Source organism: Adiantum capillus-veneris, chromosome 26 (assembly GCF_014529385.1).
Source record: "Adiantum capillus-veneris isolate H3 chromosome 26, ASM1452938v2, whole genome shotgun sequence".
NCBI lineage: Eukaryota > Viridiplantae > Streptophyta > Polypodiopsida > Polypodiales > Pteridaceae > Adiantum > Adiantum capillus-veneris.
Genome location: NC_140956.1, coordinates 29,276,524 through 29,348,612, shown reverse-complemented (window position 1 = coordinate 29,348,612; position 72,089 = coordinate 29,276,524). Strand labels below are relative to the sequence as shown.

At 43.2% G+C, this 72,089-nt stretch overlaps 1 protein-coding gene across 1 annotated transcript; it reads right to left on the bottom strand.

The window, feature by feature from the left end:
- Positions 1-35,073: 35,073 nt before the first annotated feature.
- Positions 35,074-35,660, bottom strand: LOC147423184 (uncharacterized). Its single transcript, XM_086500974.1, has 2 exons — positions 35,321-35,660; positions 35,074-35,195 (listed from the first exon to the last, which is right to left on the bottom strand). Exons 1-2 carry the CDS (start codon positions 35,658-35,660, stop codon positions 35,074-35,076), a joined length of 462 nt encoding a protein of 153 aa, XP_086357100.1.
- Between the last annotated feature and the right edge of the window lie 36,429 nt (positions 35,661-72,089).

The window sequence follows — 72,089 nt, the reverse complement described above, 5'->3', positions numbered from 1 at the left end:
CCTCCAGAAGGCTTTGTATTATGGTTTCTCCCATCAAGAGAGACATTGTACAATACAATTCTTTGTGTTCCTTCAAGACTAGCTAGTGCAATGAAGATGAAAGCTTCATGCACTAAGCAAAACACTTAGCAAACACAACTTTAATTATCTCCGTTCTCAGACCCAAGACCTCACACACCTTCGAAGATGGTGAGAGCTAGCAAGGTATGAGACTAGATTGAGAGGAAGAACGAGTATCTTACGAGAAAGATGTACATATCCTCACATAATCACTCATATTATCATACCTTAGCTTAGTAATTAGCTTGGTAGAGGAGATGAGCATGCATTGAAGCTTGGCTCTTGGTTGGATTTGCATCCACATGCCAAGACTGTGTTGATGTAGGCTTCTATCTCACAAGCTTGGAGTAGGTGATGAGCTCTCCGTTAAAGCTTGGGAAGAGATAGTCTTCTTTTTCTTCACACATGAGATTGTGTGAGTGTTTCTGTGATAATGCCTTGAAAAAATCAGCCCCCTCTCTCTCTTGGGCGAGCCCTCTTGCTATTTGCTCTTGCTATCTCCCCATTGGCCCTCCCCAAGTCAAGCCAATGATTATTAAGCAGCATAAGTGATAGCCTATTGACATGTGTCCCCCTTTCCCCTTTTGTGAGAGCTTTAGGTAATTTAATAATTAAACTAAACTCTCATTGGACCCCTTTGCCTCTTGGCCAATAGGAATCAGGCAAGCCATTGGGTTGCTGAATGCTCATTGGACCCCTTGGGAGACTGTCCAATAGTCTTCTAGAGGACTTAATTCTCATTGGTTATTTTATTAAGTGTTTTTAAATTAATTAAACTAGATTTACTCTAGCCTAAATCTCATTGGTCCACCTCCAAGTCCATCCAATAGGAATTGGGCACACCTTGTGGGCATCTGGGCTAGGGAGCTGACATGTGTCCCTAATTCCCTTTGTGTAAAGGGAGCCTGTGTGTGTGTGTGTGTGTGACTTTCTCTCTCATCCCCTACTCCCAAGGCTCGCCCTCTCCTATGTAGGGATTTGAAAAGACTTTTTGGTCACACACAAAGAATCCAATTTCCCTAGGGTTGACCTTTGGACACAACCTTTGAATTTTGGAACCTGAGCATTTTGGAAGTCTTAATGGGCTGCACCGTAGGGTCTTTCTAGCCCATAGTTGGACATGGATCTTTTGCAGATGGCCCCCCCTTTGGATCCCTATTTTCCATCCTTTGGATCCCTACTGTGGCCGGTCTGCTAGCTTAACCAATATTCTAGCTTTTTCTCCCCTGGAACTTCCCCACATTAAATGATCAGTTTAATATGAGAAAATTATTTAGGAGAATTATATATTGATTATTATGACAATCTGCAAAAGAGCAAGGTGCTTCAATGGGGATTAAAAGACCTAAGGTTCAACTCCACTAAGACTTCCATAGGCGAAGGTTCCTAATTTTTTATTCATTTGTCCAAAGGCCAATGTAGGGGAAATTTGGATGGTCATGGGAAGACTAAAAAGTCTTCCCACATCCCTAGGAAGGAGGGGGCGAGCCCATATTGTAGGGGATGAGAGAGAAACACACACACACACACACACACTCAAATGCCCCCCCTTTACACAAAGGGAATACTGGACACATGTCAAGCTCCTAGGCCAGTTGCCCCCAACCTCCCCTCAAATCCTATTGAATGGCCATAGAGGGGGACCAATGAGGATTAGACTAGAGGAAATTTAGTCTAATCAATTTAAAAATGCTTGATAGAAGAACTAATAGAAATTAAGCTCCCTAGAAGCTCTTGGCTATGGAATGCAATTCCAACCAAGAGCCAAGATTCAATGGCATGCTCATCTCCTCTACCATGCTAATTACTAAGCTAAGCCATGCTATTCGCGTGATTATGTGAGGGAATACTTCTTTCTCGTAAGATACTTCTTCTTCCTCTCAATCTATCCTCATTCCCTGCTAGCTCTCACCATTTTTGAAGGTGTGTGAGGTCTTGGGACTGAGTCTAGGTACACTAGGTGTGTTTTTCAAGCATAATTTGGTGTATGAAGCTTCCATCTTCATTACACCAACTAGTTTTATCAAGGAGCGCAAAGACTGTAATTGTACAAAAGTCTCCTTTGATGGGACAAGCTATAATACAAAGCCTTTATGAAGGGGGGACCGGCTCCATGTAAATCCGATCCTCAACTATTGTCAATTGTTCTATTTCTCTCTCTTTTCAAGTATTGTCAATGCCAATTTAGCTAGCTGTAAATTGCTATGTTGTTTTCTCAATTAAGTACTCTCTCTATGCTGAATGGCCTATAGAGACTTCTAGCAGAAGCGAGTGGGCTCACTTGTTTTTCTCACAGACATGGGGCTAGCACGGTGGACTATGTTATGGCTCAGCTGAGGTGCCAATTTTATACCATCTATTCAGGATTTTACAGTTGGTCCCAGGCGTGTTGAGGTAGTAATAGACCATGCCCTTCTCATATTTACAATTTCATTCCAGCTTACTACAACTTTGTTGGCCCAGGCATCTACGCATACTTGATACAATTTTACATCGGAGACTAACTCTGTCTACATGGATATTATTCATGGACACATGGCCACAAAGGAGCTAGGATGCCCATTAGAGGAGCTTACCTAGATACTGACAGAGACTTTACATGATATAACAATAGAGGCATACCCCCACACCCAACCCGGGCACTGATGACATTCTGGGAGTATGTCCCAAATATTTGGTATGATGAGGAGTGTAGAGATATGAGGGCCACCGTTTAGATGGAGGTGCTTCTGGGAGCTGTTACTCATTGATAGTCACAGATGGACTTTCGACGCCTAGTGGGATAGGAGAAGAGGGTTTATCTGCTTGGTTAGAGGGGGAGTTGTACCAGCTATTCTTGAGCCAGGACTTAGGCGAGGCATGACGATTTTTTCATGATCATTGCCGACCATTGGCTATCATATCAACAAAGATTCGGGACACATATGTAGCATCTCTTTACACAATTCTAAGGTACCAGTCTCTCCCGGACCCTCCGAAGTTATGCAGATGGACAAATAGAGAATGCATCAAGCCAGGCAGGTTTCAAGATGGGTTTTTCTACTCTTGATCATATATTGACACTCAAAGCTGTTAGTGAGGAAAGCAGATCACATGGTAGGAGGATTTTCACAGCAGACTTCAGAGTCCACCTATACCAGAGGTATATTGGCTGACAGAGCCATTAAGCTAGATGCCCATGTCTACGAGGGCCACCACGACATTAAAAAAGGATCCATCAAAGGATCAGGGCTATTCTAGCACAACACGGGAGACATTCACTATGACTATTTATAGAGGCAGACATTGACAATGCTCTTCAGCGATTGATGCAGTACATCCTTGGATAACACTCGATGTCGGACATCCTCTGACACTGATGTTCATTTTATCTTTTATTTTACTTAATTTTATTGTGTACCCATACATTGGCCATGATTGTATCAGGTTGGTCTCATAGGTCATTTTTACTTGGTGAGAAAAAGGCTCGGTCTGCGCTATCTCGACACAGAAGCCACAATGTGGCAAAAAAAAACATCGTAAAAACTTGAAACAAAATCACTAGGGTAAAGGGGCCAAGTTAAGGCCACCTAAGGCGGAAGTGTGGTCTAGGGGTCCAAATTGAGATTTTTTGGGTGTTTAGAGATTGGGCAGGAGCGCCATGCCTCAATGCACCTAATGACAAAAGGTTAAAGAGTTGCAGTTAAAGGAGGTGAGTTAATTATGAAAAACAAACATTTCTTTGTATAGAAAATGTGAGTGCAAAGGTGGGATTTGCTTCCCTGCCAGTTGTCTATGGTCAGCTCAATCTCAGTGTGGTAGGTAGTCTTTGCAATGCATAGGAGTTATAAATTATGACCCCATGATGCTTGGTTATAGAGACACTCTTGTGGCAGCACGTTGGTGTAGCCAAAGTATGTCGACGCTAGAAGGTGGCATGGGCAGGTGTATATAAGCAAGCAGAAGCATGGCAAAGGATTGAAGCAGCTAGGAAATTCATGGGATGACAGGTAGTAGCGGAAGTGTATGCATGATGCGGATTATAGGCCAAGGAAGGCTCCATAGTGGGCTAATTGGGGTAGCAGGTGAAGGAGATGCAAAGTGCAGCCTTGGGGTCCAGGAATGAAGAGCTTGAAGTGCTGAAGGAGCAGGTCCAGACGCCTCATCAAACCTAGCTACGGAGCCCAAGTTATTGAAGGTTAAAACTTTAGTGGTTTGAAGATTCTTGCCGGACAGGGCGGCTGGGGACAGGTGGTCCAAATGGAGCTTAAGGTACAAGTGTGTAGAGCTCAATTTATGGAGCCTACCGGTCTTTTCGGATTGTGGATTGGAGCCACAGTTTGCAAGATATGGTCATTTGAAGTTTTTTCGGGTGCCGGGTCTGAGCTCATTCGACTGCATTGGAGAATGTGCCATCTGGCATCTTCTGAGCCTCGATGAAGTTCTAGAGCAGGGTGCACATCATACGGAGCTAATAGGAAGAGACTACATGCCAAACGGAGTCCGGAGCGAGATGTTATGGCAGTTGAAAAACTGGGAGTCTTTGCCCAAAATTGTTTGCAGATGATTTTTTCCATTTTTGAAGGCCGTGATTCGAGAATGCTGAGAAGTCAAAGTGCAGATACATAGAGGGTAGTTGTAGCCGGCAAGATGGAGTTTCGGTCGGTGTTTGCAGCTTGGTAGAAGGAGGTGAGAGCAGAGAATGGGAGATGAGGAAAGAGGATCAATGAAAAAACGTTTTTCTTCTAAATATTTGTGAAGGGTTTGTTTGCCTTGATGTGCTAATCACTGAGGAATTGCCACGTGGCAGTGTGGATAAACCCACATGCGGGTGCGAGGCTGCTAAGCTCGGGGTATTTAGGCTGGGGCGTGGCCCTCCCATAGGCATCCAAGAGGAGTGAGGGGAGCTCCCCTCCCCAGTGGCTATGGCGTGCGATGCCGGGCGCTGTTGTGGCGTGTCCGATGGTGGTTTTGGACGGTGCAAGGAGGCAGTGGTGCCTGTGGGTGGCCGCATGGCGGTCTGATGGCGCATTTCGGTGATGACGTGGTAGGGGTGTTCCCGCGGCCCTCAAAGGCCTTCCCCCCTCTGGTAAAAGGAAAGTCCTGCAGGTGTCAAGCATGCAAGGAGAGCGAGGAAGAGGATCCGAGAACAGACATGAAGGCCAAGTTGAGGGCCAAAGTGGACAAAGCCAAAGGTAAAGCCAAAGGTAAGGCCAAAGGGAGGGAGATCTAGCCGGCCAAGATGGAAGGACCAAAGCCCAATGTGCACACCATGTAAATGTTTCCAAAAGCAAAATAGACCAAGTGTTAGCAATGCAATAAAATACTAAAAGAAGCTCTAAGTGGAGGCCACGGCAAGAGAAACTCACCCTTTTTTCTTTTTTTGGGCCTCTTAGAGGTACCCCTATAAAAGGTTGTAAATGAGAAAATTTAAGGGCTTTTTTGCCTATGTGTGGGAGTGGAAAGCTGTGTAGTGTCGAGTTTGCCGTTGAATTTGCATACATCAATTGTACTACCCTCTATGCAATAATACCAACCGTTTTGCCCAATCTCTGGTGTTGCTTCTCCCCAACCCCCTCCTTCTCTCTCACTCTTGGTGTATTAACTATTATTTGCAGAGGGTTTGCCTGCAGCTTGAAGGTTGCTACCAAGAGGGAAGATTAGGAGTGTTTTGTGAGTCGGAACGGGCGAGTTAAGCAGTGTGGGTGCATTTGTGTTGTGGGTGTTCTTTTGCAAGGAGAGAGGTAGTTGCTTTGTATGCTAAAGTGGAGATGCTAGTGCAAATTAGCCAGTTTGAAGGTGTTTTTTGAGAGGTTAGGGGTGTTGTGGAATCCCTGGGCTATTGAGAGGCAGATATTGTGTGTGCTGGGTGTGTTCCTTATTCCCCCTCTCCATCTTTTGGTGCCCCCAATGAGGAGCAACTGATTGCTCATTGTTGTTGATTGAAGACGGTTGTTTCCATCAAGGAGAGATGGCAGCACATAATTATGGACCAATTTTTGCCGGAGAAGGAGATCCGGAGTAGTGGATGGCCGATTTGGAGTTGTATATGCTATCACTGCATATGCCGGATGAAGCTAGCAAGATGCAAACGATTCTGTTCTTGATGCGGGGAAAAGCAAAGACATGGTTTTATGCGTTGGAGGGAGAGCCAAGAATTATGTGGCCGGCATTGCGGACCCATTTTCTGCAAGACTTTCGAAAAGAGGTGTCTCCTATCGACTTGGATGCAAGGTTGAAGAATTTGAAGTAGGATGTGAATGAGGAATTCAGCATCTTTCTTGCCCGCTTTGAAGAATGCTGGAGAGATTTTGCAGTGGCCATGCAGTTGGTCAATGGTGGTGAGTACTTTAAATTGGAAAAGTTTATGTCTTGTTTACATCCCAAAGTTCGGGAAAAGGTGGATTTCGAGGGCCCGGAGAATTACAACGGGGCAGTTGCTATTGCGCGGTCTAAAAGCCGTAAAATCAAGAAGAAGATCGAGCAAGGTGCATTGGGATATGAGGCAATGGTTCCCAACCCGACTTCGAGTCCGAGAGAAGAAGCTCAAGTGGAGAATCAGCCCAATCAAGGGGCTGTAAGTGTTCCTCAACAATGGATACGTACAGTTCAAGATTTGTCTGAACAAATGCAAGAGTTGTGTTTAAGTGTTATGGACAGAGGTCAAGCAAGGATAGGAAGGGGCAGAGCTAGGCAATTGCCCGGAAGGTGCTACAATTGCGGTGAGGAGGGTCACTATGCTCCAGATTTCCTCACCCACCAAGGGAAAGGGGCGGCATGTATCCTCTTTTTGGTCGAGGTCATGGTCAGGCACAGTTTAATGGCCAAAGAGGTCAACAAGAGATTGAAAATCAAGCACAGGCGGCTCCATCAGGTAACGATGAAATACCCAGGGTTCACATTATTGGTGTTGACAGGCAGAAGGTTGACATTATGGCCAACAAAAGAGCAGGAGGTGAAAGAGAGACTGAGGTGGAGCGTGAAACTAGAGCCAAGAAGGGGAAAGAGAAGGTAAATGAAGGAAGAGAGCAACCAGACCCAAGCAGAAGAAGGCGAAGACGGAGGATTACCCAAAAGGATTTTCAATTGGGACGCGAAAATCCGGAGTATGATTTGGTAAGAGATGTTCAAAACCAGAAGGCTAACATCACTTTTGGGCAGATGCTTGCTTTGAACCCTAAGTTAAGAAGGCAATGGTCAACTAGTGTCAGCACTAGGCTTCCTCGAGTGGGAGGAGAGGCACATACTGTGTAGAATCTAGTTGTGAAGGTGGGAAGTCCAACCGATGTGCTCCGGTGGTGGACGTTTTGATCGAGAAGAAGAAACAGGTTCAAGCTTACATTGATGGTGGAGCCCAAGTTTGTGTTATCACGAAGTCGGCTATGAGGGAAATTGGCATTAAAGCTATTGTCAGGTCCAATGTGCGAATGAGGATGGCTAATCATGCCAAAGCTCGTTGTCTGGGAGTGGCACAAGATGTGAAGGTAAAGGTTATGGGAATTGAATGCTTAATTGATTTTTTTGTCATGAAAGCAGGAGAGAATGCTTATCCAATTATATTGGGGAGGCCATGGCTGTTAGCAATTGGAGCCAAGCAAGATTGGGGGACCGGGGTGTTTACCCTGCCAGATAGGGAGAATGGCTGACAGATTGTGTTGTATCTAAAGACCAAGGAAAGTCATTTTCATCCCTCAACAGGTGGAGATAATCTAGATTACAGTACCAGTTATGAGTACGAGACGGAGTCTACTTATGATGAAGGGTCTACCAGTGTCGAAGAGGAGGAGAGTGATGAGGATTTATTAAAGCTGGATACAGATTTGTTCGGGGTCACAGTAGACTCCACCACTACAAAGAGAAGTATGCAAGTTCCGGTTTGTAGTTTGCAAGCTAAAGAGATGGAAGACATGCTAGGTGCCGATTTAACAGAGCAGGAGAAAGAAGGCTATATGGACCTATGTGCATCCTTCCCTAATTTATTTTCAAAGGAGTATAAGGATCTGAGGGGAGATAGAGGAGTGGAGCATCAGATTTTGCTTAAAGAAGGATACAGGGTGAAAGCACAGAAGCTCAGAAGGTTGGGGGATATTCAAAAGGAAGCTCTATGGAAGGAGGTCAACAAGTTGCTCGAAGCAGGTATTATTTATCCGTTAAAGGAGTCTGAGTGGGTTTCTCCTGTTGTCATTACCCCGAAGAAGAATGGAAAGTGGCGGGTATGTGTAGATTATAAGCCTTTATGCTGCAACTAGGCGAAACCATTACCCTTTGCCTTTTCAAGATGAGATTTTAAACTTGGTTGCCGGGCATGAGCGCTATTCTGTCATGGATGGGTTTTCTGGGTATTTTCAAATCGGTATTGCTTTGGAGGACCAGCTGAAGACTACCTTCATTTCTCCATGGGGTTGCTTTGCCTATCGCAGGATGCCTTTTGGACTGGTGAATGCATATGCGACTTTTCAAGATTGGATGAACAAGGTGTTCGGGCCTTACTTGGGTAAGTTCATTAGAGTGTTTATGGATGATATTGGTTGCTATAGTTCCAGGGCAGAGCATTTGTCCAAGTTAAGGCTGTGTTTTCAAAGGCTAGACGAAGAAGGAGGTCAGTTGAATCCAAAGAAATGCAAGCTAGCACAACCAAGGGTTCAGATGCTAGGCCATGTGGTGTCACAGAACGGGATTGAAGCAGATCCAGAGAAGGTGAAAGCATTGGTTCTTATGGAGCCTCCAACCAATGCAACAAAATTGGCTTCTTTCGTGCATAAGTTAAAGTATTTATCCCGCTTTTTTTGGATGTTGTCTCAATATGTCTACCCTCTTCAGAAAAGGGCTCAACAGGTGCATGGATTTCAGTGGGATGAGGAAGCTCAAGAGGCCTTTGATAAAGTGAAAGGTATTCTATGTCAGTTGCCTACGGTGTGTCCTCCTAATCATGAGGATGATTTTTATATTGCTATGACGCTGGGAACGGTGGCTATTGGAGCAATATTTCTACAAAAGGTAGGCAGGAGTTATAAGCCTATTTATTTTGAAAGCAGGGTTATTAGTCCAGGTGAAGCTACTTATACGAAGGAAGAACAATGGGTTATGGCTTTGGTCTTTACTTGCAGAAAGTTCAAAGTATATTTGGTTGTTCGGAAGTTTTATGTGCTAACTGCTAACAATATTTTGCCTGAAGTGGTGCTACACTTGAAGCCAGGGAAGCGAATCATGAAGTGGGTGATTGAGCTTCAAGAGTTTGAATTTGAGTTCAAAATGGATCGCACTCGACGGTCTCATTTGGCAAATATTCTAGTCAACAAGGAGGTTGACTTGCCAATTTATCCAAGAGTGGTGCAAGAGGAGGATAAGGAGGAACCTGACTTGCAAGGGGCTTTCATGATGTGGTTTGATGGTGCTTATAGACGAGTAACACAGAAAGCAGGTGGAGGTGTGGTTATTCAGGATCCGCACGGCACAGTCATTTTTTCCAAAGCTTACTATTTGGAGGAGGTGCATACCAACAATGAAGCAGAATATCTTACCTTACACCTGGGGCTCAAGCAGTGCATTGAGTTTGGTATTTCAAGGTTGGTTGTAAAGGGAGATGCTCTACTGGTTATCAAACAACTTTTGGGCCAATGGCAGGTAAAGAGGGATTCTCTCAAGAATTGGTTTTTTTCCATAAAGAAGCAGTTGAAGTTTTTTGAAGCAGTACAATTCAAACATGTGCGGAGAGAACAAAACCAGGAAGCAGATCGTTTAGCTAGCAGTCATGTTCAGACTCAAGTGTTGAGTTTGTATGTGGGGCCAACCACTTATGCAGGTAGAGAGACTTTGAAGGATATTGATGATTTCTTGAATACAGTTCAATGTTCCGACGGGCTTTCCAAACTACAAAAAAGGAGAGTTGTTCAAAAGGCTAAGAGGTTCACTCTTATTGGCGAGGATCTTATGGTGTACGGTCGTGATGGAGTGCTACGTCGTGTTCTTTACAAAGAAGAGATCGGCATGGTATTGGAGCAATGCCATGAAGAAAGCGGTCATCAGGGTAAGAGTCAAGTTTTGTTTCGTATCTTAAGAAGTGGGTTCTGGTGGCCTTCTATGGTGCGAGATGTGCATTATTGGTGCAAGACGTGCCATCAATGCCAAATGATGGGTGAAAGACAACTGGTAGCCGAGCAACAGGGGGCTATCATCGCACATGATGCCTTTGAAAAATGGGGCTTGGATGCAATTGGTCCATTGCCCAAGTCAGCGAGTGGTAAGAAATATGTGGTAGTGGCAATAGACTACCTTACACGATGGGTCGAGGCTAAAGAAGTCAAAGAGGTAAATGCGCATACTGTTGCTCAGTTTGTATTTGATTGCATATGTTGTCGTTTTGGAGTGCCTTGGGTGCTTATATCAGATCGAGGACAGGGATTCAGAAGAAAGTTGGTGCGTGCTCTGGTGGACAAATTGGGGATTCAACACCGATTTTCATCTCCATACCACCCGCAGTGCAATGGTTTGGTGGAGAGTGCAAATGGGCAGATAGTCAAGATGCTTACAAAGTATATATACCAGCAGGTTGAAGAGTGGGAGTCTAACCTTGATAAATGTTTGTGGGCTTACAGGACTTCTTATAAGGTGGCAACCAACTTCACTCCATACGAGTTGGTATTTGGCAAGGAAGTGGTCCTGCCTGTGCATGTGCAGCTAGGGGTTCTCAAAGGTCTATGGTGCATTGATAAAACTCACCAAGATATTTTGCAGGATAGAATTACAAGTCTCGAAACTTTGAAGATGGATCATGAAGCAGTGGCGGATTTTTATGTGAAGCAATGCGAAAGGAGGGTAGCAAAGTTCAACCAACATTTGCCAGCTAAGCAGATTGATAAGGGCGATCTAGTGATGAAGTACGAGAGTTTGACTTCACCTTTCAGAAGAAGTTCAAGAAAAAGTGGACGGGGCCTTACAAGGTTCATCAAGTTTTTCCAAATGGTACATATGCACTAGTCAGGTTGGATGGTCGGTTTCTTAAACACAGGATAAATGGTCTTCGTCTCAAGCTCTACTTTGAAAGGGAGTTAGTGTCAGCGGTGCATCAGACTCTTATACAATGGGTGGGGCAACCCACTTGAAGGTTTAGGTAATAGAGGGCAATAAAACATTGTACATATGGTTTGAGTTTTCTCATAGTGTGTGCCACGTTTTGTAGTTTATAGTGAAATAAAGCTTCTATGTGGTTGAGCATGAATGCTCAACAGGGGGGTGGGCAATGATGGTGCACCCAAAGTATGTCGACGCTAGAAGGTGGCATGGGCAGGTGTATACAAGCAAGCAGAGGCATGGCAAAGGACTGAAGCAGCTAGGAAATTCATGGGATGGCAGGTAGCAGCAGAAGTGTATGCATGATGCGGATTATAGGCCAAGGAAGGCTCCATAGTGGGCTAATTGGGGTAGCAGCTGAAGGAGATGCAAAGTGCATCCTTGGGGTCCAGGAATGAAGAGATTGAAGTGCTGAAGGAGCAGGTCCAGACGCCTCATCAAACCGAGCTACGGAGCCCAAGTTATTGAAGGTTAAAACTTTAGTGGTTTGCAGATTCTTGCCGGACAAGGCGGCTGGGGACAGGTGGTCCAAGTGGAGCTTAAGGTACATGTGTGTAGAGCTCAATTTATGGAGCCTACCCGTCTTTTCGGATTGTGGACTGGAGCCACAGTTTGCAAGATATGGTCATTTCAAGTTTTTCCGGGGGCCGGGTCTGAGCTCATTCGGCCGCATTGGAGAATGTACCATCTGGCATCTTCTGAGCCTCGAAGAAGTTCTAGAGCAGGGTGTACATCATATGGAGCTAATAGGAAGAGACTGCATGCCAAACGGAGTCCATAGCGAGATGTTATGGCAGTTGAAAAACTGGGAGTCTTTGCCCAAAATTGTTTGCAGATGATTTTTTCCATTTTTGAAGGCCGTGATTCGAGATTGTTGAGAAGTCAAAGTGCAGCTTTAGAGAGGGTGGTTGTAGCCGGCAAGATGGAGTTTCGGTCAGTGTTTGCGGCTTGGCAGAAGGAGGTGAGAGCAGAGAATGGGAGATGAGGAAAGAGGATCAATGATAAAACGTTTTTCTTCTAAATATTTGTGAAGGGTTTTTTTGCCTTGATGTGCTAATCACTGAGGAATGGCCACGTGGCAGTGTGGATAAACCCACATGCGGGCGCGAGGCTGCTAAGCTCGGGGTATTTAGGCTGGGGTGTGGCCCTCCCATAGGCATCCAAGAGGAGTGAGGGGAGCTCCCCTCCCCAGTGGCTATGGCGCGCGATGCCGGGCACTGCTGTGGCGTGTCCGGTGGTGGTTTTGGGCGGTGCAAGGAGGCGGTGGCGCCTGTGGGTGGCCGCATGGCGGTGTGATGGCGCATTTTGGTGATGACGTGGAAGGGGTGTTCCCGCGGCTCTCAAAGGCCGAAAGTTTTGAGGAAAAGGGAGGTGGCAATAGCGACATCGCTATTGCCTTCCCCCCTCAGGTAAGAGGCAAGTCCTGCAGGTGTCAAGCATGCAAGGAGAGCGAGGAAGAGGATCCGAGAACAGACATGAAGGCCAAGTTGAGGGCCAAAGTGGACAAAGCCAAAGGTAAAGCCAAAGGTAAGGCCAAAGGGAGGGAGATCTAGCCGGCCAAGATGGAAGGACCAAAGCCCAATGTGCACACCATGTAAATGTTTCCAAAAGCAAAATAAACCAAGTGTTAGCAATGCAATAAAATACTAAAAGAAGCTCTAAGTGGAGGCCACGGCAAGAGAAACTCACCCTTTTTTCTTTTTTTGGGCCTCTTAGAGGTACCCCTATAAAAGGTTGTAAATGAGAAAATTTAAGGGCTTTTTTGCCTATGTGTGGGAGTGGAAAGCTGTGTAGTGTCGAGTTTGCCGTTGAAGTTGCATACATCAATTGTACTACCCTCTATGCAATAATACCAACCGTTTTCCCCAATCTCTGGTGTTGCTTCTCCCCAACCCCCTCCTTCTCTCTCACTCTTGGTGTATTAACTATTATTTGCAGAGGGTTTGCCTGCAGCTTGAAGGTTGCTACCAAGAGGGCAGATTAGGAGTGTTTTGTGAGTCGGAACGGGCGAGTTAAGCAGTGTGGGTGCATTTGTGTTGTGGGTGTTCTTGTGCAAGGAGAGAGGTAGTTGCTTTGTATGCTAAAGTGGAGATGCTAGTGCAAATTAGCCAGTTTGAAGGTGTTTTTTGAGAGGTTAGGGGTGTTGTGGAATCCCTTGGCTATAGAGAGGCAGATATTGTGTGTGCTGGGTGTGTTCCCTATTCCCGCTCTCCAACGTGGATCATTTTTCTCTAACTTCAACTAGCTCACTCTCCTATTAAGTAGGACATGCCAGGCTCAAGCTTCGCCGTGCCTATCGTGCACGGCTGCTCGCCTCTAGCCTATTTTCGCCATGACTTCGCTATGTTGCTCGCCTCCTCTACTGTTGCCAGGAAACATCGCTTGAGTCCCCTTCCAGCTCGATGGCATCCCACATCTTCCTTGCACAACAATGCTCACTGCAGGCACACCTAAAGACGGCCCCACCCTTCTCACTCTCACTCCCTGCTTCTCGTCCTTGTAAGCGTCGAAAATGTTGGGATCTAGAGCCACATCTTGGATAAGATCTGGTACAAACAAGGTGAGGACATTGTCCTCACTCAAAAATGTTGATTTTGTTGTCATATTTGGTGTGTCTGTATCCTATTGTTTTTAGCATAAATTGGGCTGACATTAGTTCACATAGAAACTTTTGCACATGCAATGTGCTGACTGATCATTTGAATACTCTCCCTGTGTGGAAATGTAGCCACATGTTAAGTGTATGTTGTGAAGGAAGCGAATTGCATCATGCATCCCAAAATGTTTAACCAATTAAACTTGTTGAACATTGCGAAATGTAAGTAATGATTGTAACTTAATTTGCTCAATGAAATTTCATGTGAACATTGTGAAAGGTGAAGCGAGTCATTGAACATAGAGAGGTGGTGGGTGTTAAAACTTGCAATGTTTCCATGTAATCCATCATGTAAGTTGAGTAGAGGTTTCCAATCAATGAGCAAAGAAAACCAAGCGAAGCCAAATTCTGAGAAAAAATGAGTAGCACCCTTGGCAAATTAATGCAAATTAATGTGAGATTAAAAAATATTGAAGAAAATAATCAAGTCATGCTAGCTTCGACCACCCACCACCTAGACCCAAAAGGGTCGTACATCTAAAATTGTCAAGAAGTAGGAGAGGCTTCAAAATCTCGAAACTTCTTACAGGTTGAGGATCTAAAAAAATCCAAAGTCATAGAACCAAAGCAAGTGCAAGTTGCCCAAGCGTGCACCCTTTTCTTGAAGTTAAGTCTTGTAATGCTTGAAACAAAATCTAATACTTTTCAAGATTTCCCAATTTACACTTTCTAGTACCATATACAGGCCAATCAATGCAAGAAATTGTGATTGTGATAAATTTTGAGAAAAAATCCTGCAAGGTCTATTCAGCATTTTATCAACATTCGACGAGCTTATCCAATAACACAACATGCCTTGCAAAATTTTGTTTCTATTGCGCTTTCTATAATTTTCATGCCAGCAAGAACCCTTGACCAAGAGGGCTATACACGACTATGCCAATCCCGAGTTCACTGCAATTAATGTGAGAAAAGGAGCAATGTGAAATGGCATTCTTATTCTTTCATGTTCGCCCATTTTCCCCGTTGACTACCATAGTAAATGCAGCATGCATGTATGAAAATGGTTGGCATTCCCCACATCACATCCACAAAGACTACTCTAGTTGGACCGCATGGGCATGTTGTATGGTTGATGTTGAAGCCTCGAATAGCCCTAGATATTTCACCTTTCCTTGCTCCACAAGCTTCTTCATTTCCCCTACCCGTAGAGCAAAGCACATGAGAGCTCAATACAAGGAGACTTTGTAAAAACTCATGCGCAAAATCTAGCGACCGAAACATAAGCATATAGCTGCATTTTTCATATATGCTGGCGTGATTTGAATGTTTTCATTTTTTTGAAGTTATATTCTCAATGTTTGCATCTCATTAAAACCTTGGCAGCTTATTAAATAACATACAGGTACTGATTTGAGGAAAGTTTCACTGAAGCTCCACGAAAGCCTTCATGAAAAGTGAAAAGTAACAGAGACGTGTTTTGGGTCTATTGGACTTTTAAATAGTAGCTTTTCTCTCTATCTACTTTACCAATTTCCTCTCAGGATCAATAATTTTTGTGTCCTTAGGAGTGGCGATGTATCGATGGACCCTCAAGTTCTGATCTCTTTGCTTGTTGAGCTTTGAAATCAATTTTGACACTCCCTTAGCGTCTAGGTAGCCCCTAGGTAGCCCATTGCCTGACCTCTGAATATCAACAGGCCTCATTAGCTACAACCGTACATGAATTGCGGTATAGAGATGTTAACAGTTGTTCATGCAAGGCCATTCTCCTGTCCATGGCCTCAACAAGGAGGATTGGAGGCCACACAATGAAATGGTTGCTGGCAGACTTGAGGTTAAAAGATCCCCTGTGTTGCTATATCCTCTTCTTCTTCAAGGTCTTTTCATAAGCTAGCCAAGAAGAGCTTTACATCCCACTATAGTGTCGGGTGAGAGAGAGAGAGAGAGAGAGAGAGAGAGAGAGAGAGAGAGAGAGAGAACCTGTTTGAAACACACGATGTGCATGCATGGATCTGTTCCTAAGTTAAAACAGCCCGAAACGTCACCCTCACTTGGTGACCTAGCGTTTCAAAACGCTCTTCTTCTCGCTCATTGTTGATTCTCTCTCTCTATCTCTCTCTCTCTCTCTCTCTCTCTCTCTCTCTCTCTCACTCACACACACACACGCACACGCATGCACACGCACATGCACACAAACACTGCTTGATCGCACTCGAATTTTGCGACCAAGTTAGCCTTTGGAAAGGTTTCCTTCAGTAGAGACTTCAATTCATGCAAGAGCTTTTCGTAGGATTTGCATATAAGGGACCTCTTCAAAGATTCATCTGCATCCTCGTTCTCATCCTCCTCGTCTTTCGATTCTGCATCAGAAAAGAGGTGGTTTAAAGACCGGGAAGGAGACGACGAGCAAGTCAAAAATAGGCCATTTCCCCTCTGGGTTCTGGCAATGCTACAACATTCTTGAGTTCTACTAAGCTTCCATATCCACACACAATATAAAGGTGTGTGCTTGTGTATGTGCGCATGCATATAGCTATGTCTCTCGAGTCGGGTCCTCGACCTTGGTCTCTCGGGCTGCCACTCTGTGCACGGGATGCACGTGGTGAGATTCTAATTGTGCGAAACTCTCCTACCTACTCAAGTAGCCCCCTATCGGACTTGAAATTGGTTGTTTGCTACTCCAACCTCCCCTGTTGAAACCTGTCGAAACCAGTCTGCACCGGCGTGGACTGGTTCCAGCATGTTTTGGGTATTTGTTGTTTAATAAAATCGACACCCATCGAAACCAATCTGCGCCTGTGTGGACTGGTTCCGGCATGTTTTGGGTATTTGTTGTTTAATAAAATCGACACCCCATTTGTTGGCGGATACGTCGCGACGGACTTCAGGACAACGAGAACTCACCTAACAAGATTTGTCAGCTAAGGACGAAGCTCGACCCGCAGGCACGTGGAAGCAAGCATAGGGCATCAACCTACACTCGACCGACTATTGACTACTTCCTACAGAGGTCTCTACCCAATGTCTAAGTTACAACCTTCAAGAGTAACAAGAGGAGATTTCCTACAACGCTTTCAACAGCCAAATACCCATCAAACGTTCTCGAAACGCTACAGAACTTGAAGGAAATCCTATTAACACCAATAGATCGCTCTCCCTAAGGTCCGTGACCCAAAACCCCAACCCTAAACACCCGGTGCAGAATCACGTAGGATGTCTGATAGGTTTTTGCAGGTCGTCGTTTCTGAAAACTAAAGTGCCTAATGTGTAGCTCTACTCATTGCGAACGTGTGGATATACTGAAATGCAAAAACGGACAACATATGCTCACCGTATCACCAGATATAGCTCGTGGGTCGATCTCGCAAAGCCGGGTCGTACACTTGCAATGTAGGTGTTGGTGTGTAGCTATCTTTGGGGACAACACGCTGCACTTCTCCTCACTTGATTCCGACCACCAGTGTGCGCGTAGCGTCAAGATAAACTCTCACTCTCTCTCGTACACAGAGTACGCTCAACTCACACAGACAAAACTTATGAAAAATGACAAAGGTTTTTTGCATTAAGGTCAAAAGTGGTATAAATACCTTACAATCTCAAACCCTAATGTTCCAATTTAACCATTTACTAAGTCTAAATGTCAAAAATAGGATACAATTTGGAAGCTTCTGCAAGCCCCACTATTTATGAAGGTGAAATGATGATTTCTTCTCAATTAAAGAATGATTACAAAGGAAATTAGTGTCCCGCCGGGCAATCATCCTCTGTTGAGTGTGTCCAGCAGCTAACACTCCCCCCTCCTAGATCATGTCGTCCCCGACATGACAGTAGAACTGCTTCTTCAGTGGAGGCTTTTGCGCATCTTCAGAACAGAATTCAGAAGAGACTCATACCGTGCATGCTGGGCAAGTAATGTAGGGTCAAATATATCTGTATCGATGGTGAAACCGGTGTAGAAGGCTTCTTCAAAGGCCTCGAGATGGTACAAGGGCAAACACATTATTTGTTGGTAGAGGGCATGTATCACCTCATGGGAAGTTTGAGTAGACAGTTCATACGCACATCTATATGTATCTTGGAAGAAGAATATGATGTCTGTTGCCTGTCCAGGTTTAAAGATCTCAAAAACTGCTAGAAGGGTTTTACATATTTTCCTGATCATAATGCAAGAGAGGTCAGGCGAGCCAGTGAACAATTTAATGGCACCTGTTAGGGTTTTCACCATGTATTTCTCACTCATTCTCTCACCTACCTTCAAGCCTAGCAGCTTTGGGTAGTTGAGCCATGTGGGGTGGCTTTCTTCAGCAGATCTTGTTCTTTCCAGGTCCGCATCCTTGGTAGAGGGCAAAAGCTAAGGTTATCTCTGATTATTTTAGGTGCCTCTACCAGATGTACTAAATACTGTGGGTATTTAGTTAGCCATGCCTTCCTCCATTTTGGATGAGAGTCCACAATAAGCTTAACACCTTCTGGTTTGGTGATATCTTCTTCGTATAGTGGCACTATTGGCTCCTCTTTAATCCTCTTGTTTAGTGTAGCAGCTTCATACTTGAGAAGAGGATATGGGAGAGAGGGTTGTATCCATTCATGTCGAACGACATTTGCATCTAATTTTTGAATGGTCATAGACTTCAATATCCTCTGCTCCCATTGCATTGCTTCTTTGGCGGTGTCTTTTATGGCCGCTTCTATTGCCTTTTGTAAATTGTTTTCTTCTTCTTGTGTCAGATCTCGGGGCTCTTGGGATGGTCCCACAAGGATGTCCTCTTGCATTGTTGTGTCCACTGGATCTGACACATTGTCTATATATATTCCTTCCATAACTACTAGCCCTGTGCTCAATTGTGACTCTTCAGTCTGCTGTTGGCCTTTTAGCTCATCAATCTGCTTTTGATATGCTTTATTTTCCTGTTCAGCTTGATCCCCCATGGTCACTAAAAGGTCGTTCAATTCAGCATTGGCTTTCTCAGCCTCTTCAAGCTTCTTCTTGGTGTCTTCATTTTCAGTTTGCATCTTCTTGAGATCCTCGTCCATCTTCTTTTTCAAGGCTGCTAGCTCATCTTTCATGGACTTGTTCTCATCCTCCAAACGGCTTTGCATCACTAGGGAGCCCTCGGCCAGCATCAATCTTTCTCTCTTCTCTAGTGTCAACTCCTTTTGGAGTTCCTTCATCTGTTCTTCATACGTATACTTCTCTGAAGCAGTGCTAGTTGAGGCCGCGGCTCTGACTCTTCCCGGAGATGCCCTTAGCCTCTGGATTCTCTGATCTTTCACTTTTATTTGATCTTTCGGCTCTATAACTTTGTCCTAGCTGGCTCATGTTCTAGCTTAGCTTTTTTCTTAGCATTCCTCAAAGTCTCCACGTCTTTGGACTCATCAGCAAGTTGGAGTGTCAAGTTGTCCATTTCTTTCTCCACATCCGTCAGTGATTTGCTGATTTTCTTATACTCCTCATCTGCTCTTTGAAGCTTTTGGTCTGCTTCCTGACTCTGAATTTCTAGCTCTTGGAATCTTTTAGTGCCGCGTCTAGATCAGCTTGCAGCTTGGCTTGCTTCTTTGTGTTCTCTTGGTCCTGCTTTTGCAGCGAGTCCACCTTGGCTTTGATTTGAACTTCATTTGCTTTGATATTATCACACTCAATCTCAGTGGCCATAAACCTTGCTCTGAGCCTAGTGAGTCTTTGCATCACCTCATCCCAATCATTGGCTTGTGGCTTTAAATCCATTGTATCTGTGGCCATTTCCTTCAACTCCACCAATCGAGGGCTCAATATATATTCTTTGGGCCTAGTGCTAGACAACTGAAAAGCTCCATGAGCTGCCTCTTCTCGAGAGTATCCAATAGCTAGTAGATCAAGTAATATTCTATAGTTTTTTGCTTCTGGATCCGGCTTATCCTCTTTTGGTCCAATTTTTGTCTCTTGCTCTTTCTCTTTGTTCTCCTCTTCCTTGGAGTCTTGTTGCCCATCAGATTTGTTCAACTCCTCAGTTTGTCGGGTTGAGGAGGACTAGGAGGAGGTGGTGATGGTGGAGGACTTGACTCTTGGCTTGATGGCGGGGTTGATGGTTTCTTTTTGAAATCTCTGTTAGCTTTTGTTTTCCTCTCTCTTTCTTCCCCTTCCTGCTCTTCTAGCAGCTGCCGCCTCACATCATCAACTTCTTCTTTGGTAAAAGGTATGTTTGGGATATTATCAGCTGTAGCATCTAAGATCTCGAAATTATTTATATAATATTCAAAGCAATCCCTTTTAGTCCATCGAGAAGATCCAGACATAGCCTCAAGTGAGGGCTTCCATAATTTGCTCAGATCCCCTTTTAGCATCCTGTCAGCTCTGAAACTCTCCATTAGTCTTTCCAGCCTTGTTGCTTTCTGTGACTTTGTTTCCTTTACTGGCACCTGTAGAGTTGCTTTCTTCCCCTTCTTGGGCTGTGGCGGCTCTTCTGGCACTGTCTCTAAACGACGCTTCAACCTTGTGGGTACCCTTGGAGCCTTAGGAGGCTCTTCTTCTTTGTCTTCCTTCAGCTTGATCCAATCATTTTGGGAGGGAGGTAGAGGCCATTTTCCCTTGGCATCCAATGATTTATAGATGACTTTGGTTATCAACTCACGAGGCACAATATAAGTGGGATTTTTGGTCCCCAATCTCACAAGGTTGTAGTGAATGTAAGCGGCATAGTTTATCTCCCTTGGGCGGCTCTTTTGCATCGCCCAAGTGAAAGTGGTGGCAATAGCTCCAGGTGGCATCCTGTATTTCTGTGGCCGCTTGGTACACATGTGGAAGTACTGATTGTATAATTGTCTCATGATGGCCACCTTCGGGTTTGCAATATCTTCAAATGTATAATTATTTTTCTTCTCTGAGTAGACCTTAATGTCATCCCGCCTCTTAGTCACAGTCTCCTTTGTTAGAGAGGTCAAGTGCTACTGCCACCACCTTCTCTGTGATGACAATCATCTTATTAGGCTTGCCTTGCAGATCTGTAACTCTGGCTATGCCATCCTCTTTGATTGTGGTGACAAATTCCCACACTCTTTTAACATCAATCCCTGCTGGCAAGGCTTCAAAGTAGTTGTGTAGATCCAGTTTCTCCAAGTAGTCCCCCATCTTGCTCCTGACAAATTCATTGAGCTTTTGAGGGATCATGGGTAGCTCCACTGCATTTCCCTCTGGATCTTTAAACACTCCTTGGTAGATTCTCAGATCATTGGCTTCTAGTAGGTCATCTTGAATCCAAGTGCTTGTGGGCTTCAGGGTTCCCTCTGGGATAACAAAAGGCTCCACTTCTTCTAAGTAGTCCTTGATAGCCATCCTCTCCTTCTTTGCGGGCGACTTTGTAGCTGCCATGGATCCTGTTGCACTCAGTAGTCCAAAGTTAGCGTTTTTTCACAGATTTGCTGGTAAACTGAGTTTTGACTACCCAAATGACTTGAAAATTGAAATAAGAGCTCTAAAGGGACTAGGGAAGCCATGCATGTGCCCGCAGTGGGTTTTTGGCTGAAAAATAAGCATGTAGACATCCTACGCGTAGTATGGATACTTCCTCTGATTTTGATGAAACTTGACATGCTTGTGGCCCTTGACTTGTGCAACATGGCTATGTACTTGGAATTTGGTTTGGACATTAAAAAAAAAGCAATTTTGAGCAAATTTAGGCTTTTGGCTCACAAAATGGGTAGGATGTCCTATATGGACGGGCAAATGATATCCAATTGGATTGAAATTTGATATACAGGCTTCTTATACCATGTAAAAGACTCCCACGATGTGAATTCCTGCACAGAAGGTCAATATGACCCTGGAGACATCCTACGCGTAGGATGTCTCTTATCTCAGAATGACTTGATTTTGGTTTTGTGGGTAGCCCTTAGCATGTAGAACATGGCCCTATTCTTGCATTTTGATTTGGACAAGTATTGGTGTTGTTAGGAGCATGTTTAGTGTTTTTAGGCTCAGAAAAGTGCATCTTTGAGGTTTTGGGGGCAAAATGTGAAGGGTCTGGCTTGAAATTTGATATATGATCTTGTGAAGATGTTATAAAGATATGTGGAACTCAAAAACACCAGCTGGGGGTCAAATAGGGCATTTAGACATCCTACGCGTAGGATGTCTATTTCACTATTTTTCATATCTGACTCCACAGTTAGCTTGGCAATGTGATAATGAGTATATTGTGCAAGTTTCATGTGATTTGGACTAATTTTGGTAGGTCTATGACCCTTTATTGCCTCTATGCTCTGACTTTCCGTTTTTTTGATGCATATGAGGTCAAATCTTGTTCAAATGTGATGAAACTTGATGGCTAGCATGTATAAGCTATGTAGAAGCTATGTATGAGGTGAGATATTGAGTTGGGTGCCCAAACATGGCCTTGAGACATCCTACGCGTAGGATGTCTCCTGAGGAATTCTTTTGGAAGAAGTGTTACTAGTATATGCCCTTAGCCCCCCTGAGTCCTCTTTAAGTCTTATTTCAATAAAAAAGTCAAAAAGATAGATAGAAACTCCCTGTTTGGATTTCAGAGCGTCCGAGTTGTTTTCTGACTCTTGGAGTGCTTTTCGACGATGAAATTTCTTGATGTTAGTCTCCGTAGCCTCATGGTTCCTTGGGGAACCTTGCCATATGGTTTTTGTTGGATTTGGCTTCACTGGAGCTCCATTTGGCGATTTGTCGCTTTGAAAGCGCCCGTGGTTGCGTTTGCATGCCGTCGATGACTTCTGGTGGTCTACCACCATAGGACTTGGTTGTTGATGGTCTAGGCAAGCCGCTCATGAAGTTTGGTGGCAAACGGACATCCAGTTTGGCCGTGAGAGCCAGTTTGACGCTTTGTGTGTCCGATGCCATTTCTGAAGTTTAGTCCTGCTTCGGGTTGCCTTATGGCCATGTGCGCTATATAGCCTTGTAGAGCATGTTGAGATGCTCCTACCCATGATTTTTGGTAGCATTTGGGCGACTTTCCACTGATTTACCACTTGGTGGCCTCTTGCAGGGCTTGTGGTGCCAGGGCTTTTCCCAATGTTTTTTTGCCACCTTTGGGCATTCAAGAGTGGTCTCCTATGCTAGGGTAAACCCCCTATGAAGATTTATGGCTATTGGGTTAGCCGTTAGGTGGCTACATCTACCTGTAGGTCACTACTGCCCGTTCCTCGTGTGAACCCTACACTAGTTTTCACGATAAAACATCAAACATACGCGAAAATCTCAAGGTGTTGAGCTTACCTCTCATATTTGGAGCTATCGGGTGGTCGTGCATGTCGTAGAAGCAGCTAGAAGTCCGGTTCATTCTAGGTGGCTAGAGCTCTCTCTCAAGAAGGAAATAGTAGAAATGATCTCTAAGTAAAATGAAAAAATCTTATAATGGGGGTCCTCGGACCACTTTCTATGAAATTTGACATGTGCCCTTAACTTCTTGCGAGATGCGGTTTATGCTCGAAAAGTTCTTGATTTGGACTCCGTTTGCCCAATTTTCGAGAAATTTGACGTTTCGGTCAAAATCTGGCCAAAAGTGACGCCTCCCGCTCCATTCACATAATTGCAGACCATAGGTTGTCCTATAGTCACTGATTATCCCCATATTTTTTGTTTTTCATTACGACCATATTTCACTTGCTTTTTGTATTTTTGAAGTTTTTCTGTTGATAATTAGTAAAATAGAAAAATAAATCCAAAAACTCCCCAAGAATCACAATAACTCAAAAACATCACAATAACTCAAAAACTCACATGTAATTTTATGGCCGGATTTCTCCGTTTTACCAATATTTTGCCCGAAAAATGGCTATTTTTACATATATACACACACCTAGAGGCCTAATTTGGCGTTTGACACCATATACTTGTATATTCGTGCTGTATAAGGGCATATGTACTTAGGTTAGTCCAGAAAATTTTGCAATCAAACGAAAACGCTTCAAAATAGTCGAAAAACATGCCCTTTTTTGCTCTTTTCACCCTCATTGGGTCCGCTCACCTTCATTGGGTCCGCATTGAAAATGCCTCCCCCCCTCCTAGTCGGAGTCCTCCCGGACAACAAGGTATCTCCTCGGGGTATGTGTAGTGCATGGGTTAAAAATTGTGCTAATACGCAGCCTTGTAATGTGGCCCTATCTGATGCATACTCAGTCAATGCATGGAAAAATTAATGTTGTGCGAGAGAAGGGAATAAGTAAGATGCTTATTGGCATTCGACGTCGAGGTTTCTTGTTTGTTGTTGATTTGGTTGGCGGATTTTCTTTGGAAGTAAAAGTTGTGACTCTACAACTCTTTGTTTGATCGTCTTTTTTGCAAAAGTTGCTTGGGTTTCCGTGACTGTCGATATGGCCGTGGTTGTTTCCATGGATGGAAGTGTCATTTCCGTTGTAGCTATAATATTTTTCTCTGTTAATTGTCCTTTGGAGTTTTTTTGTGGAGTCTTTTGTAGGTTTATTGCCTCGTCCTTGGTCGTCATTGCTGTTCTGCTGATCGGCACCCACATAGATCGGTTTGCCGCTTTCATATGTAGTGAGTGTCTGGCTACTGGTGTTGCTTGTACTAAAGAGAGTTCCTGTTGCTTTGGTTTGGGGATCCAAATGCGTGTCGCATTTAAGTGGTTACTGAGCATTCTCTTCAAGATCCATATCTTTTTTATTCCCTTGGTTGTTGGTTTATTAACCGTGTTCTTCTGTTGATTTCTGCTGTTGTATTGTGGTTTGTATGCCAGGTCGCCTCTATCCTTCCGTGCCCATACTTGTTTTTTGTGTGTTGCTAACCTTGATCTATTCACTGTGGTCTGTGTTGTCTTAATTTTGTAGTGAACATGGTTGGCAATTCCGTGGTTGTTCTCCATGGGTATCGTGTTGTGCTTTATTGGCACCCATCCTTTTTGTTCTTTATCTAGTGATGGTGGTGCTATTATCTGGTTCTTCCGGGTTGTCTGAGCAAAAGGCTACCACTTGTTGTTCTTGTGCACACTGAATTTTGATTGTATCTGAATTCCAATCTATCTCCACAGCATACTCTTTCTGCCCAGGTTGTCCCAACAACATGGGGTGTAGTGTGCTCACATCCTCAACCACATAAAACTTGTGGGGGTAAACATATTGATGTATTTGTATATGCAATATTGTCCAGCCCAATGTTCCTAGAAAATGTGATGTACTACTTTCCAACACTTGTTGAGTAGGATGTAGTTGATCTTCGAGCTTGAGCTGCTTATATAATTTGTAAGAGATCATATTTGCTTGAGCTCCGGAATCAAGCAATGCCGTTGATTCAACTTGATTGCTACCCACTTTGACTGCAATTATTGGTTCCCCTGCGTCTTCACCAAAATTTGTTAATCGAATAGCATTTATTCGCAACGGTGATCCACTTTGTTGTTGTTGTCATAGAAGCCTTCTTTTTGCAATGCGTTCTTTTGCGTCTGCTTGTGCTTCTTCTCGTACCCTCTGTTTCTCCTTCATCCGTTGTTTTTCTTGATGGATTTGTTGAAGCATATCCTGTATTAGTGGTAAATGATACTTTTTTAACCGACACCCACTAATCCAATTTTGCATTTCTTCTCCTACCAATGTAGCAAGTTTTACAACTCCACTTTGTGATAAATCACTAATCACAAAGGGTCCCATCCCTTGCTTTTTAAGTTTCTTGGCATGTTGCTTCAAAGTATAAAGAACTACATAATCACCTATTTTGAACTCTTTCGTACGCACATGCTTGTCAAAAAACTCTTTTTGTCTTCTCTTTTTAGTATAGATCGAAGCTACATCTCTCAGTCGAAGTTCATCTAGCTTTTCAAGATCATCTATTCTTGAAGAGAGCTCATAGCCTGTCCATTCTAAGTGTTTCTCTACTCATAGAGTTGGAACTAAAAACTCTATGGTTAATATAGCGTTTAGACCAAACACCATGTTGTATGGTGTGGTTCCCATTGATGTTCTGTAAGCTACCCTGTATGCCCATAGTGTTGAGTGTAATTGTTGATCCTAGTTTGTCCTTGACTCTGATACAATTTTAGTCAAAACAGTGCATAGGTTTTAGTTGTGGCCTCAGCTTGTCCATTTGCCTGTGGATGATATGGAGCAGATTTCTTATGTATGACCATGAATTCCTCTAGCAGATATTCAATGACTTCATTAAGGAAATGTGTTCCTTGATCACTGACAATTTCTATTGGTAATCCGTATCGTACAAAGACATTCTCATACAAAAATTGTGCAGTGGTTCTTGCGTCTGCTTTTTGTGTTGCTTTGGCTTCAACCCATTTTGTGAGATAGTCCGTAGCCACAATGATATATTGGGTATGGGTGTGATTTGCAGGGGATGAAATAGGCCCCACAAAATCAATTCCCCATTTTGCAAATGCCACTGCTCCCATCATTGGCCGTAGTGGCATCTCATCTCTCTTTATCGGCACCTTAGTGCGCTGACATGCGTCACAACGCTTTACAAACTCCTCAGCATCCATGTGCAATGTAGGCCACCATATTTCTGCGGTTAAGATAATTTTTTCCGTCTTATCGCCTGAAAAATGGCCTCCACTTATTCCTCCATGTGCATGTTCTAGAATCAGCAGGTATTCACTTTCACTTGCACAAATTTTAAGTTGATTGTCCTTTCCTCTCTTGTAGAGTTGATTTCCAATTAAATTAAAGTCTCGAGCCTCCAACTCTATAGCCCTTTTTCGTGCTTTTGTTACGTTTTTAGGAAATGTCCTTGTTGTTAAGAAATCAATGATATATTGACTCCATGCAGGTGCAATGGTTACCTGAAACACTGTCGCGTGATCCACCGGTCGTTTGGCACTACATATAGTACAATTGTTAACAAAAGCATGTGTGTCAGCATACAGAGTTGGCTTCTTCAAGATAACACTCGAATTCCTCTGGATTTATACATAATCGTAGAATTTGGTCCGAGCCTAGATGGTACAGTCGTCCTGCAATCAATTGAAATTTTTTTGTTTGTCGAAATGTTTGTTGTTTGGATCTGTCTTCTTTGTTATCAAATCTACCTCCAAAGCAAAGAATGCTAACAATTTCTTGAGACCATTTGGGTATCATTTCAATATTGAAAAGATAAGCATCAGGTATGTCATCATCTACTCCTTCAAGAGCTTCCCCGTTTTGTAGCCTTGAAAGATGATCCGCCCGTAGATGAGTTTTATCCTTTTTTACTACCACTGTGAAGTCAAACTCTAGCAGTATAATAAACCACCGTACAATTCTCCCAGTATTGCATGGTTTATCTACTAGATACAAAAGAGCTTGATGATCTGTGAAGAACACAAATTTGTTTGCAAGCAAGTAATGCCGAAATTTCTTTACAGCATAAATCATTCCTAATCCCTCTCTTTCAGTGGTGGTGTAGTTATTTTATGCACTATTTAGCTGTCGACTCACATAACAAACTAGGAAATCCATTGTTTCGTCTCCAGGTTGAGCCATAATACTCCCAATTGTGTATGCATATGCATCAATGTGAACATGGAATATCCTTTCCCAATCTGGTGCTTTAAGTACAGGTGCTGATACAAGGTTTTCCTTAAGCTTTTGGAATGAAGTTTCACACTCCTCAGTCCAGCCGAAACTGACTAATAAGCAATATAGAGGTTGTGCAATGACCGCATAGATATATATGAATCTTCGATAGTATCCACAGTGTCCCATGAAAGATTGTACTTGTTTGGCATTAGTAGGCCTGGGCAAGTCTGCTATGACTCTCATTTTGTCTAGGTCAATGGTTATGCCATTTCTTGAGACAATATTTCCTAAGATGCGGCCTTGCCTTACCATAAAAATGCATTTTTTCGGGTTGAGACAGATTCGATATGTTCTGCACTTCTCAAATACCTTTTGTGAATGGTCAATACGTTCTTCTTGTATCAGAGAGTGGACACAGAGATCATCCATATATATTTCTAAGAATATTCTCAGTTATTCTTTGAACGCATGAGTCATTAACCTTTGGAAGGTAGTTGGGGCATTGGTTAGGCCAAAAGGCATAACTCTGTACACATATATTCCCCACTCTGTGGCAAATGCTGTTTTGTGTTGATCCTCTATTGCAATTGCCAATTGGTTATATCCTGAAAACCCATCTAAAAAGGAATAGGTGCGTTTTCTTGCCACCCTCTCAAGCCCATGTTCTGTGATCGGCAAGGGATAATTATCCCTTATTGTGGCTGCGTTCACTTTTTTGAGGTTCACACACACACACACACGCAGCTTTCCGTTCTTTTTGGGGACAACCACAATGGGTGACACCCAATCTATATGCTCGATTTATAGATGAATTTAGCATCCATCAGCTTGTCAATCTCTTCTTTGATTCATTTAGCAAATGTATCATTATATGTGTAAGGATGTTGTTTGCTAGGTTTGGCATCTGATTTTAAAGGAATTGTATGTTGGAATATCGAGGGATCGACTCCTTTGAGGTCTTCGTAGGACCATGAAAACACATCTTTATACTTCTTGAGAAGTTGTGTTAGCCTTTCTTCTTCTTCAGGCTCTAAATCAGTTGCTATATAGACAGGCTGAGGCTCTTTGCCTGGCGCAGCGAGGTCTATCCGTTTTGCATTTTCCGGCCCATCGTAAGATTCCTGGTTTATTCTTTCCCTTATTGCTGGTGTCATTATGATTTTTCTGTCTTGGATGGTGAATTTTCGATAGTGGGATGGTACATTCATATTTCCTTTTTCTGAATCCTCCTTACCGTCACTTTCTCCCTCAGTAGTCCATACCTCTCGTAACGACCGTTTTAGTTCTTGGTATTTCTTTTTACGCTCTATTTTGGTCCACTCTGGATCGTTTGTCTTTTCTTGTTTTGATGGTTGAGATTTTCTTGATTTTGTTTTTGTTTTAGTCTTCCGTGCTTGTTTTATTTCCTCATGTGTCCTTTCCCTTCGAACTCTTGAGAATCTTCCTGATATTTGGTCTTTTACACAATCCTCTGCCTTGACAAGCATTAGATAATGAGTTTTATATTTTATCCTGGGCATCGGGTTCTCTCTAATTTTTTTTTCTGTTCTTTTTTTTTAATAGCGTTCCTGGCATCTAGGGTGTTGATTTGAAAAATCAAAAAACTTGATATTCGTGGTTGTCTCCCCATGCTCGCTTGAGCTGTCTGAACACTCGTGATATGCATCGTTACTTAGTTCCAGATGCTTAGAGGAGTCATAAAACTCTTCTTGTTCTGGTGAGTCTACATACTCACCTCCTGCTGGTATAAGGTTTACCATGTAATAGGGTAGCACATCATAGCCATCCTTATCGCAAAATTTTATCGTTGGGCTATCTGTAATGGTACATACATCCAATGTTGCTAGTATGTGTTCCCATTCTAGAGGTTCTAAGGCATCTTCGGGAAAAGGTTTTGGAATGTAATCCTTGTCCTCAATAGATCTTTCTAAGATGCATTCCTCTCTTTTTAAGCTCCCACAATGTGAAGTTCCGCACATCCATAGCTCTTTTTTCTGCCCAAAACCATGTTGGGAGTTCAGACCCTGCCAATGTAGTTGAATCAAACTCTTCCACTAGTGTCTGGTTCACATCCTTGTAACTATGGTCTTTTATGTATATTTTGGTTGTAGTCTCCCCACGTCTGAGGTATATGTGGTCGTAACCCCAATTCTCGACCATCTTTAATTGTCTCATGAATGGTCTTCCCAAGATGATCTCGTAATTGTTCTTTTTGTCGAAATCAACTATTGCAAATGTATGCTCACACTCGATTCCGCAAGAGGTGACAATTACTTTATCTAAAAGTCCTAGAGGTTTTTTCATGAACCCATCTGCCAGTTGCAATTTCATTCTGGTAGCTCTCAAAGTCGGTTTTCCCCATTTTTTAAAGATCTCTTTGGTGGCGATAGCGACTCCCGCTCCACTGTCAAGAATAGCTTTGGATACTACTCCTTGAAATTCTACTGGTAGTGTGGTATTTCCATCTTCTCCCTCGTAATATTCTCCAACCTTGTTTAAAGGTACTGGTCTAGTGTTTAGTTGAGGCTTGTCCAATTCTCTGATCCTGAAGCTTCGAGGTAGGGTCTTTTACTCCAAATTTTTCTAAGCATTTGCCTACGATGGTCCACATGTTTGGTCGTAACCTCAGGAGTTCGGCTAACGTGATTGTGAATGCCACAGGGGTGGACAATAACTCAATCAACCCTTGTGAATCCATCATGCTGTTGGAAGAAAGTCTTTGAGATGGGATTGTTCTCACCTCAGACCCTACTGTCTCATTTTCTGACCCTACAGGCACTGCTTCCAGCATGTTCAAAGTAGTTTTTTCTCCTTTGCTCGGGTTCTTAGGGAAATCAGGAATCAAGTGAGTGATTCCACACTCGGTGCAATACGCATTGACTCTAATGATTTCATCATGAGGACACTCTCTTAGCCAATGGTCTCTGCCACACTTGTAGCAGGGTCCCTTAGGCTATTGAGGTGCTCCTTGAGCTCCTCTCTGTTGGTACCCATGCCTCTGACCACCCATGCCTCCGTTGGCTATGAACAACAGTGTTCGTTCATCCAAGTTGTATCTTCCTTCTCCTGTTGCATGTGCAACTGTTGGTGGTCCTGTACTTCCAATCATGCTCCAAGGTTCTGGCGTTGGGGTTTCTTCCGGTGGATAATAGGCAGGATTTGTTACATATCCATTGGAATCTTCGTAATATGCATGCATAGGTACCAAAGCCTTCTCTTCTGGTTCGTTTACCGTTGGTGTGTATCTTATGCCGACCTGTCATAATCCTAGTAGGGGTGGTTGTTGCCCCAATACTGGTTGTGGTCTTTCAACACCTACAGGTCCTGGTAGGTTGCTTGCTTGATACCTATGCATCGGTGGAAGTCGAGGAGATGCTACCTAAGCTTGGGGAGCATAAGGTCGCTCTCTCACATATCCCTTGTTATAATAACATTCCTCCGTCACATGGTTTGTCCATTTTTGTTCAATAGCACACGACTTCGGCTGCTTAGCCTAAGGTTTGGCATACATATTAATTTTTTTTAGCACTTCCTCCACAAGCTACTCCTGGCTTACATCTACTTCTCCTTTCGGTGCTGTCTTAACGGACTGGCTTCCACTTTGTTGTGAGGATGAATCGTCATCAAGATCTTTGAATTCACCCCCCTTGTAGACCGCACAATTGTCTACAAGGTAAAGAGCCTCCTTAGTTAACTCATTTAACGTCATGCTCCTCTTCATATGTAAGTCCTTCTGGAGATCTGCGTTCCTTAGTCCTTGAATAAATATAAGCATAAGTCTGGACTGAGTTGGCAGTTCTTTCACAGGGCAGAACTTCACATATCTTTTTAGTCGTAGGGTTGCCTTTCGCACAGATTCCCCTTCTTTCTGTTGAATTTATGGATTTGTGAGACTGTATTATGAGCTTCCCCCTTTGTGAGAATTCCTCAATAAACTCGTCAAAAACCTCCTCCATAGACTCGAAATCTCTACGCTCCACAGAGTCAAACCAAGTAGCGGCATCCTCTTCTAGGGTAAGCCCAAACCCTGCAAATTGAGTAGGGAAGTCCAACACTTCTTTAACTCTAATTACACGCACAAAGACTTCTATATGATTCCTAGGATCTCTGTTTCCCGTGTATTTATTCTCCTTCTCTAGCCACTTTGCCTCCTTTGCCTTGGAAACCTCTTCCTTCTTCGTTGTTTTAGCTCTCATACTCTCCATATACTGAGTGGGGCTGTTGGTGTAGTCGACAAAGGCCACATGATTAACTTGTCTTACAAAAACCTCTGTTGATGGTATTCGCAAAATATCAATGATTTGTTTTCTCCTTTTCTGGCTACCCTGGCTGACTGGGAAGAATGGGATTTTCATTCTCATCTGTGAACCGCTGCCTTGATTGATCACCTGTCCTTGGTGCGTTTGAAATATTCTAGTGCAAAGGAAGGTCTACATTAATTGCCCCTGCCATCATATCGACAATGAATGTATGATCATCATTACTGGTATACAAGGTGTTATTTTTCATACCTTGAAAGTTGGAGAGATCTTCCTCTTCCATTAGTTGCGTGAAGGTAATTGATTTCTCTATCTCTTCATTTTCTCCATTTTCCCTGGAAGTTTCTTCATTGAATTGAGCATTCATATCTTTCAATGCAAGAACTACTTCGTCTTCCATGTCCACGTGCAATGGGACTATTGTATGAGGATACATTCTCCATCTCTATTGTTGCAACAGGGTCTTCAACCAATCTAATATGATTGTTAGGCATTCCTTCGAAGGGAACTGCTGATAAATCCAAAGGCCATATGCCAGTTGCACGAAATTGAGCCTTGATGCTAGATTTTGTGAAGGAGGATTGTATTGCCTTGGCCACTATAGAAGCGAGTTCTACTTGTGTTGCTTGCCTAGAAGAAGCTGTTTGCTGCCAAATGTCTCTTTCCCAAGGCGAGAGCTCCAAAAGGGCATAATCTCTTTGTAAACTACTTCTTGTTTTGAAGTACTAAAGCCATTGAGTGGCTGCTTTCCCATGGACGTAGCCCACATTGGGTGAACCACGTATATCATGTGTACTCTCTCTCTCTCTCTCTCCACTCTATAATCTCGTGTGTGTAAATCTGTCTCTCTCCATTAAGTAACCTAGTCAATTATCTATGTAGCTATTTAGCTATGTCTTATTTCGTAACAGTACATGCCTCTATCAATGTGTTTTTTGGGTTTTTTGCCCACCGTTTCTTGCTTTTTGTACATGTGGCTTTCTGCTAAATTTACTTCTTTCAATTGAGAATGATCAAAGAAAGTTTCAAGCATAGTTTCTGTGAGTTTCCAAGCCTACATGCTTGTCAACCCAAATGACATAACCTCAAACTTGTAATGTTCATGCTTGGTTCAAAAAGCCGTCTTGTAGATGTCGCCTTTGGCGATCCAAACGTGATGGTACCCACGTTTAAGTTGTTTGGAGAATATCGTTTAAGTTGATGCTCTAAGATCTACTCAATGCAAGGCATAGGAAAGTTAAAGCATAGGAAACTTCAAGTTCACTCTAGACCTAGCCAAGGCGGCTCAACAATCAGTCTTTCACGTTGCCTCTTTTGACAACCCAAGTATCACAAATATCCGATTTGTGGAGGACGACGCTTGGTATAATGGAGGTGATCATGTACAAAGCAGCAATAATACTATCTGGTTGATGCAATATGCACTTGAGGAATCACACAAAGCCACAAACAACTTTAGCAAGCAGAACAAAATTAAGGAAGGAGCGTTTGGTTATGGGTAAAAGCCTGGTAACAGTAAAGAGATCAAAGGGAAGCTCAAAAGAGCAATGGCAGATGGAATTTTTTAGTGTAGCTTGCTGTCACCTGAGCAGTTAGTCAGCTCAGAGTATTCTCACAGCATTTTAAGATAGTGAGGGACAGAGTATCATTGCGTTATGCAGCTGTGGATCTCTGTTTTTGTATGCATGGCTACAGGTCGAGGGAGTTGAGTATCAAGTCGATGGTTCCTGTAGTCCAACCACACCCACCCGTAGGTGGTCTCAGTTGAAGGCCTAGGTATGTGCAATGGCAATTGTCGTTGGCGAAGGTGGCCCGCCAATTCAGGCAGCCCTACCTCATCTTTGGTGGCAGTCCTTGGCCTCTCTTATAGGGGCAGCTACACTGAGATTAAGGTCGTCCAATGTTCCCGGAAGAGTCGTCTGATTTGAGCTGCTGGCAAACTACCTCATGGAATTAGTTACCTCTGTCGAGGAACATTCAAATTGGTCTTGCTATAACATTGTTCTGGTTGAGCTGGTTAGTACACCCAATTGAACCTGGATCAACGGCAGAGTTGGAGAAACCTCAACTCTTAGGTTTACCTTTGCAACCTTCTTGCTTTGCAAAGTATTCATCTATATCAACCCCTGCATGTGCATTGTACCATTTCAAGTGCATTGAGGCATCGATGAGCAGTTTGATATGCTGTTTCTAAGGTTACAAGGCCTGAGTTATAGGCTTAGATTGTTTTTCCCACGTCTGTGGGGGCGTTTTGCTCGACCTATGTCTATCTTTGTGGTGAGGTGGTAGCTAGAAATCAATGCGGCAAGCCGAGGTTGATGGAGGATGCCAAATGCACAGACAACTTATAGACCGAGCATTCTCTTGGAAACTTGTTGACCATTGTGTGGTGTGATTCTAGTATCCGAGTGCGTATTTCTGCAATGCGAGCCCCCTCAACTTTTTGTGCAAGCAATGTAACAAATGATATTCTTCCAATGGGTTTTGGGTGCAGTTTGTTTGCTGCGAGTGTGCATTATGATTGCAAAAATTGCTAAGATGTTTTTTCTACGAAGGTGAGTGACCAGGACGAAGAAGTTCGGTTTATGTCTGCTTCAAGGTCTCATAAGGCAGTGCGAGAATAAGGGTTTTGTCTGCTTCAAAGTCTCATAAGACCCTTACCAGAATAAGTTGACTGGAAGGCTCCTTGTTCATACGAGAGATGACGAAGTGTGGCATGAGCCACCAATGAATGCCACATCACATATATGGTAACGGTTATATGTGCTAACAGGGGGAGGAAGAATCAAGACCCACCCACACAGCACCATAGCTTCCTGTATGACAATGTGGAGTTCTTTTCAACAAAAGATTTGACTATTTAGAATGCATGTGTGCTCATGACAAACAACGGTTGTACTCTCTTGGTTAGTCAAATACGTAGTCTGGTTTGGATAGTGCAACTGCAAGAATGGTTGTACATCCTCAAATTGGAAGAAGCGTTTGAGAAGTGAACTATCTTTGGATCTCATTAACTAGTCTTGCTTGGTGGGCCTTGCTATGTAACATCTATAGAATACAATAGCACATATGAAAATTGACATTTAACATCTGAAGGAAGAAGCAGCATGACTATTTTGCCGATGGTGGCAATGTGTGAAAAGAAAATGGTGCTTGATTTTTTTTTAGTTTAAATGAGAGGATCCAAAATTGATTTAAATGTGAACTAATAGAGATTGATATGAGTTTTTTAATAATGAATGAACAATACTACTTGATAGGAATTTTGCGAATGTTTTTTGTGCACAATAATTGAGGAAAAAGAGAGAAAAAGGATGTTGTGTTAGCAGACAGAAAAAATCAGATTTCATTGAGACGTGCACGACAGCGACAAGGATAATTTAGATCTTTCTTTTTTGTTTCAAGAACATGTATTTCTTGCAGTGAGGGGGATGAGCTCGTAGAATATTATATCCAAATGAACTTGTACTACTATGTGTATTGATGAATGTTTTTTCTAGTCTACGTGCTATATGTAAATTCTTGGAGACGGAAAGTATGTCAAAAATAAAGTTTTCTTCGAATGGCTGGTAGCGATTAACGTCGGTTTTTGAAGGTGGTTAAGTCGACTATGCTCTGCCTTTCGTCTTTCAAAATTGTTTGTGACACCTATGTACTCTCGTCCGTTTTGGCGGCATGTGATGGAGTAGACGGTGTATTCAATGTCCGTTGTTTTTTGCTTGGTTGATTGTCGTGCTCGAGAAGCAGAACTTGAGGCTTGCTATCATGTTCTGCACAACAAAAGCAAGAAAGAAACAAATAGGATTAATGCAAGATTGCATGCTGAAACTTGAGAATATTAGACTATATAATTGAGCGGGGTATTTCTTGAAAATTTTTTTCATGGTGGTGTCACCTGTGGGTGGGTTGTCGATGTTGATGAAAGCGTATGGATAGTCACTTCCAAAGCGTGCTTTGTAAACATCCTTGTTGTGTTGCCACGTCAGCTTTTGTTCTGTAATTGATGGTGGCTCGTCGTTGCACTGTCTCTTGAAGCTTGCGAAGATCTCACTTGCGTCATTGTTCGTTGTATCTAAGAGGTCCTCGAACACGACATCGTAGCCATAGTGCAACATCTCAAGAATGTAGAGCTTTATTGGTGTCTTCAATTGAAGCAAACGATTACCATCCTCGACTGTCATGAGATCCTCGGGCACGTCAATCTCTATAGATACTTTGCAAATGATCTCTTTCATTAGACCTAGAAAAAAAGAGTATTAGAAGGGACAAACAAATTTGTTTTTCTTGTAAAAAAGTTTTTATGTTTAAAGCAATGAGAAGAAGGAAAAAAAGAGAAAATTGCATGTGTGTAGAGCTAACCTGTTGCTCTTTTGATACCCATGCTCTTGTTTTGTTCGAGCTGCTTTATGGATCTGTCTATTAACAATCGTAGTTCAGCATAGTTTGCAAAACCCTTGACAAAAGTGTCCGGCCGACAACCTGCCAGGTTAAGCAGATGCATTTGTCTCTCTGTTGGATACTAAGGTGGTTCGATTTGGGGATTTTTCTTTGAGGCAATGTTTTGCTTGAAAAGGGTAACAAGTCTCTGCAAGGTTATACAAATGCGATCAGTATTTTGTGTGCATTGCAGGATCATAATGTGATATGGTTTATAGAGCAGTATACCTTTGAATTGCTCATTTTATTCTCTTCCTTATTTATGTTGCCTGCAATGGTGACATGGTTAGAGTTCATACTGAAAAAACCAATAGTAGAATTGTGCAGAAGCACTGAGAAAGTGTTCATAAGAACCAGGACAAAAGTAGAGCGCAAGGTAATGCTACAAAGAGTGCAGTGCAAGTTAATGACAGCTTCGAAAGATCAAAATGGAAGAACTCTTGAGACATCAGTTATATATTTATAGATTATTTTTTGCACAGATGCTGGAAAACAAAGGCATATGAAAATTTTACGAACTATTAGAGTACATGATTTACTAGCCACCAAAACATTTTTAATGAGTTCCGTGTATAACATGAAGTGGAATAGGGCGAAATATATCAGGATTCGGTAGATTGAGAATTCGAAGATTTCTATGATCTGTGGTTTGCGATAATATGACGTATGCAAGCCTTGGTGCGAATGCATCTCTGAAGATAAGAAGAACTTTGATAGAAATTGTTGCACCCTATGCCTTGTGTCCAGTCATGGCGTATGCAAGTGTCAAGGGGAATGTGGATTTGTGAAACCATGTGCCATTGACTGCAGTTCGTTTATGCTTTGTTTGACAAAGTTCCATATTTTTACCGGTACAATGAATGAGAAAAACAATACATATAAGTTGACCTTCGTTGTTATGTGTTGTGGCATCAACAGTACATGTTGCACCATTTGATGCATCGATTGTTAAGTCAATGTTTTCAGTGATCATGCAACGAGCCCCAATTGCGATCGAGTCCACCTCGTTGAACTTAGGGTCTAGGAGCCATTGCTGAAGGACATTTATGTTACCTGCGCTCGTCTTCAGGTCAACTTTTGTAATGTCAATTTGATTGTACAACTTATTCAAGGCAAGGTTGTTGTAGTGTTGGACGTCTGATCTATGAGTGCAAATTAGGGTCTAGGAGCCATTGCTGAAGGACATTTATGTTACCTGCGCTCGTCTTCAGGTCAACCTTTGTAATGTCAATTTGATTGTACAACTTATTCAAGGCAAGGTTGTTGTAGTGTTGGACGTCTGATCTATGAGTGCAAATTATTGTAACATGTGATTCATCTATAATGCATGCTCCCAAGGTACAATTGATCTCATCTATGGTTGGTCTTCTTTCACGAATAATGGTCAAGAATTGGAGGAGTTTAGGGTCCGTTGCATGTTGTACGGAGCATGACATCTTGTAGAAAGTTGCATGCAGCCAGTGCACTGAGCTTGTGATATGGCATGCTTCACAAAGGTCCCGTGCGTGATTACAAACTGGGGGCAATTGTGCAAGGTCACCAAGCAAGAGAATACATGTGTTGTTGAAGGGATCTGTCAATGTACCGCTTCTTACATTGACAATCTGTCTTATGATAAGGTCAAAAGTGGTCCGTGTTAACATAGACAGCTCGTCTATGATTATAATATCTGCTTCTTTTATATCCAAATATTGTTCGTTGGTTTCATAGAGAGAGGATACTGTTGATTTCTTGTTGGTATCTTGAATTGATAATGGACTGTAGATGCAATGCTGCTTAGTCTTGTTGGTACAGCTCCGGTCGATGCAGCAAGTATGACACTCATGTTTCGTGTGACATACTCATATGTCAAATATCTGATAAGATGTGTTTTTCTGCTCCTTGGTGTCCCCGTGATGACATGCAAGCCATTCTTGGCATTCAACAATTTGTTGTATATATTTAACTGTTCCATTGTGAGTTCTGAGTCATTGACAGCAGCGAACTCCTTCAGTATGGCTAGTGACTTTACTTGATGGTGGTCAATGTATGGGTCATTATCTGTTGAAGATGTAATTGTTTCATTTTCTCTTCGCAATGCAATTTTTTGAAGTATCATATGGACAAGTTGATCGATTTGTTCATTGACTAGCATGTTTCTTTGTGTGTACTCTGTAATGTACATCTCCAAGTCCTCGTTGCTTTGGATTAGAACCCTTGCTTGACACTCTACGAAGGAAAAGCCCATTGTATTATCAGCTGATAGAAGCTCTGTCTCTCTTCGAAAGCATACATGATGTAGCAAGATGTTGTAGAAGAAGGCTTCTGTGTGGTGTCCTGGATGGTATAGGTGAACCTGACCAATCTTTTCTGATGTTTAATGACATTGCCATAGTTGTCCAGCAAAGGTGTAGATTGTGTACTTTGCCGACGTTTTTCGACAATGTGGTTTTTGTGGTACTCAAAGAATGTCAAGATTTCAAGGGTGGTTGGTCTAGCACAATACAAATCAATAGGGTGCATCACAACATTGTGTGATTTGGACATGATACATTGTCTGAGTTCTAGAGGCGATGAATCTATGTAGAATACAGCGTCGCTTTTTGTTATGATTGGAATCTGTAAGCAGTTCAATGCAGCTTCTATGGCAGAAATTGGCTTAGTCAAAAGAGCAGCAGCTATCAGTTGCAGTTTAATCTTGTTGAGTCCTTCCAAACCCAATTTCGTGGCTGCTTCTACAGATATGTTCAATGGTCCAATATCTTCAGTCTTCATTGTGTACTTGAGTAGATAATACGACAAAGATGAATTTGTGACATGTTGGATATTCATATGAGCGCCCCAAATTAGAAGAACAGTTGAATGGTACGAAACCACATTTTGATCATCGTGAGTTGGTCGATAGTACATCCACTTCAAGGAATGGGAATCTAGAGATGGACAAGGATTTGGTTGAATGTCGTATGGAAATCCGTACTTGCATTTTCCGTTGTGGTTGTGGACGTGACATGCATCGCAACATACATGCATTTGTTTCTTAAGGACGAGCCCGCGAAGTGTGCTTGCATGTATTTCATCAACAAGTGAAATAGGAATATGAGCAGAAATCTCTGTTGCTGTTTGCTCAATGTCGTTCTCATCCACCCATAGGATGACATGGGCATGAAGGGATCCTTTGTTTTGGATCTTGTACCGTACAAGGTGGTGAAGAATTCGGCACAGGATCTGGTTTCCTTGTAAGATATAGCGATTCATGAACTGTTTTAATCGATTCTGAAAGAGCAATGCACATTCAGTTGGACAATCTTTCCAAGAGAACTCAATGTTGAATGTCCGAGCTATCCTCTCGATTGTACGGATCTCATTTTATTTTGTGGCGGTCACTTCATCAGCTGTGAAAGTAATGAATATGTTTGGCAAACCCCATGCATCAATCATGGTGATCAAATCCTTTAATGAACGTCTATGCCAGGATGGACTGCCAGCAATTGTCGCTGGGAGGTTGAAGCGAAATATGTTCCTTATGGCTTCCTCGTCGTTTGCATTCTTGTGTGCTCTTTTGTACTTGTCGATATCTCTCTGTAGAATGGTGGTTGTTGTACTGTTTGCGATCAAAATTTCCTGTTTCAGCTGGTACATTAGCAGGAGGTATGTCTTGTACAATGTATACAAAGAGAATAGGGTGTGGATTCTCATTCGAATGTAGTCACTGAATCGAATTTGTCCATTGTACTGGCCATGTCCATAAGGAAAGAAGAACGGAAAAATAGCTGACTCTATTGTAATGTCTTTGAAATCTGATATCCGGCTTGGCAAGCCATTGTACATGAAGGAAGCAGCACGATTGAGAAGCATATCTCTGTTACGGAGCTGTATGGAACCAAACTCATGCGTGTCGTAGGTAGTATATGCGTGGTTGTCTTGATGGCTCAGCCAATGTTTCCAAAATTGAGAAGCTGTTTTCATTCTGGGCTTGCTCCATCAAGTCAAAGGGTTGTACCTGTGAATGACGACGGATTATTTCTCCTAGAACCTCTTCAGACAATATGCACAACCCTATTCTTTTGTGTGGTTGTTCAGCCATGCACTTATATCTCTGCAATATGGGATTGTTCTTGATATTGAAAGCCAGGACATCTGAAATGCTTGAGGTGGATAGCTCATGACTTGTAGAGTGTAGTACTCGACCAAAATATTTGTGGGTTATCTAGCAATGACCTCCGCTCTAGTGATCCTCGTGCTATTGCATGTGTAGTTTTTGTCACACTGATTGATACATCTATAATGCTAAGCATTTGTGTGTGTATTTGTCGAGCAGAGAGAATACGCTCTATGTAGTCATGTGCATGAATGGCAATATATCTTTGATAATAATTAGTTGTTTTACAAGAAGTACACGTCGTCCATGAGTATTTGACTTCTGCATGTTCCAAAGCGCTCAACAATAATACTGAAGTGAGTGCAGTACGACTGTCTATTTCATTTGTCTCACGGCCTCGTTTGTCGTTGTACGTGAGGTTTGTCGCCGCGCAAGAAGGACACAATTCTAGATTGTGAGCGAGGATGTCACATTGCATGATCCAATCTTTATATAATGGATTAATTTCAAACCATGACCTAGCATATGGACGGTGAGATGCTTTCAACTTGGCTGCGGTTCGTTTCCTGGCGTCATGATGCTTGGACTGTAACCTTGCAAGGCCTTGAGAACTTCATATTCATACCTACTATGGGAGAAATGAGGACAAATATAGTATGGCATCAATTGTTTAGGTGAAAAGTAAAGATGCAAAAAGTTGGATTTATGATTGCAATATACTACATGTGTTTACTACTCAAAGATTTGTACGTATAATAAATATATATAGATGTTGGTCGACATCGATTGTATACTTATGAAATCAGTATGTAAGTAAAGAAAAATGAAGGAACCAAGCTACAAAATTATAAAACAAGCAAATCGATAAAGTATCAATGAATTGAAATTTAAAATGAAGTGCTTCACTGACGTGAAATGTGGTACAAATGTTTTCGGATTGTCCAAGCTACACGCCGATCTTTGGCTCAAGCTACAGAAAAGGAATGTGAATAGTTAAACATTTCATCCTGCAGTGAAGTGCCATAAATTGAAGATGCTAAGTAAACAGTGCACGGCATGTAGAAGTGCCATAAAAAATTATGGTGGAGAGTTGGCACTGTGGTCTCTCCAAAAGTTATAAGAAACGGAAGCCGTGCCCTGCCCCATAGCGTTTATGTGTTGCGCAAAGCAAACGCGTAGTCATGGGGAGTTAGATGGAAATAACGAACCTTGCAGTGTGGTCCAACTAGAGTAACGCTTGTGGTGGAATCCAAATGTCAACAGTGTTGTGAGTATATGTTCTCTCTGCAGGACACAAAATACGCATTAGCATAATATAGGGCATGCAAGGAAATATAAGATGTCAGATTTCAATCAATGATCATTTGGCATAATCTGGAATCGAGTCAACAGTAATAGACACGGGCATGAATCTCTCTCTCTCTCTCTCACATGGCATCGGTCTGATCTAGTCCTATTGAAATAGAAGATGTCAGATTTGAATCGATGATCAACTCGCAAAATCCTATGTATCCTCTATGTCTGGAAAAGGTCTGTTCTAGTGCTATTGAAATAGAAAATATCAGATTTCAATCGATGGTCATTTGGCATAATCTAGAATCGAGTCAATAGTAACAGACACGGGCATGAATCTCTCTCTCTCTCTCTCTCTCGCTCTCTCGCTCTCTCTCTCTCTCTCTCTCTCATGGCATCGGTCTGTTCTAATCCTACTAAAATAAAAGATTTCACATTTGAATCGATGTTCAATTGGCATATTCCTATCTCTCTCTCTCTCTCTCTCTCTCTCTCTCTCTCTCTCTCTCTCTCTCATGGCACAGGCCTGTTCTAGTGCTACTGAACCATATTAGTAGGTTACATAATGTGAATAGTTGAAAAAGAAGCTTCCCAATGCTTACGATTCAAAGGCAAGGGATTATGATTTATGAAAGTAGGCATGATCAGTTGGCATAATCCTCTCTCTCTCTCTCTTTCTCTATCTCTCTCTCTCTCTCTCTCTCTCTCTCTCTCTCTCTCTCTCTCTCTCTCTCTCTCTCTCTCTCTCTCTCTCTCTCTCTCTCTCTTTATGACATGGCATCTTGCTTGATTATTCTCATCAACTCATGCTGCTCTGCTTTGCTTTTCTTATCACATGGCATGACCACCTTTACCTCAGCCATCAATAGTATTATCGCGCTGTTGTACACCATCATCATCATGATTATCATTGCCAATCCCCGCCTGCACAGAATGCCACGAGCTCATCCCATGTCTTATCCAACCTGCACTCGGCCGCCAACTCCCACCTCTTCTTCACCTCGATATGCATAATCTCTCTCTCTCTCTCTCTCTCTCTCTCTCTCTCTCTCTCTCTCTCTCTCTCTCTCTCTCTCTCTCTCTCTCTCTCTCTCTCTCTCTCTCTCTCATGGAGAACTTGCTTCAACACGATACCATCATCATCATGATTATCATTGCCAATCCCCGCCTGCATAGAATGCCACGATCTCATCCCATGGCGTATCCAAGGTGCACTCGGCCGTCAACTTCCACGTCTTCTTCACCTCGATAGGCATAATCTCTCTCTCTCTCTCTCTCTCTCTCTCTCTCTCTCTCTCTCTCTCTCTCTCTCTCATATGGAGAACTTGCACACCTGAAGCACTGCTGTTGAGGACGTGGCTGCTGCGGACTTGCGAACTGCTTGTCAGCGCTATTCAGCAAAGCTCCGAACTCCTTATGGCGAACCAGCGATTTGCGTCTGAGCAGAATGGACAAAAGCAACGGCGACTAGAGCTTTATTCAATTGCTGGCCGACGTAGAGCTTTTCATGGCAGCGCGCGCAACTTTTTTTTTTTTGGGAGCTTTTTTTAATGAGCTTTTTTTTAATGCCACGTGGTGCCTTGTGCGTTCAGATACTGGAAAGAGCACCTTTGGCTCACCAAGTAATTATTGTGTCGATAAACAATGTAGTCACTAAAGTCTTTAATTGTTTGAATGTGTGGCATGGAGGTTTTTTTTTTTTTTTTTTGGGGGGGGGGGGGGGGCCTCGTTTATAAGTGACACGGGTAGAGACCAGAGATTGACGGCTTGGGTCTGCGGGGCCATTGATCCATTTGAATGGAAAAAAAAAATTACCGCTACATGCGTCGCCTCACGCCCTTGATCCCACAACCTCCCACTCCACAGGCTGGTGCCCTATCCACCTGCACTAGTGTGCGTCGTTGCACATATGGCGAGGCCGCGTGTATATAATCTTGCCCCTCCTCCCCCCGGCTGCGTCGATGTGACGGGCCACATCACGTACCCGGTCGATAAGTCGCCCCTGCCATCAATCCCTTCACTCCCACCCCCTGTCACTTATAAGAGAGAGAGAGAGAGAGAGAGAGAGAGAGAGAGAGAGAGAGAGAGAGAGAGAGAGAGAGAGAGAGAGAATTATCATCCACGGAGGTCAGATATGACCTATGGGACCAAAAGCAAACATTCCAAAGGGTGCGTTTTTGTGGCAAATCGCACTAATACATATCAGTTAAGGACTGAGGGTCCATTGGGAAGATGGAAAAGAAAAAAGAGGGAAGACAAAAACCTAGGGGGGGGTCATCTGTGGGGGGAGCCGGAGAGGGAGGCAGAGAGAGAGAGAGAGAGAGAGAGAGAGAGAGAGAGAGAGAGAGAGAGAGAGAGAGAGAGAGAAATGAAATGAAATTTTATATTAAACGTTTCAAAAGGCCAAAATGACCTATGATACCAAACTAATACAATCTTGGTGGATCTAATTTAATGTTTGGGTACATAATAAAATGAAGTAAAGTGAAAAACTAAAATCATCATTATCATCAATGCCCGAGGATGCCCAACATGGCTGATGTTCGAATAAGTATTGCATCGGACGTTGAAGAACATCGTTAATGTCCACCTCTATAAATAGTCGTACTGGACGTCTCCCATGTCGTGCTAGAACAGTCCCGATCCTTTGATGTAGCCTCCATCGATGTTGTGGTCGCCCTCATGGACGTGGGTGTCTAGCTCTCCCGAGATCAATGGATCTGTCAACTAATATATCTCTTGTACAGATGGTCTCTGAAGTCTGTTGTGAAGCTTGCTCATTTGACTGTCGAGTCCTACTTTGAAGAATTCAGTGATTTCCCTCTATGAATGTCTCCCACTGCCTGATCTCCTCAAGAGAGTCTCCCTGTGTTTATGCAACTCTAGCAGAAACCATGTCACAAACTGCTGACATGTCAAGCCACTAAAGACGTGAGCCGACTTGCAAATCCTGGCTGAGAGGCCTAAGCCCTAGAAGCAACACAAGAAGTTTTACCAACTTGCAAAGTCTTCCGGAGTGTCCTATTTTTAAAGAGGAGTTACCACCAACTTATGGGACCTCGTCCGATGGGGCCCAAGTTACATAAAGGCATTAAGATAAAGCAGGACCACACACAAACACTCAATCTCTTGGAAAATTGTTAATTACGTACTAGATGTACGGATGCCTGCAATTTGTGTTTCTGATGTGGCAGATTGTACGGAATTTTGCGTTTTTCATTGGCTGCTGACGTGCCACCTGTATGGAATTTTGTAATTTGGGTTGGTTGGTCTCAAGGCCAGCTTTTGGGCAGATGCTTCTAGAGCTTGAAGCTTTTTATGTAACTGATTTTGAGGGCCCAAGGGCCTTTATATATGTGGCATGGGCTCTTACTCTAGCATTCTACTCGGTGGGAGAAGCAGAGCAGAGCCGCAGGGATTGTACCTTGTTGAAACAATATAACAAAATACCGTAAGGGGCGCCAAGGTTTAGGGCCAGTGCTCTCTCGGGGTGGATCTGTGCCACTCCTCATTTCGTGTATCTATTTCTTTCAATTCAATTGTTATTTGAAGTGCTTAAAGTTGTTTAGCTTGTTCTTTTCCGTTTGCACGTGGTGCCGGTCTCGTTACGGTGGTATCAAAGCTTTAGGCATGTGCTTTTCTGAAAGCATACCAATCCTACCAAAGAGCAGGTAGAGCATGTTGGCACTTTCAAAGTTTGCGCGAAATCTTACTAAAGAATCTTTGTGTCGCGATCCTTGACTTATTAGCCACTCCCACCCTTAGTCCATCGCGCATCGGGTGCGCTCCCATCTTCATCACTCTGTCTTACGGGCCATAAGCCATAAAGAATCCAAGACCACATGGCGTTCATGGATTCAACAGAGTACCTGCAGTTTCTCCTCGACGAGCTTCGCGATATTCTTTTGTGGTATCCTCAACAAAATTTTCCAATGTTGCAAAGTTTTCAACAATTTTTGAATTACATGTTACCTCTTCTGATTCCCCAGGTGGTACCTCCTCCTCTGGCATGAGAAAGTACGAGAGCTTCCAACCGGCAACCTTCCCAACCATCTGTTCCGATTGGGGAGTCTTTAGGAATATTGTGCAGCCATCTACCTTGATCCAATGCAACCGTCTTTGCCACCACCATTGTCTCCACCTCCCACATCACTAGTGTCACCAGGCTACAATGGTTGGAGCTCGTGTGGATACCCTTATTACCTACACCCGGGATACACGCCTAGCCAACCAAAATATTTTAAGGATGGTGGCTCAACAATCAAAATTTTCACCTTTTTTGGGGTGAACGATTGGAAGAAATCATTGAACTTCCTACAACAATTCGACAACATCTATGCTTTGGGAAATTATATAGAAGAATCCAAGATTTCTCGAGTAGTGGAATTTCTTAAAGATAATACTACGTAGCAGTGGAGTTCATTGGCAGACACAACCACATGCTCCAAGGACCTGGCAAACTTTCAAGACAATATTTGCATGCAGTTATATGACTTCTCTCTTTGAAGTCCGAATCTTGTCAAAACAAGGCAACTTGAAGATGCTTGCCACAGAGACCATGGCCGACTATAACCAAAGGTTTCTCGATCTCTACCTCCCGATGTCCTCCTTTGAGTCCATTCCCTTGGAGGACCAGTGTGAGAGATACACCATTGGACTACCATCACCAGTGTAGGAATATTGTCTATCCAAGCAAGTCTCGACCATACAAGAGCTTATGGACCATGCCGTGGTCGGCTACAAACTAATGAAGGGAAAGCTGGAGTTTACCACAAAAGAAACTTCGACCACTAATCAGAACTCTTAGCAACAACGAAAAAATTCTTGAGAGTCTCGTGGAACCCAATCTCAAAGGCCTCGTCTAACACAACGTCAACGAGAAACCCTTTTACATGAGGGCTGATGCTTCGAATGTTTTCAAATAGGGCATAAATTCACTACATGTCCTTAACAAGCCTCGACCTCTTTAGAGAAACCTTTTGCTCCCGCAACTTAAAGATCCCTAGGGCCACCTCTAGCTAAGAGATCTAGACCCGCTATTGGAGTAGTATCTGATATCTATGACATATGCCTTGAGAGTACAATGAATTGTGTCGAGCATATGGCAAAGTCAATGGCTTGAAATCCCTAATATTCTTCGACCCAAGAGCTACCAAAAACTTTATCCATCCAAAATTCTTGAAGCAGATGGACTTTGATTATGATCCACAAGGTGGCGAAATTGAAACCGAGTTAGCCGACCAAAAGGTGGTACCTCTCATTGGTGCTCTTCCCAAGGATATCACGAAAAAGCATGTGTGTTGCATTATGATGTGCCACCCGTTACAGATCAACGCGGTCTGGGTGTGATGATTAATTTTTCTACGTCGGAATATCAAGAGCTCGGATCTAGAATGAGAATATTCTTCTTATTGGATGATATTTTTCCAGGAAGCCGACGACCCAGAATATCAAGAGCTTCAATTTGGACGAGAAAATTGATTGTCCCTCAGAATGTCCCTTGGAATGACCCTCAAATTTTTTTGAGCTAACTTGAGTTGTTTTGCAAATCTGTTGTAATCGCAGACGATTACTTTCTTTTAAGAAGGGGGGATGTTACAAACTTCTAACGTGTCAAGTCACTGAAGACTTGACCCGACTTGTCGATCCCAGCCGAGGGGCTTAAACCCTAGAAGCGGCACAAGCCATTGAAGACCTGGGCCGACTTGCAAATCCCGACCGAGGGGCCTAAACCCTAGAAGCCGCACAAGAAGTTTTACCAACTTGCAAAGTCTTGTCGAGTGGCCTATTTCTAAAGAGGAGTTCCCACCAACTTATGAGACCTTGTTTGATGGGGCCCAAATGAAAAAGGCATTAAGATAAAGCAGGACTAGACACAAACAGTCAATCTCTTGTGAAATTGCTGATGATGTGGCTAGTGTACAGACGCCCGCGATCTGCGCTATTGATGTGGAAGGTTGTATGAAATCCCAAGTTTTGTGTTGGCTGCTAACATGGCACTTGTAGGGATTTTCGTAATTTGTGCTGGCTGGTGTCAATGCCAGCTTTTGGGCTAGATTCTTTTAGAGCTTGAAGCTTTTCATGTAACTGCTTTTGAAGGACCAAGGGCCTTTAAGGAGAGTAGAGCTGCAAGGATTGTACCTTGTTGAAGCAATATAAAGAAATACCGAAAGGGGCGCCAAGGTTTGGGGCCAGTGCTCTCTCGAGGTGGAGCTCCACCACTCCTTGTCTCGTGTGTCGTCTATCTCTTTCAGTTTAGTTGTTATTTGAAGTGATGAAAGTTGTTCAGTTTGTTTTTTTCTGTTGGCTTGTGGTGCCGGTCTTGTTACAAACAACCCAAGGCATCTTTGATCATTATATCTCATGACTCTAGCCAACGGTTCAAAATACTCTTTGAACGGACAATGAAAGCGGCCTTGTATCTCATAGTATACCGGACAATGACAAATGTGATGTAACTCGATCTCTAGCTCTATATGACACAACTGAAAAATCCTGGCCTCTGTTGGTACTCTCCTAAATCTACCAAGGGGAAAAATAGCACAAGGCAGGGAATAATGTTCCCAGCCTGCAGGAGCACAAACGGCCATGGAACTGAGCAAAAGTCCGGAGCTAGACATGGCTAGACATGACCCGACATAAGAGAACAACCTCAGACTGGCCGGGCACATCCACAAAACAACCCTCACTCCCTAATCTGCTCCTGGGAGATACCGGAGCCCCGAGGGATTCACCATGGAAAACTTACCACACCACGTAAGTGCAGGGGATATTTTTTTTTTCCAAGTTACATAAGCGTATAAGTTAGGGGCAGGTCCCCAATAATTTATCACCCAAGCTTAAAAATAAAGGAGGGGGGTATCATATTGTGGGGGTGGGGGGTGGGGGGGGGGGGGGGGGGGGGGGGGGGGGGGGGGTGCACTTTTTAGGGGAATGTTTTTATCAGGTCACACATCAAATCTTGCATCAAACCGGTCATAGAGATAAGGGATGATTTGGAGCAGGTGAAGGGTTGATTTACACCAACTTTGGATGGGTCAAAATTGGATGAGTAGCCTGAGTACAGACTAATCGGGCACATAATTTGGAAATCGGACTAAGACACATTGAGGGTACATCTAGCTATCAACATAAGTGTTTCATTAGTACATTGCCAGTCACTATGCTACTACACACTCTAGTTTTACTCAGTTAGATCATGTGAGACCTAAGTTTTATATGTAAGATAGGGGTATAATAATTTTCTTCATTGATTGTCGTATAAGCGTAGAAGGGGGGTCATATTCCCTAATATGAGTCATATATAGGGGTTTTATCAAAGTTGTATGCTCGCAGGTGGCGTCCCGTTTTGTATATAGAGTGAATCCCCCAGGACCGGAGCTACCACCCACTCTCAAATCATGGACGATAAATGGATCCAAGGAGCTGGATGAGCAATCTGCAATTGTAAAGAGAGGGTTTAGTGGAGGAGGATATCTGCAAAAGAACTCCAAGGTTGAATAGTACCTGGCTAGTATACCATCTAACCGCTACTCCCGAAAGATGTCGAGGAAGTATAATGTTGTCTGCTGAAAGTAAATCTAGCTCTATGAAGAATCTCCTCAAGCCAACCGACTCAAAAGTCGCACCACCAGCATGTGCACAAGGTACTGCTGCTGATCGCTCCAAGAGTATGTATCAAAATTGAGGGTAAAAAGCATAAAAAAGAATGGTATCCGGATTATTTTCCAAATTTAAAGTACTCCACCCTCGAGGAAAGAGTAAAAAATATGCACCTCCGGTCATATACCACATGCTAGAAACTCCAAGCTATTATGGAAGTCTAAGGAAGGGAACAATCCGAGGCTGTTATGGAACTATATGTTCAATGATGAGGAACCAAAGAACTGCACCAACCACCATATAGAATGATGATCTGCAAACTATATATGAAGAAACTTCATCGGAACTGAGAGTGAAACTGTAACTGATCTGTCTAGAATACTACTCGAGAGAATATCACCCCACTCTCAGAGTGAATCATGAAACAGAATGGAAACATGCATCAATATTGAGACTGCAGCTAACACGGAAAGATCAAAAGAAGATCCTGCTCCCAAGCTCTGCAAGAGAAGAACAGGGTGCTGTAGAAAGCAACCAAATAGACTGTCAATCCTATCTGCTGCACATGGAACCACAAGAACTGAAAGGAAGTAGTCCGTGAAAACCGACTCCCAAGCTGGCTCCATATCCCCCTCTGAAGGAAGAACACTCAAACCATGGATAACTGTCATAACTCTCCAACAGTCTCTACGTGTGTAGCTGGATCACCAAGGATAGGTGAATTCAAAAGGGAAAAATGATATTAATGATATACCTGTGGAACCTGGAACCAAATGTGTGAGAAGCAAGAAGATTGTCTCCCCTCTTTGAAGAATACCATGGCTAAGAGTAACTGGTTTCTAGTCGAAGAAGGAACACTATCCACCTGTACAAAAGAGAACATGCCGGTCTAAGGATAAGGGAAGTAGGTGTGTCTTGTATGGTACAGTCTCCTGGGATCAATCTGGAAGACGAGGCATATGAACTACTGCTCGAGTGCACTGTGAAGAGCAACTGTCACACCACAAATCTGAAAGATGGGTCAACCATTGAAATGGCTAGGGAAAACATCCGCCAAGATAATAATTGCACTGTGGGCTCAAGCACACCATCCAAAACCGCAAGAAATGGGCAAGGGAAACTTGGGACTGAAAGACACCATGCGTGGTACTTTACTGAATGGAGCACCGGTAGTCGACTAAAGAAAATAACCTGGAAGCCCCCTCTAAAAGAGAAGTATCTTGAAAAATACTCTCTGAGGTAGCAAGTCACTCAACCCATGTCGGAATAGAGCAAACACTGACATTGAAAGCTCAAGAGCTAAAGTTGCCCAAAGATAGGAAGTCCCCCTCCCACTCAATCCTGGGAAAGGACCATGAATACCACCAGAAAGATATATGAGACAATGTGGAGTAAAAAACTACTTCCTCTTTAACTGCATAGCAAGACATGAATCTCATGAAACTCGAGACTCAAAGAGAATCACACCACCGGTAAACTCGGACTGCGAAGAATAGGAAGAACTAAAAGGTCATCACCTCAAAGATCATGTTTGCCAGAGAATCCGTCGGGGTCAAAAAAGACCTAGCTACTCAAGCAAACTCCCTGAGATCAAACTAAATGTCAGCCATATCTCTGAATCTGCCAAGATCAAATTGGTCGGTACAACATATAGATTCGGAATACCACATATACTCCTACCGTTGTAACTTGCTTCCTTAAAATCTTTATCAGAAAACTATCCTTTGTATTTGTGCTGAAAAGAACATACCCACAACTAAACTCTGCAATCAATATCCAATACACAACATAACTCCAATACTCAAACGGAGAGTAAAGGAACCGGCTTGGGGAGCTAGCCCGTGAAGGAAACTGGGGCTGATTTGTAACATGCCAGAAAACTGGGCACAAAATTGCAAGGGAAGAACCTGCTATACTAGCCAGTCGTGGCCAAATCTGCACACCTTAAGAAGGGTTGCCCCCAAGGTTGGAGCTCTGTCAGAAGAGGGGCATCATGTGCCAATAGAAAACAACAGACAAAACAACTTTAAGCACTTGAAATAACAACTGAACCGAAAAAGATGCACGACACGAGAAGGGGAGTGGCAAAGTTCCACCCCAAGAGAGCACTGGTCCCAAATGTTGGCGCCCTTTTCTGTATTTCTTTATTAAATCGCAAAGTACAACAGTCGGGGAGCACCTTCTTTAGCAATCTGCGGGCTGAAGAGTGCCAGAGAGGGTCCCCAAGGCTCATATCTAAAGGCCCAAAGCCTAAAAGCATTAAATATGAAAAGCTGACCCCAAAAAAACACTTTCCTAAAATTTTGGGATTTTCCTAAAAATCCATCTCGAATTTTGGAATGTTTGTATAGATGCCACATCATCATATTTTTTTGTGCAAAGTCTTCTCAGTGTGTTTTGTTTTATTTTTAATGCCTTTATGTCACTTGGGCCCCATCGGACGGGGTCTTGAAGTTGGTGGGAACTCTTCTTTAAAAAATAGGCCACTCATCAAGACTTTTTAAGTTTGTAAAACTTCTTCTTCTTCTTCTTCTTCTACTTCTTCTTAGGGTTTTGGCCCCTTGACCGGGACCTGAAGGTTGGCTGTGTTCTCAGTGGCTTGACACGTCAGTAGTTTGTGACAAGCTCTCCAAAAAGATGTATTGGAAGAGGCATCCAAATGTTGCTGATTGCGAGAGTAGGAGCTAGATGTCCCCACTAACTACCGACACTACGTGCAAACCTGTCATCCAAAGGATCTTGACAAGTCTGCTGTCGATCATCCAGAAAAACTACCCATAAAGGGTTGTAAACCTGTCCCAAAACTGGTGTAGACTAACTGACAAGGATCGTAAACTGTTCCACAGCTGATATTGACAAGCTCACAAGAGGGCAAGGAAGTGACCAAATCTGTAGGGCCACACTACCACTGGGGAGAGAAAACATGGAGAAGGAAGGGTCCATACTTCAACATAACCTCCTCTTACTGTTTTCATTGTTGGCTAAGGGTATGGCACCATATGATCCACCTTTAAACCTCATCCAAGGAAGTCAGATGATCAAATAAGAAGTGGTTTGGAGGTAGAAGTATCCCCCTCTTCCTGTCAAAGACAACTCCAACACACGCACTAAAACATGAACCTGAACTGTTGCATACCGGATAAACAAGAGTCTACTGAAGCCGGAACTGGAACTTCCAGCCTGAGATGGAAAATGAAAAAAAATCATGGAACATCCTCTGCTTTAAGTCGGGAAGAAATCCCCCTCCGTCATCCATATTCCGCAATCTAGGACAAAAGTGCAACTGAATCATCAACCTGCTACCCAAAGGATAGGAAGCTACGTCAACAATTACAAGAAAGACGTGCATTTGCAAAAGGCAAAGCAAAACCGCCAATCCATTTTCTTGAAGAAAACACAGCCATAGAAAGTTCCTCCAAAAGGGATGAAGAAGATCCTACTGTTGTCCAAACACTTCTCTCTGAAGAAGAAGTCAGAAATGAGTAGCTCCCCCTCTGGATCCAACAACCGCATGCTTGCTCTCCTTGCAGCAAAGCACGATAACATGACTCCATCTCGGATAACTAAAGCAATCCAGCACTGCTACACATCTTGGAGTCTCCATCGGGTTCCCCTCGGTGTAGAGAGTTCGGGGTAATTATGGGTAAAGTCGGGAAAGTCGTAGACAAAGATCCAAGGCCTCCACATACTCAAAGCTACCCCAAACTAAAAAAAAGAGCAAGCTTCTTCTCTCTCAATCATGTCCAAGACCGCACCGGATGAGCCATATCCGAGCACTCAGGTGGTCGTAACAAAGAGAGCTCTGATACCTTGTCAAAGATGGCAGCGGAAGATGCAATGAGGACAAGACGTGGCTCATGATACGGTGGGTACCTCGACTTTGATCTAGAACACCTGCAATGCTAAACACATGAACAAGGCACACATGTGTAGAAGAGAGATCACATAGGTGGAATGAGATAGGACATCTGAGAGAGAGAGAGAGAGAGAGAGAGAGAGAGAGAGGAAAGGCTCTCCATGCTGATAGCAATATGCTTATACAAGTGACCAAGGGTGGCCCGGAATAGAGCTGACATGCCAATAGATAGACTCAAGGACACACACAACTGCGACTGCTACTACTGATAGCCGATTTTCAGAAATCAAAGAAAAAAAAAGAAAAAAGGTTATTTTTCCTCTGCCGGAGCCTTGCTGACACCGTCGAAAGACTCGGCAATGCCCTGGCCACCCTCATGCCCTCGTTCGTCCATACCCCATCCTAGCAGGCCTCCATTTCCCCTATGCACCTCCCTCTTCCCCTCTCTCCCTTCTCGGCACACACTCTCTCTCCCTCATCCACTCCTTCTCTCTCTCATCTCTCGCTAACAACTTGCTCTCTCTCTAGCCCGTCAGCGGCCCAAGCGGCGCAGTGCTCGGCCATCCTCTCTCTCTCTCTCTACCTCCGTTGTTGCCTACAAGAAGCCGAAGTCTCTCTCTCTCTCTCTCTCTCTCTCTCTCTCTTATCCACACCACGTTGACCCTCAATGACTCCCCCCACGTTACTTGCCACCCTCGTCCAGGAGTAGACTCGAGTTCCCCCCCCCCCCCCCCCCTCCCTCTCTCGCTTTCCCTCTTGAACTCCCTCTGTGTTGAGCTCACAGCCGCATACAAACTCTCTCTCTCTCTCTCCCTTATTCTTATCCACACGCTCACCATCACCCTCTTACACTCCCTCCCTCGCTCTCTGTGCAAGCCAATGGCCCGAAACTATCTCTCTCTCTCTCTCTCACCCACACACCCCTCACCCTTCACTCGGCCTCACTTTCTCCCTTCCCTGTCCCACTACTCCCTCTCCCTCCCCCCCACCCCATTGACTCTCTCCCCCCCTCTCGTCCTTGAGCTACCATGCAAGACAGGCCCGGATAATATTCCCTCTCTCTCTCACCACACACCCCCCTTACCCCACTCCATTGTCAACACCCCCTCCCCCCCCCCCTTCCCACGTTCTCTATCGACCAACAAGGGCCCCCGGATATGCTACCTCTCTCTCTCATCTCGCTCACGTCCCATGCAGGCCCGTTTCCACACTCTCTCACTCTCAGTCGCTCGTTCTCCAGCCCGAAGGAGTGCAAAGATAAGATGCTCTCTCTCTCTCTCTCTCTCTCTCTCTCTCTTATCCACACACACAAACCCCCGTCCCCTGACACTCTCACTCCCTCACCACCTCATCCACTCTCTCTCTCTCTGGACTCATCTCACTCACGTCCCATGCAGGCAACTCAACGCTCTCTCTCTCTCTCTCTCTCTCTCTCTCTCTCTCTCTCTCTCTCTCTCTCTCTCTCTCTCTCTCTCTCTCTCTCTCTCTCTCTCTCCTCTCTCGCTCTCCTCTCTCTCTCTCTCTCTCTCTCTCTCTCTCTCTTATCCACACACACAAACCCCCGTCCCCTGACACTCTCCCTCCCTCACCACCTCATCCACTCTCTCTCTTTGGCCTCATCTCGCTGGCGTCCCGTGCAGGCAACTCAACGCTCTCTCTCTCTCTCTCTCTCTCTCTTATCCACACACACAAACCCCTGTCCCCTGACACTCTCACTCCCTCACCACCTCATCCACTCTCTCTCTCTGGCCTCATCTCGCTCGCGTCCCGTGCAGGCAACTCAACGCTCACTCTCTCTCTCTCTCTGTCTCTCTCTTCGTTCTCAGCCCGAAGGCGCAAAACAGACACTCTCTCTCTAACACACACACACACCACATACCCCCTCGTCTCGCTCACGTCCTCCCCTCGTTCCATCGCTCTGAGTCATCGGAGGGTTTATATATATATTTTAACCCTCATTCACACACACACACACTCTCTTACCCACACGGCACACTCTCCCGCCTACACACACACGCTCACATATACAAATACACACATTCACCTATATACATATACACACACACACACACACACACTCCCTCGTCTCACACTCTCTCGCTATCTCTAATGGTCGGTAATCGACGTTCACACGCACGCCAACACACACACACACACATATATATATACACACACACGCACACACACACACACATGCCTACCCGCACTCACTCATAGATACACACACACACACACACACACACGCATAAAAGCACACACCGAAATACAAAATACAAAAAAATGAAGGATCCACCGACATCGACACCATCGACAAAAAGGAGACGGCCAAATCACGTGACACCGACACCAAAACAAGCAAAGGCTCCGAAGGCATGCCTTGCCTGACTCGAAGAGACAAACGCGCTACACCAACGTACCGGCAAAGCTGCCATTCACCGCCATCACGCGACCACGACACCCTCTTCAGTAAACCGTAGGTTATTATCATGATATATCTGTTTTCACCCAAGCCTTGTAAAAAGATCCCAACTTGTAAATTTTCATCTCTCTAGGTGATGGTCACAAAGACCCACCTAGAGGTTTTCATTTTATAACCCACAAGACAAAGCAAGGGTCAACCACCCAGGGCCCACCGCCTTGCTTTGTCTCTCCGATTAGATTACCCTAATCAAGCCAGATTACCCTAATCTAAAGCAGCCATCACCTATAAAAGGGCATTGAGAGGTCACTATTGGGGGGGGGGGGGGGGGGGGGGGGGGGGGGGGGGGGTGCAGTTCATGAGAGGCCAACACTTGGTAGAGTTTTAGTGGGAGGAATTGACACTATTGGCATCACAAGAGGGGGGATTTAGTGTAATGGTTTTTTTTGGGAATTGCATCATGTGAAGGGAGCTACGTCTACCTCTCGACTCCAATGGTCGATGTGCACACACACACATTCTTGGTGACAAGTTTCACATCACCGAGCCGTCTCTAGAGAACGCACCAAGTAGGTTCACTATCTCCCCCTCTATCTTTCTATCACCACGGTGTGCCACCTCGTCGGAAAGAAGATCATTTGTAAATACGGCAAAAAGTAATTCTCCATCACACCCCCAAGGGCTTTCATCATTTGTTCATTCTCTCTATCTTCTCTGTGTGTGTGTGTGTGTGTGTGTAAGTTCGTGATATCTCACATCACCGTTGTCTGCGTCTTAGCCACTCAAAGCTAGGTGGTGCCTCCCCTTGTTCGCTTTACCATGACCGACGAGAGGCGTGCATCGGCTCCCGGCATTTTAGAGGCCGTCGGGGTCCGTGTCTCGCATTGCTCCCATCACTACCACTGCCAAAACTACTCTTGCACACGAGACCATTGACACGGTCTCCACATAAGTTGTACCGAGTTGCATCTCCTCTGGAAAACATGATGGATATGGAAAGAGAGGAATCAAGGCTCAAGGCAACGATTGTATGGCTGCCCTCTAGAGGGAGAAGGAATCCTCTTCTCTCCTAGGCCACCATCAGAGATGCACTACCTCTGCATGAGATTGTCTACCATAGTGATGCCCCGAGGAGAAAACACCAAGAAGTAATGCATGTTGTCCATGATGTGCTGCCCAAGGAAAACGCTGGGGCTGAACTGATGTGCGGGAAAGCGCCGAGTTGATCCAAGCCAAAACACTGGTTGATCTACAACAAAATGCACGGCTGCTCTGTAGAAGAAACACCAGGGCTGCAAGAAGAAAACGTTGGGCATATCTGCCCCTCCTGCCCATCACCTGTGATGATAGGGCTGCCCTCTAGGGGCGCCCTCCTGCCCCGAGGGCACTGCACACTGCCTAGAAGTGACTCCCCCCTGCTCCCCTATATAGGGTCATCCACAAACTACTCGACCCAGCCCTCAACCCTCCTGACCTGGTAAATATGGGAAAATAGGAGAAGGGCATCAGATCCCTATGGGAGACAAAGGGAAAAAATAGCACAAGGCGGGGAATAATGTTCCCAGCCTGCAGGAGCACAAACGGACATGGAAGTGAGCCAAAACCCGAGCTAGACATGGCTAGACATGACCCGACATAAGAGAACAACCTCACACTGGCCATGGATAGCCACAAAACAACCCTCACTCCCTAATCTGCTCGTGGGAGATACCAAAGCTACCACCAGACGGGAATATGAACTCTAAGAGGTAGATATTAGCTTTCATGGAATCTTTACTTGGTAAAACTATACTTGAACTTTATGACACAAAGAAACTTCATGAATAAATATGTGACTAGAATTAACACTTCAAACAAAGCACAACTTGGAAGCTAGAGTGTTCCCAAGTAGACACTAACACCCTGTAGGCCCCAAAGACTGGCCCCTTTCAATATTTCTTTATCCTTATTAAACTTTGGAGAAAACCTGCAAATTCCTCCAAGATGTCCTGCTTTTACCTGGCCTACTCTAGCCCGATTTTGGCAACATAATTGCAGTAGGAGGCTTCACATACAAAATCCCCGTGCAAAAGGTAACTTTCCCAACGCTTTTGAGCACTTTCCCAAACTTGACGAGAACTTACATCATGATGGATTCTCTATTTTTTGTCCCAAAAATGCTCCTGAACATATGTAAAGAGATCCCCTAGCTTCCCCGAAGCTTCTGGGAGTATTAGGGATCAATTAGGGGGTCAAAACCCTAAACCTTCAAAAATACACAGTAGGCTGTGATTTACTGTTTCAGGCTCCATTTCACGTGCCGGTCACATCCGTAGCAAGCCCTCGAGTTCCCACACATATAGGGCTACTTGTCCTTTGAATTGGATGATATTTCTTGCGTGATATCTCTCTAAGTTCACTTGTACCTACCGGGGATTAGCGATTAGCTAATCCAATACCTATGCATGAGGCTCTTGCCTTGGCAATCATGAATGAACCCATACAATTGTACATTCATACAAATGAAAAGCCCTCGAGCGGAGCATCATGTTTGTGTTCAAAGGGGGAGAAGGACCAAGGTGCAAAAGAGTGGAATCATCATACTACATAAGACAAGGGAGAAGGCAAGCTTTTCACTAAAGCTGTGAAACCTGCACCCAATACTCCCACACACTGTGGAGCACTTAATGAGCAAGAAGGCACCAAGAATTATCCTCTTCTCTCAAATTTGGTTTGTGTGACTCTCCTTTGTGCCTCTTCTCAATGACCATTTAGCACGGGCTTGTGACGAGAGGAGAAGGGGGAAAAAAGAGAAGGGGGGGGGGGGGGGGGGGGGGCACGCTTCCTTCCACGTGGTCCCCTCACTTCTCTATCAATAAATATACATACATCTTAGGATCTACATGACCTTTCTCACTAACTCTAGTGTGACTTTGTTTGCTTGCAACCATTGAATATCACAAATACTTTATTGTGTTGTGGGACTTGACTCTAAGGCCTCAAACAAGGTGAGGACCTTACGAGGGCCTGCCTATGGTTCTAGGAGGATAAGGTATCAAATGGAGTGAGAATTAGGACATCAAAGAGAGCCTACAACAAACTAATGTGTAGAGAGAGAGAGAGAGAGAGAGAGAGAGAGAGAGCTCATTGTATGTGTGTGTGCACATGCGCGCGCACACACACACACACACACGCTACTAGAGAGCACAAGCAATGCATGTATCAAATTGTAGGTGAGCAACAATATGGTTGAAGATGGCAACAATATGCACCATGGCTACATAGAGGACCACAACAAAGAGGGTGAGGATCACTTCAAGAGAGCAAGACAAAGTAGTGAGAGAGAGAGAGAGAGAAGCCTTACTTTAAGAGAGCTACCCAAAATCAAAGGCCAAAAGCTTAGCAGTTTTCCTTCACGGATTGAGCTACCAAAAGCTGGGTAAAGAAGCTACCAAAAGTAGAGGTTGAATATGCTAATCTTAAAACATTGGCAAAAAAATAAAGCAACAATTAGCGATCGTGGAGCGCAAATGAGGCCATTTTTCTCTTTCCCTCATGTTTATGCATGGCTATCTTCCGAGAGTTCCCACAGCTTGAGCTTCATCTACCTCTCCTTCTCCTTCTTTTGAACAGAGTTTGGTCTTCCTTGGGGTTCTTGAGAGAAGCACCAAAGATTGGGTGTGAAAGGATGCGAGCTCGCCATTGCAAGAAGGAACATAAGAGCTTCATCTTCCACTATCCATCTCTTCCATAATCATTGAATGAGTTGGTAAGCCCTCTTAAGCTAGTTAAGACACCAACCGTGCTGGAGTTAAAGGAGTATAAGGATCTCAAGCATCTTGTAGATGAAGTATTTGATCTTAGATAAGAACTCTAAGAGCACGTTCACACTTATTCATGTGAGGTTGAAGAATCCAGAATCGATAAGCTTAAATTTTATGCGTTGGTTTTGTCGAAGAGGTTTTAAACACCATGAGTTTGAATTTTCTTGATATAGTAGGCAAAAAATTGCAAATGAATGAACAAGAAAAAATTAAGCTAGTTGAAGCTCCATTCAAGAAAACCAAATCTTGGAGAGGAAATGTGAAACTTATTTAGATTTGGCAGGGCACAACTTCAAGCCACCGGATGAGCTCTTCTTCGATAAACTACTCACAAAGGTGGAGCTAAAAGCTATGGAGCATTATTTTTAACTTGAAGACTTTCCAAAACAATGTAAAATGCTATGAGACTTGCTTTTGAGTTCTTTCACAGATGCAAAAGAAGAAAGAGACAAGGAATCACAAACATGGATGGGATGAGAGTAGAAAAAGTTGGATTCAACTATTGAAAAGGTTAGGCACAAGATTTAGAGGATGCATCTCGGTAGTGTTGGGATGGAGTGGTACAAGTTATCAAGGCGGGAATGCACACTTGTGCCAACATCCGCTCTTAAGAAAAGCAGATGAGAAGACTATCGAGGAGGACCATTCTATTGATTTAGTGAGTAGACCGGATGGAATCAAAGACAAGAAAGCTAATGTTTTTAGCTTAAATCGGTTTAGCATCAATTCTCAAACTACAAATTAAAGTTATAGTTCAGCTTGTGTTGTAGATATAAGAATCAAGAAATTTATTTTTCTTAGGGACCAACATTGAAAGCCATATTGTTGCAGATGTTGATTTTTTTTTATAATGTGCCTTGCTTTCAAGAAAAACACGCCAAGCGCACATTCTTCTGTAGAAGCCTCTAAGACTTAAGTATCTCATTATGGTTTTTCCCCCCAAAGGTGACTCCTAGCACATTGCTACATCGCTTCATGATGCAAGGCTAGATTAGTGGATATGGAGACAAATCCTCACTTTGCAATGGTTAATACAACCAAAGGTTCCCTAAGGAAACAAAGGTCACGATTCTTATACCTACAATGTAAGTTGAACTACAAATTTAATTTGTAGTTTAAGAATTGATGGTAAACCAATTTAAGTTAGAAATCTTTCTTAGCTTTCTTGTCTTTGATTTCATTCGGTCTACCTTGATGAATCGGTAGAATGATCCTCTCGGTGGCCTTCTCATTTTCTTTTCTTAGGCGAGAGATTTTACAAGCGTGCATTCTTGCCTTGATAACCCATACCATGTCCTCCATCCCAACCCTACTAAGATACGTCCTGAATCTCGCACCTACTATTTTTAATAACTGAACCCAACATTTTTTACTCTCGTCCCATCTCTATATGTGATTTCTTGGCTCTTTTCTCTTTGTCATCCGTGAAAGAACTCAATTGCAAGTCTCGAAGCATTTTATAGTGTTTTGAGAAGTCTTCAAGCTGAGAATAATGCTCCATAGCTTTAAGCTTCACTTGGTGAAGAGCTCATCCGGGGACCTAAAGTTGTGCCTTGCCATATCTAAACAAGTTCCACATTTCCTCTCAAATATTTGGTTTTTATTGACTGGACCTTCAACGAACTTCGTTTTTTCTTGTTCATTTAGTTTGATGAGCTTTTTGCCTACTATATCAAACAAAGTGGAACTCATAGCGTTTAAAACCTCTTGGACAAAACGGATGCATAAACCTTTAAGCTTATCGATTCTAGATTCTTAAAGTTCATATGTATGAGTAAGAATGTGCTCTTTGAGTTCTTGTCCAAGATCAAATCCTTCATCTATGGGAAGCTTTATATCCTTATATTCCTTTAACTGTAGCACGATTGCTGTTTTAATTGGCTTGAGAGAGCTAACTAGCTCATTCAGTGATTTTGGAAGAGATGCACAGCGGAAGAGATGAAGCGTTGGCATTCCTTCTTGCAATGGCACGCTCACGTTCTTTCACACCTAATCTTTGGTGCTTCTCTCAAGCACCGCATGAAAGACCCAACCTCCCTCATCAAAAGAAGGGGACGAAGGTGAAGCACTAGTTGTGGGGGTTCTCGGAGATAATTAGGCATAAACATGAGGGAGCAAAGAAAAACGCCTTTTTGCGTTTAACTTTTTGCTTCGTGGTGGCTAATTGTTGCTTAATTTTTACGACAACATTTAAAATTAGCATATTCAAGCTCTACTTTTAATAGCTGAACCTGTTAAGGAAAACCACTAAGCTTTTTGTCTTTGATTTTGGGTAGCTCTCTTAAAATAAAGCTTCTCTCTCTCTCTCTCTCTCTCTCTCTCTCTCTCGCAAGTGTGAAGGCCCCTTTGTCTCAATATTCATGTTGGTACAATGTTCCCCTCTCTTTGTCTCTCTCATACGTTCAAGTAGTGTGTGTGTGTGTGTGGTAGAAGGGGGACCATATAGTGTGTACATAAGAGACCTCCAGAGATGCTTAATGGCCTATCACCCAAAGGAAATACAAAAGAGGAGTGACAATGTGTAGGCTATGTAAACATCAAGGTGGTCTGTACGATGAATGTAGTATGAATTGCTTTGGGAGTGTATAATGCCATGTGATCTGAACCTGATACTGGCAGAATAGAACTGACGACCGTGTCCATGTGTGAATAGAGATGCATTGCTGCTGCTTTGTTTCCCTAGAGGAGCCGGCTCAAGACTCCCAGTATTGTGAACAGTATGCAGCAGCTCTGTCTAGACAACTGTCAAAATGGTGGACGTAGGGAAGGAGTGTGAGCCTAGAATGTGGGCACATCAAGCCTTCCACATGGTCCAAAGCATGATGCTACATATTGTGATGAATACTATCACTTGTTGACAGAAATCCAGCTGGTGACCTGCATCTCTGATCATCTATAGAGTGCTCGGTCTATAACCCAAGGGAGTAAGCACGAAGACTGGACATGTCGGCAAGTCGTGAAAAAAGGTGTGTGGCTAAAAACTGCAAAAGCCATGCAGTTGTCCCCCACATCACAAACCCGTCGTAGATGCGTACTCTAATCAACAAACAAAAAACTACCATCCATTCTAGTTGTGCAAAGGTGCATCAGATTTGAAATGGTGAAGATCTAGTTCTACACTTCCACAATCCTTCAAATTCTTTCATTGCGTTAGTGATTCCTTTTAGCTTCAATGATGGTTCCTTTTACTTTCCCTTGAAGAGAGAGGTTGAGAGAATGCAATAGAGATGTGTAGAGGGAGAGATAAAGAGAGAGAAGGAGAGAGAGTGACACCCAATGGGGTCCCAACCAACCCTCTCAAGGGCCCCCCATACCGTTGCTGATGTGGTATTTGCTTTAGATTGCGTAAATGGAATGTACACACAATGAAATACCCCAATGCAGACTCTACCAACTCAAATGATGACTGTAGCCACGGTAACTCCTCAGAAAGAGGCACCTCCAGGGCTGATTTGATGCACCTTGGATCCTTCTCGATGTGGGATTGTGGATGGCCACCAAGGGACTGATTTGTACTCCCGATGTGAGAGGAATGAAGGGCTGAAAACTCAAATATTGACGAAGCCGATGATGGACAGAAATGGAGCACTTGATGACGTCAAGGGAATGGCCGAGCTGAGAGCTCAATGGGTTGCCGAAGTCCCAGACCGCAACAGGAACGCGCGTAGGCAACTTTCGAACGATTCCGTTGCATGATGACGAGCTGAAAACTAAAAATGTTGTCTGATCTGCAAATTTAGCTGGCACTAGGGCTGAGAACAGGAAACTTGGGCTGAGAACAGGAAACTTGATCTGCAAGTTCTGAAAACGCCAGGCGACTGCTGTGCAACACATTGATCTGCTTCTTCGGAGTGCTTCTTCACTTGTTTGAAAACGCCAGGCTGAGTGTTCCTTATATAGGTGAGATATGAGCCTTATTAACTTGGTTAGGCTTAGGTAGGGCAACTGTCCCCACCAAGCTTTCCAACAAATAAATCATAAAATGATTTATTTTCAAAAATTGGTCCAAAGGTTTAGATCTGGGTGAAACTGTCGCACATCCGTCCACCTGGGAATTCGATCGATGCGGGGAATGTCTCGTTGGAGTTCTCTAACTTAGGACTACATGCACGTCATCTAGATGCCCACCGTAGTGGAATAATATCTGTCAAAACGCATGTACAAACGATTTATTCAAGATGGTTCCAAAACGGAAAAACCTAATCCTACTAGACTTTTTTGGACATGTAGGTCCTGTGAATAGGCTCACAAAATTGCCGGTAATAATCCTGCTAGAATTCTAGACATCCCTATCTAGGAAGAAGGGGAAAACTGGCTCTGGAAGCCGATGAAACATGTCCTTGTGGAAAAAAAAATCCATGTGCACATGACATCCCGTCGTGCTTAAGGTGAGGTACGGGTATTGATGTGCATGGCCTCCTTGTATGAGGCTAGCAAATTTGAGTAATCGGGAAAGAAATCCTCATCCCCCCAAGAAATTGCTTGTGTCCTTCGAACCTTGATTTGAGGAAATGTTTCTTTGCTTTTGTCTTATTGCCCAACTATATGGGAAGCGTTCGAAAACGCTTCGACTTGGTGACCATAATCTTCGATGGTTCTTCTTTTGAATTGCACCCACCCTTGTGGCAGCAACTCAATAGGTCCCCTTTGGAAACGTGTTGCGCCTCTTGCAGACGCTCCAAAGGAACGACCATGTGAGGTCTCACTTTCCGGAATTTGACCATCCTCGACTTCCGTGCCCTCAAATCCACACAAAACTAAAATGAGTTTGATTTCTTACAAATAAAGAGAACTAGTAAACCAAAAGACTGTACCTTGGGACGACGAAGCCTCCTAAATGAGAAATCACGTGGTTTTTGCTCCTCTTTATCTGGTTGATAATTTTACCTACGTGTTCCTCTTCATGCAATTGGTCGGAGAGTCCATAGGTCAATGGAGATGGTGCAAAGGGGAATGATGATCCGAGGAAAACACAAAATTGATTTTGACAAACCCTTCACTATACTTCTCAAGAATATCCAAGTTCCTTGATGTGGAGTTGAGATAGATGACCGCCACTCGGGCTTCTCGACATAGCTCCCTTTTTCCTAGACATGAGAGATGAGAGGGAGAGAGGGAATACCGCTCTCGCCTCGAATGAGGACTGGCTGCAACACATTATCTTTGATGAGAAATGTGAGCTTCTCCCAATCGATAATGGGCTTGAACATGCGAAACCACTTGATGCCCAAAATGATATCACATCCTACAAGTTTAGAGACTACAAAACAATGTGTAAATTGGGTTTGTTGAATGATCAACTTGACATCATCACATTCTTGAAAGATCAAAGCGCCTATGACTTCAGAGAACCCTTACACCGAGAGGGTGGGGAATGGGAGAAGTCTGAAGATGTGCATGTTTCACCAGAGATTCATTTATGACATCATGAGAACTTCAAAAACCAAACAACACAGTGAACCTTTGAACATTAACATGTCCATAACATTTGATGAGTTCATCCTCTTCAAAAGTCCCCTTCTGCTTAGCTTCTTGCTCTACTACACTCATAGCATTCACTTGAGGGGTAGAGTCAGAAGTTGATGCAATACACGTTTCCTTGTTAGATTCTTTCTCAGGAAACTCCCTTTCCATGTGATCTACTATGTGACAATGAAAACACCTATGTTACTTTTCATACAGTGCTTGTTCTTCCTCACTTAATTGATCACCTAAAACTCCTTGAGCAATCTTTTCATCATGTGTGAGTTGAGGTTTATCAAATTTTCCTTTACCCTTATCCTTAGATTTATCACCCTTAGATTGAGATTAAGATGGAGAATTAAACTGAGAAGAAGAACTGAGCGAGTTCTTTTTATGGTTACCATTCCCATTAGAATTCTTTCCTTAGACGAGTCATGAAAGGAAGAGTTACCATTACCTGAGGCCGTCTTGAGCTTACCCTTGTTGTGCTTAATCTCTTGGAGTTGAGCCAAGCCTATAGCATCTTGGAATGTATTTGGATCACCGGCTTCCCCATCAAACTTGATCGAGTGGTCCAATCCAAAGAGAAAGGCCTCTAACCTTTCCTCATCCAATTTTCGCAATTGTCCACCTAGCTGCGACACACGGTTAGCATAAGACATCACAAGTTTACCTCGTTGAGACAAAGACCAAAAATCCTTTTTCAATTGCTGCAAGTACTCTTGAGGTAAGAAGCGAGTCTTTAGATCCTTCTCAAACTCCTTCCAACTAAGCTCGAGAGGGGGAATAGGGAGAAACTGGAAATGGACAGCCAAGTGGGCTTCTTGCTTCTTCTCCATCCACTCGTCCTTCCAAGTGATGGTATCACCCGTGAGATGCATGGATCCAAGAAAACCTTGTTATCATCATACTTTTTCATAGACGCAAAATAGGATGTAAATTGATGCAACCACAAATAAATGACTATAGCATCCATCTTACCATCATTCTTACTAAATGTGATCTTCTTGAGAATAGGTTCATTGTTTGTCCGTGTAGCAATGGTTGCCTCAGCGATGGTCTTGGAAAGTTTTTCATAATCAGAGAGGTATCGGATTGCACCGCCAAGGTGGTGATGAGATCACGCATGGTTTCCCTTTCTTGCCAACACACCTTAGTTTCATCCGCCAAGCGACGTTCTTCTCATCCCGCCGCTTCCTCGCACTATCGTCTACAAGCCTCGGATTCAACCGCTTCCACTGTTCTTGTTGACATGTCTCCTTTGCGTCCAGACACTCTTGTCATTGAACTTTGTCTTTCCGCATCATCATCTCAATCATCATGCACATCATAGCATCCATGGGATTTAGTGGCAAAGAGGAATGGGTAGGAGGAGGGCTCATGGGAGTATCCCTAGGTGGAACCCTAGGGCGTCCAGTAGGAAATATGTAATATAGCACGTGTGACCACAATAAGATATTTATAATTATGTGCTTTTATAGAGAAATGTACTTACAAAAAGGGTTTTTCAATTGAGAAAGGGAAAATTTTCATACATAAGAGCTAGTTTTTTGACAAAAAATCGCATATATAAGGGGTACATATAATACTTGAAAAAATACAGGTAAGGGATTATTTAAATACCTCTCATTAGGAAGAGGATGGGGTGTAGGAGGGCCTCTTTATTTGCCATGAAATTATGGAGGTGATTAACATTTTGACGAATAGGTGTACGCCATGTGCGCAAGAATGGTGGGTGTGTAAGAGATGTGTAAGAGTGGTCAAAGGATGCACTTTTTTCCCAAAAACGAGGCGAGAAATTTTATGATTTTTGGCCTTCCATAACTCCCATATATGATCTCCAATTTGAGTGGAGATCATAGAGGTCTGCAATCTACACGTCGATCTCTTTCCATGGATATGCTATGTGATATGGTTTTACATGTTAGGTTTTAAATTCCATTTTGGGAGAAAACACTAAATTCAAATAAACTAGCCATTTTGCCTCTTTGAATTCAAAAGTTGTCCTTTGATTACTTTGTTAATACCAAATGTTTGACTTTCTTAAACTGCCAAATCAAGAGGCCCTCTTAGACCCCATTCTCTTCCTAATGTGTTCGCACGTGCTATATGTAACTTTTACATAGTGGACTCCGCAGGGGTGAAACTTGCTCGTCTTCTTGATTGGTAGAGGTCTCCATACCACTACGAGTCTTGACTATGCAAGGACTTCTCTTCTTGGTTCAAGGAAGATCACTAACTAGTTTTTGGGAGACTATCTACCCCCTCGTCAACGCATCGTGCATGCCACACCTGATATACGTCTGGTTGCTATTTTTCAGCGCTCAAGCTCTACGCGTAATGGTAGGTCTGCTGTTCCAAGAGTGGTAGGAGCATACACCGAAGTGCTCCAAACACAACCAAAAACACGAGAGAAAAAAAAACTTTTTGGGGATTAGCATATTAGTGCAAAATATTCAAAGCCTTAATACCAATGTTAGGTGCAGCCGAATTGAAATGGTGAAGATCTAGTTTTACACTTCCTCAAATCCTTCAATTTCTTTCCTTGTGTTAGTGATTCCCTTTTACTTTCCCCTGAAGAGAGGGATTGAGAATGCAATAGAGATATGTAGAGGGAGAGAGAAAGAGAGAGAAGGAAAGAGAGCAACACCCAATGGGGTCCAAACCAACCCTCTCAAGCCCCCCCCCCCCCCCCCCCCCCCACACATCATTGCGGATGTGATATTTGCTTTAGATTGCGTAAATGGAATGTACACACAATGCAATACCTCAATGAAGACTCTACCGACTTGAATGATGACTGTAGCCGTGGTAGCTCCCCAAAAAGAGGCATCTACGAGGCTGATTTGATGCACCTTGGATCCCTCTCGATGTGGGATTGCAGATGACCACCAAGGGGCTGTTTTGCACTCCCGATGTGAGAGGAATGAAAGACTGAAAATGTAGATCTCGAAGATGCTGATGATGGACAGCAATGGAGCACTTGATGACGGTGAGGGAATGGCCAAGGTGAGGGATTAATAAGCTGCCAAAGTATCGAACCGCAACGGAAACGCACATAGGCAGCTTCCGAGCGATTCCGTTGCGAGAGGACAGGCTGAAAACTGAAAACGTTGGCTTGATTTGCAAATTTGAGTGGCATTAGGGCTGAGAATAGGAAACACTGACCTGATCTGCAAATTTTGAAAAAGCCAGGCTGGTTGTTGTGCAAAACACTGATATGCTTCTTTTGAGAACTTCTTCACTTGTTTGAAAACGTTAGGTTGAGGGTTCCTTATATAGGTGATATGAGCCTTATTAACTTGGTTAGGCTTAGGTAGGGCAACTGTCCACCAGGCTTTCCAACAAATAAATCATAAAATGTTTTATTTTAAAAATTGGTCCACGAGTCCAGATCTGGGTGAAACTCACACATCCGCCCACTTGGGTATCCGATTGACGTGGGGAATGGCTTGTTAGATTCATCTAACCTAGAACTACGTGCACATCATGCCAAATGCCCACAATAACATGTGTCAAAACGCATGTACAAACCATTTATGCAAGAGGGTTTCAAAATTGAAAAAGCTAATCTGATGGACTTATCCGAACAAGCTCACAAAATTGCTGATACTAATCCTCCTAGGATTCTAGACATCCCTATCTAGCAAGAAGGGGAAAACTGGCTCTGGAAGTCTATGAAGCATGTCCACATGGTACACAGAACCATGTGCACGTGACAACAAAAGTACAAACCACCCAGAAACAGTGCTTCAAAGACTCACACTCTCAAGTACATCTCTAACAAGTCCGGTCATGATTAGTGACTCCCGACCAAGTACCAACAGACAAGCCTACATATTCTATCATCCACATGAGGAAACATATCTTGCGGTTGATCCAAAGGGTCCAAAATGCATGAGAAAAATTGTCCCTGGCAAGCGGGGAGGATGTGCTCATTCTACCATACCTATGCCTAGGGGGGACGGTGAGGATGGTGCCGAGTCTGTTTTAGAAGTCTCCTCCCAAGGCCTAGTCAACGAACTCAAAAAAGGATAGAGGGATTCCATCATCGCTCAGCCTAGGTCACTACCACTCACCTCTATCCCACTCCAATTGAACAAGTGGTTTTACATGCCAAATCCATAGTCTCCAAAGTGGTGCTCCTCAATTGTGAAAAGAGGGTCAATACAGGACCTCCTCTGGAAAGAGACTACAACTCTAATAGGTTGCCAGTGGGTCGTCAATTGTTGATCAGATGATACTTCACCTTGAAACTCCAGTATGATATGACATCCATGATGGACACTCTCCGCAATGCTAAAGACGAGATTCTTCTGTTGAGCAACAATCGGGTCTCCCAAGTGAGGATTAAGTACACCCACCATCCGTGATGTGAAGTAAAAGAGTTTGTCCCTTGATGAGGGTGTTCCAATTGGGTGGAATAGCCTCATCATTCTCGCTCATATGGGTAACAGCCCCTTTGCGGATCCCATAGGTATCTCCAATCATGTGTGCCCCGACCAAGAAAGCATCTAACCAACGGTGTAAAGAGCCTATTCGCCCATCATCCAAATCTAGCGGAGTCAACCACTTGCATTCTGTACAAGTGGTTTCCTTGCTACCTGCTTGACACACAAAGGCAGGTGGGTGCTTCTGTAAAGATTAATGTGATGGTCAAATACCAAACACCTGTAATAATTAGAGATCCAAAACAAGTGACAAAGCATAATGCAAAGACTGTTTCCAAGGCTCTATCCTTGGAAACAATCCGTGAACTATCAATTGTGTCCCAATGGACTCGTGGTCTAGTGATAGTAGAGCAACCTAGGCCACCCCACAAGAAGTTGCATACAAGGGACTTCAAACGCACCATGATGCCTGAGTGAAGAGTCATGCAGGATGTGGTGAACCAAGCTGTTTCAAGAAGAACGTGATTCACCACAAGAGCTCTGCCAGCTAGAGATAATGCAAGGAAGACCAATGGAAAAGTTCTTCCTGATAGATTATATCATGAGTGCAAAATTAATGTAAACTAGAAGATTGTTTAGAGCATGGTCACAATGACAGAGTGGTTATGTGTTTACAGGTTTATGTTTACATGAAGTCAAATTTTGGAAGGTTATTGATATCATGCTTACAGTTGGATAGTGGTTATATTTTATGCTTATAGTTGGATATTGGTTAGATTTGATTTCCATAAAATATAGTAGTTTCTATACATATATAACTATGTCCAACAGGTCAAAAACAACTAACAAACATAATAATTTGCATATATCAATAGGCAAGACATGTGTAACAACCAAACTACACAAAATTTGATTACGAGGGGACCCTAAATGTCCAACACATCCAAAGAAAAATAATACAATAATAGCTTCCGATAATCATTGCGATACCCAAGTATGGTATCATAATAAGTATGTCTTACAAAAAGTGCAACCTTAAAAAAAACCATGACATCCAAAAAAAATACAACCGTCCCATAAAATGCAGCATCCTCAAGAATGCAACACCTTCATGAATCAACAATCTACAACTCTCCAAGTTCACACTTGCAAGAACTATATAGATGTGCTATATGACATTTGCCCAAGGAGAACGTGAGGAGAAAAAAACTATTCAATGCATTTTTACATTGTCTTGGTGCTAATTAGCAGGCCCACTAGTATTTTTTTATTGTGTTAGTGTTAAGTTGTACAGTGCTCTCTCTCTCTCTCTCTCTTGATTATTAGGTTTTGTTGAAAATAGCTCAACCTCTTTTTGTTAGCATGTTTCTTAGCATGCAATGTTGATCCTCTTTGAGTAGGCATGTGTTGAAAACAAAGAGTAAAAGGAAGAGGATCCAACACTTATATTGAGAGCTGATATGCATTGTAATGCATGCCACCTCTCTCTCTCTCTCTCTCTCACTTTGATTTGGGTGATATATGGTCTCAATCAAAGAGCACGATGCCCTCTACGCATTGATGTTAAAAAAAAAAAAAAGGGAGCAATTGAAGGGATTTTGCAATAGCATTTTTGAAGTGAACAAGTTTGGAAAAGTTGACTCTCATCTCTTATTTTGCATACAACATCTTTCGCCACTTGCAAGGAGGTCTCTTCTTCTTTAACAAGGACAATAACCATTGTAAAAAGGGTCCAAAATCTCTTAACTATGGAGATAGCAACACATTAATTCAACAACGACATTGGAAGCCATGATATGGCATGTGCACGCGTGCACACACACACACACACACACACATTCAAACTCAAATTTGGGTGGTCTATGGTCTCAGTCAAAGAGCATGATGTTCTCTACGCATAGATGTAAAAATAGAAAATTTTCGAGCAATGTAAGCCTATTTTGCAATAGCATTTATGAAGTGAACAAGTTCGGGGAATTTGACTCTCATGTGTTTTTTTGTAAATGATGTCTTTCAACACTCACAAGTGCTTTTCTTCTTTAACAAGGTCCTCAACCATTGCAAAATATGATCCAAAGTCTCTTAAGTATGGAGATAGCAACACAACCATCCCACCAAAGACATTGGAAGCCATGATTATGATATACTTGGTATCATTGTTGCAAGAGACCATAAACAAGCAAGGTGAAGACTTATGGACACTTGCAATGGAGAATCATACGCTAAGGGTTCTTATTGTTGAGAATAAGAATCTTAAGAGGATAATTGAGATGTAAACAATATGTTTGATGCAATTTGAAGAAGAAGTCAAAGAATGTGAATACTCTTTTGTGGACTTAAATGGTTTGAAGGAGAGCTTGAGAAAAATGAAGAATGAATTGAAATAGGAGAAATTTGACACCATGAGTCATATGCATGCAAAATGAAAAATGTATGCGCAAAAAAGTCTTTGGCTGGTGTATGTGGTAGCAAAGTGGTTTTCGATTTCTCTCTCATGAAAGTAATGGACCAAACAAAGAATGTTGATAATGTGCATGTAAAGGTGTTGAAGGAATCGTAGCCATTCGGCTTAGCTACCACTCCCTTCCATGCGAGAAAGGGCATTGGGGAGATGGAGAAGAGACAAATCGATGCCGCACATTATGCTCATTGCAAGTTCGAGAGTCTAAGTATATCACACTACTAGAGTGCTTAGATTTTCTCAGATATGAACTTGTTTTCCTCACATTTTTAGTCACCATGACTTAGATCTACACACTTTCCTCACCCAGTCAAAGTGTGGGTCCTCCATTTCGATTCTTATGACCACAATCCTAGAGCATTGAGCATCACTTATCAGCCCCATACATAGTACATCACATGCATCTTCGTCCCATAGGTCATATTTGACCTCCGAGGACAATAATGAAATTTTTGTGTGTGTGTGTGTGTGTGTGTGTGTCTCTCTCTCTCTCTCTCTCTCTCTCTCTCTCTCTCTCTCTCTCTCTCTCTCTCTACATTTTTTCACTCACTCTATATATATCTCTAAATATCAATATGTATCTTTATATTTTTATTTAAATCATAATTAATATATAATTCTAGATTTAAACAATTTACAAAATATTTTAGATTTTTGATTGAACTAAATTCTTTAAAAAGTATTTTTTATTTTATTTTATTTTCTAAATTCAAAGTAGAAATGCATCTATTTCTTGAATTAATACAACTAGATAGTAAAATGACTTGATAAAATTAATAATATTGATCTAACATACTAAATATAATCAAGAGGTATTCCTAATGGCTTCAAAACAATTATATTCACTACTCGATCATCTTT

Bases quoted from the DNA above. Each gene is read 5' to 3' on its own strand.
- LOC147423184 (XM_086500974.1), bottom strand. From the start codon at position 35,660: ATGAAAGAGATCATTTGCAAAGTATCTATAGAGATTGACGTGCCCGAG. The intron at 35,196-35,320 runs GTGACACCACCA...TTTGTTGTGCAG, and splicing joins CATCGACAACCCACCCACAG to AACATGATAGCAAGCCTCAA.